The sequence below is a fragment of the Pleurodeles waltl genome, chromosome 5 (assembly GCF_031143425.1).
Source record: "Pleurodeles waltl isolate 20211129_DDA chromosome 5, aPleWal1.hap1.20221129, whole genome shotgun sequence".
Classification (NCBI taxonomy): domain Eukaryota; kingdom Metazoa; phylum Chordata; class Amphibia; order Caudata; family Salamandridae; genus Pleurodeles; species Pleurodeles waltl.
Window position 1 is genome coordinate 219,144,022 of NC_090444.1, and position 72,089 is coordinate 219,216,110.

The 72,089-nt window shown below is 46.3% G+C and overlaps 1 pseudogene; it reads left to right on the forward strand.

Moving 5' to 3' along the window:
* The first annotated feature begins 22,692 nt into the window (after positions 1-22,692).
* On the forward strand, positions 22,693-23,245 carry LOC138297016 (choline/ethanolaminephosphotransferase 1 pseudogene; annotated as a pseudogene).
* The last annotated feature ends 48,844 nt before the right edge of the window (positions 23,246-72,089 follow it).

Below are 72,089 nucleotides of genomic sequence, written 5' to 3' on the forward strand. Positions count from 1 at the left end.
AACCCAAACACAGACCTCACACTCCGTTGCATACAGATGTCACACCACCAAGTAGAAGAAAACCAGGACAAGCAACTCATCTTGCCAACCACAGCAATGTGGGCAGATGTAATCTGAACCATAAAAATTATAATAAATATATACAAAATCTGCCAAATGGCAAGTCCAATGTGCATTAATACAGAAACGCATAAAGTCCATAAATATCATAGCCCCAACTTGACTCTTCATAGCAAATAGGCCTCCATGTCATATGGGCATCAATAGGACAGGCAGGCACCTTCAGAGGTGTGAGGGTGGTGGTAGGGGCTTGGATGTAGAAGGGGCACATTTAGTTTCGGCTTGGGAGGGGTGACTTTGGCACTGGAAAGGGTGGATTTCTTGTTAGGTGGAGGAGCAGGGGAAACACCAGAGGAGACACCAAGGAATGGGAGATGGAGGAGCCTGAGATGGTCAGGGGGACACAGCATTTACGGGGAACACAGGGTGGGAGAGGAGTAGGGAAGAGGTTAACGGTGGCAAGGAAAAAGGTCTTAGGTACACAGGGACAGTCACATGATTGAGGGTTTGGGAGTGGAGGTAGAGGGAGTGCTCTTCTGATGTGTTTGTGTGCTGTACGTGGATGCTGGTGTGTGCAATGTGTGCATATGTGTGGTGCGTGAATGTTGGGTGGGTGAGCAGGTGCGTGTGCATTCATTGGGAGGAGAGGGGTAGAGATGCAGGGAGAGGGAATGGGAGATGTGTGAGTGAATGTTGTGGTGGTGTGTGCAAGTGAGGTGGATGTGCTGCAAGTGGCAGAGACGGTAGTCGTGGTGAGTGCGGATGTGGTGTGTGGGGCGTGTGTCTGTGAGTCTGCTGTTGTGGTGATTGAGGATATGACAGAAATGCTAGCAGGACCAGTGTGTGATGATGCAGTGCTGGCAGGAGTGAGTGGAGATGTGACCGTAGGGGAGGAGGTGGAGGGGGACATGTCTGTTGTGTTTGCAGATGTGTGTTGTGTGTGTCAATGCCTGTGTGAACGTTTGTGATGCCTATGACAGTCTATGCGCACCTTGTCGGTTGTAGTGGGTGTATGCTGGTCTATAGCTGTGCTTCGGATGGGTGTATGGAGAGGGGTCATGGATTGGGAACAGGTAGCGGAATGGATGACGGAAGATGAAGGGACACTGGCTGCCGTCAATGAGGAGGCCAGAGCCTGAAACGATCTCTGTAGGCCAGACAAGGCACTGTGATTGCCTTCCAGGAACGCATTGGACTGCTACATCTGGGATGCCAGTCCTTGGATGGTATTCACAATGGTTGTCTGCCCCACTGAGATGGACCTCAGGAGGTCAATAGCCTCCTCATTGAGGACAGCAGGACTGTCTGGGGCATGGGTGGAGATGCCTGTGGTGAGGGAGACGCCCACCCTCCTGGGTTGAGCAGGCATGGGCAACTGGGTGGGGTGCTACAGGGAGGGGGGTACTGGTGAGGGGGGTGGCAGACATGAATGATGCTGGGGTGGTCCCAGATGGGTCCGCCACCACCAGGGAGCCACCATTGGAGGAGGAATTGTATCAGATGTGTTGGTAGCTCCAGTCTCCTCTGTGGTGCTCTCCTCGCCCTCCGTCCCTCTGGTCCCCTTGGCTTCACTGGTGCCAGCCTCCTGGGCCCCTTGGGCTGCTGCATCCCCACTCGCTGGTGCCCTTACTCCTTCGCCAGATGATGCTAATGCACACATATACAGAGGTGGAGAGAGAGAAGGAGGGTGGAAGAGACAGAAAGGGAGGAAATTATGATAACCCACACATTCACTTCACATACAAACAATACAGACTATAGCCCCTGCCGGGCAAACAAGAGACTATTTAGCAATCATTTACAATTGAGTCATGCAAACGATACCCAAAATCATCAGAGATCACCTCAACCCTGCAGCCTAATCACCTGAATGAAGACCACTACATGCCTATCAACTGCCTAAATGACTTATCCAGCGATCCATCCCAGGAACATACCCAACCACATGTCATCCATTACGGGATGATACAAATCTGAGCACAGGGGGACTGAGAACATTAACTAAATGACAGGATTGTGTGGAGTAGATGTGGTACAGAGGTCCCTTAATGTAGCAAGTGAAGCAATTGAAATGTTCACATAACGTGCCTGTTATTACCCATATACCGTGCCCATATGACCACCTTGTACTAATACAGTACACGCAGAGATGGAGGATGCAGCCAGTGACATGATAGCATACTTGAGCACCCCATAACTACAGGTGACCATTTGTCACGGTACCACCACTTCTTTTCCTGCATGGCTCAACATAGCTAACGAGACACACTCCTACATGATTGGTGTGACAACCAAGACTGTACATTCCCTAAATCACATTTGACCATGTAAGTTCCAATTCCAGTGAGGGTCACAATACACAACCATGCAGAAGTCACCTGACAGTCAACACTTCCCCCCTTTTGGCTGCTGTGCTGCCTTCAAGCGCCCATCCAACTCTGGGTAGGCCACCTCCAGTATGCGGGCCGTTAGAGGGGTCAAGGTCCGACGAGCTCCCCTCCTACATTGGGAGGCTGTCCCCAGCTGGGACTCTGCGGTCTTCCGGGCCCAGCGTCTCAGGTTTGTCCACCTTTTCCTGCAGTGGGCGCTCTGCCGGCTTTGGATCCCCAGAGTCCGCACTTCCTTGGCGATGGCTCTCCATAGCCCTTTTTTCTGGTGGGTGCTGACCTGGATGGGAAACATTACGAAAATGGGGAACATGATGTAAATAATACTAATACACCAGTAACCTTTGACAACACACAACAAACACGGACCATGCACACTGCCAATATCCCACACATATCATGTGCATACTAAACACCTAATCAGTCATGACATGTCAATGTGCACACAGATACATCGTCAAACACCACCCGAAATGTGGGACAAAGGACATTGTACCAACCTATTGCCCTGGACCACTGTACAACCGCCCATACAGGGGAAGGACCCCATCCACCAGTTTCTCAAGTAGCTCGTACTGAAGGCTGGGGGACTGTCCCCTGCAGTACATGCCATTGTTGCTCCAAGATACAGGACACAGCAGCACAAGAAGTGGAGGTCTTTCTTGCCCGAATGCCAGGAGTCAAGTGAGCTGGCCCATACAAAATGGCGGTTATGACCGTAGCGATCATGACCATCACCACCGGCGGTAATCGTCAGTGGTCCAGGTCTCCCACAGATGTCAATGTTAGCCAGTGAGGAGTTGCACGGCATCTCAGACTGCCTTCTGCCATGACGACTTCCGCCGGCGGAACGAGGACACTTCCAGCTGTCCAATGCATGCCGGACAGGCAGATGCCATATTAGTCTGTAACGTGACTGTCCTGGGTTCACACTGCGTAATTACCTGCATGTTGTCACAAATAGACACATTAGGTCACAGATTGTGGATAATGGCACATCTAGTGAGTGTCTGGTGACATCACCACAATTGTCACTACAGTTGTCAGCATATATGATCCGCATAGTGGAACACATGGAAGGTGTACGTGTACATGTCCTGTATATGTTCATTGCCACAGGGATTATGAGTGTGGAGTAATATGTCTTCCCATAACATGACAGCCAAATTGCATGACTACAACTTTGTGACTGTCGTATGTCATACTTGGTGCCATACATTGTGAGAGGTTCCCAGATTGTTGATGGAGTGATGAGGAATGCACCAGTTTACCGGCCACTCGTAGATCTTGATCCTATGGAAGAGCGCCACATCATCCTGACCTATTGACTGAACCGGTTGGGCATCAGGGAACTGGTCGCCCAGTTGAAACCAGACCTCCTGCTGAGTTTGAGAAATTCCCATGCCATTCCTCCAACAGTCCAGGTGTTGTCAGTCTTGCATTTTCTGGCGAGTGGCTCTTTTCAGGTTTCAGTGGGACTAACTGAAGGGTTTTCACAGCCCCAGTTCAGTAAGGTGTTGCAGGATGTGCTAGGTGCCCTAAACAAGCATGTGCACAGGTACATTAGGTTCTCACAACGTCCTGAATTGCCCACTGTAAAAGCAGCCTTCTACAACATGTAATTGGGCCCATTGATGGGACTCACATCCCCTTGGTACCTCCGAGGTCCAATGAACAGGTCTACAGAAACTGGAAGAGTACATATTAGCTCAATGTACAGGTGGTGTGTCTTGCAGACAAATACATTACACATGTGAACGCTAAATTCCCAGGATCAGTACATGATTCCTACATCCTGAGGAACAGCATTTTCCCTGCAATGATGTCACAGCTACAGGGAGAAAGGGCCTGGCTCAGATGTATGTGTACTGCTCTCCATGTCTGACGTTTGTACTCCTCAGAACACAGTCAGCATTCTGCCTAACATTGTTACCTATAGTCATGTTCCCTTTTTCACACAGGTGACTCCAGATACCCTAAGTGCCCTGGCTCCTGACACCTGTGAGAAATCCAACTACAGGAGGGGAGAACAGGTACAAGGCACATGGCTGGACAAGGCGAGTGATTGAGCGGACTTTCGGTCTGTAGAAAGCTAGACTTTGTTGCCTTGATGTGGTGCCCTATAGTACCGACCAGGGAAAGTCTGCAAGATCATTGTTGCATGCTGCATGCTCTATAATCTGGCCCTCAGAAGGCACATCCCCCTGTTGGAGGAGGGGGACATTGATGCTGGAGCAGTGTTTGGGGCCGGTGACTCTGCTGCTGAGGGGAAGGAAGACGACGATGAGGAACATGACAACAGGACTGACATGAGTCATCACTTTCAATGATAGACAGGTATTGGTGAATTGTATGTCACCTGCACATGGAAGATGTATTGCTGAAGCCAGTCTGTAGGCAGTATTTGCATGCATCAAGGTGTGTGTCCATCTTGGTTTCCGACCTTGTAAGGTAGGTGACTTACCATGAGGGGTAGTGGAAATGTACTGCTGCAAATTACATGTCTGGAATGCTGGTGCCATTGCGGTACAACCTTATAGTTGTATCAAAGGTTTAGGGTCCTCAATCTGTCTGTTTGGGGAAATGTTAGGGGAACTTATCAGTCTTGTCTTGCTGCGTAGGCATGTCATGCTGCATTGTCAGCTGCTGTGTGGCAAGTACCTGTTCCTGACTACTCAGGGAGGTGAACATTAGAGGATGATACCTATGTTACATCTTTCCTGTCCCACACGTGTGTGAGTGCCAATGCAGGCCTTTACATATGTGGTATCATAACTTCTGGCCCTCCTGTGTATGTTTTCAAATGCTGTGGATGTATGACTTGGTTCACATGCCTAACAACATTGTGCCTGATTCCATTTTATTTTCCCTCTTCAGGTTACATCTCCGCCTACAAGCTGATTACTGTATTGTCTGTTGCCATCGTTGACACTGTATATCATTACAATTTGGATGTACATACCCACCTGCTGGGGTGTCCCACTACATCTGTCACTTCAACATTGTTGTGGTGCCGACATGTGCATATATTTGCTGCTTGGAAAAAGGATTGCCACTACATACAATAAAGAGACGTGCACCATGACTCGTGTGAATTTGTGTTTATTAAGTGTATGACATCACAGTCCAGAGGAGTGGGGTAATGGTCTAGGTGCTGATCAGAGTGGGTGGCACAGCTATTTGTCTCACAGGTCCTGTATCCATTTACCCTGTATGATGTGTATTTGGTTTTGGACAGCCAGCAGAATGTAGCAGTGGCACACAAGGGTGACAGTTCAGAAGAGGGATCACTTCCTGGTGGGGGGATTGGGCTTGGTCCCTGTCCTGCGGGATGTCTGGATGGGCGACCTCTTTTGCGGGGGGTCCCTCGGCTGCAAGGGTAGGGTACTGGTGGCCTGTGGGTCCTCCTGCTGGGCCTCCATTCCAGTAGTAGGTGCTGATGTTGTTGACAGTGGTGTTGCCTGACTACTGGATGGGGCCTGCTGTTGGGCTGAGGATATTGTTCAGTTCCTTGAACTCCCCTAATATGGAGACCATGGTGGCACTGAGTGCCTGCCACTGCTGCATAGCCTCCTAGTGGTTTTCCCCATGCAGCCTTTGGGTGTCCTTCAAGGTGTTGATTATCTGGCCCATCTTGACATGGGTTTGCTGGTAGGGTTCAAGGACTCTGGAGATGGCCTCCTGGCCAGTCGTTTCCTGTACCTGCCTCGTCCCTTGGCCCATGATTGCCCTTCTTACTGGCCCTTGCCCCCTGTGCCTGTGCCCCTGGTGCAGTGTGCCCTCTCCCGCTTACACCAGGATCGTCATTGTCTTCGGTTTGCACCGTTGACTCCTGCCCCTGTCCTGTGGGGCACACTGATGTTTGATGTCACCTGGGGACAAAGGTGTGGGAAGGTGGGCTCTGCTGTGCATTGGCTGCCACAGGGGAGGTGGTTTCAGTTGTGGGCAGGGTGAGGCTGGTGGTGGTGGACTGACCACTCATGCTTGATCGGCCAGGTTTGTCGTCCATATTCAGACTTCCAGGGGAATCCTCCCCTATTGGGCCTGCTTCCAGGCCTGGGCTTTCTGTCACTGGGCTACTCTGCTTTGTGGCAGTACTTGGGAGACCTGTGTAATGAGAGATATTGTGTCAGATGATGGTATTGTAGCAGTGACACACACGGTTGTATGCCATCATTGACTGGATTTGCAGGGCGGTAATGGCATTGACAGTTACTAGTCCACTGCTTGTGTTACCATCAGTGGAATGTTGCAATGGGCCTATTTTGGAGGATAGTTAATGTTTGTCTTGCTACTGTCCTTGCCATGTACTGATGTGCATTCCTTATACTTATTGGTGATGGCGAGTGACATGGTTTAGAGTGCAATTGCAGAGATGTGATATGGATGTAGTAGTCATGCAAGGGTAGGGAGTGTTGCATTGTGGTAGTTGTGGTACTTGCTGCAGTGTGCGGTATCCATGCACTAGGTCAGCCTGTGAGGGTGTGGTGTCAGTAGGGTGCTGTGACATGCAAGAGTGGATATTAGGTCCATGATGGGTTTGTGCACGTTAGGGTGGTATGAAGGGATGAGAAGGTGGTGGGGGTACATGCTGTGCACGGGGACATGTTAGCCGGGGAGTACAGTTGACTTGCCAGTGTCCAGTCCAGTAGGTATTCCTGTGAGCCCTTCTGGATGTAGAATGGCCAGGACCTTCTCCTCCCACAGTGACATTTCTGGGGGAGCCACTGGGGGCCCACCACCAGTCCTCATTACGGCGATTTGGTGCCTGGAAGCCATGTTCTGTACCTTCCCCCTAAGGTCGTTCCACCTCTTCCTAATGTCCTCCCTTGTGCGTGGATGGTTCCCCACTGCATTCACCCTGATGACTATCCTCTGCCATAAGCCATTCTTCTGGGCTATGGATGACTGCTGGACCTGCTCTCCAAACAGTCACAGCTCCACTCTGACGATTTCGTCAGCCATTACCCTCAGCTCCTCTTCTGTGGATTTTTTGGTGGTGCCATGGTGGTTGTGTTGTGGGTAGGGGTGTATGTTGTGCAGGGATTCTGGGTGTGCTGTTTGTTGACGTGAGTTTGGGTAGTGGTATGTGCGTGTGCTCTGTGGTGTTTGTGTGCAGTGGTATGTTGTGTGATGCGTGTTCAGTGTGATGGTGCCTGTGGTATCTACATGCAGTGCCTCCTTTCATAGTGCTCTTGCCTCACTCTGTTGAAGTTTCTGTTTGCAAAGGGTTCTGGGTATTTGTGAGGGTGTGTTTTGTAGTGCTGTGGACAGGTGTGTGTATGTGTCTCAGGTGTTGGGTATGGTGTGCAGTGTTTTGTTGGTGGTGCCTTTTTTTCCCGCTGCAGTTTAGACCGCCAATGGATTGCCACTGTGTTGGAACCACGGTGCTGATTTGTGAATCGTTATTTGGCGGGCAGGATGTTCTTGGCATGGCAGTGCTGGTGGTGCAGCCGCCTCCTTCACACCATCGTTTCAGTCGACAGTGTTGTTTTTTGGGTATATTTTGGGCGGTGTTGTGTGGGTGACTCGTAATGCGGCGGTCTTCACTACACCATCACTGGCGTACTTTTGGTGGCCGCTTGCACGGCGGTCTTCGGTAATGACCAGCTTACTGTTTCCTTTGCCTTGCAAACTGTTATAAAATGGTTCTCTTTACCACAGTCTTTGCATATATGTCCAATGGCAGGATATTTACCTTTATGTTAAATGGCAATCCATATCTTAAACAACTTTTTCTGTGGAGCCATCACCGTGTGTCCTTCAGCTTTGTTTCTGTTTATTTTTCATGTTCATGACTGATTCACTTTGGGCACCTCTGGTCTCCATGTCAGCAGCTTACCAATCAGCATGCCCTTCATCTCTGTCAGCCATGAGAACGCGCTCTAAACTAAGAGTTTTTCTCAGCATTTGTCATCTGAATGAACCTTACATGCATCCATCAATAACTCTGAGATGTGTTGCTTATTTATCATTATATTAATTGTATCTGCAGTATTTTATGAGTGTATCCAGTCTCTCGACAAATTCATGTATGGTTTCAACAACTCTGCCGTTCTTGACTAAAAAGGTATCTTTTGCAATCTACATTTGGCACTGGATTGAACTTGAAATTCAAGGCTTCTTTAATTTGAAAGTACGTAACTTCAGGTATAGGACAGCTCAGTAAGCTGATGTCATAGAGCTCTTCTTCTCGAGGTTCAGGTAAGTGTAACTACAGTATGCTTTGTTGTTGACTGTTCTGTCAGCTAGCGCTCTTTTCTGTGTCTGCTTGTAACTGTCTTTAGCGTTATCACTCTGTGCACTGTATAGCTTTATACTGCATAGTAGTGCTGTACCTTTCAGTATGGCCTCGCTTGTAGTTTCTAGGCCAAGGTTGCGCAGACTTCTCAGTGAAGCTTTCTTTATCTTCAAATGCTTCAAACCTCCTGGAGTTGCGCTTTGACTCCATATACTCCAACCGTCGCTTTGGCACTTCAAAGGCACACATGGCACGCACAAGCAGTTTGCTTGAACCATGGAACACTCTCTGAGAGAGCATTGTCAATCTTCAAGTTACTTATCCCCTAACTCGTCGCCAGTTGTACGTCCTCCCCAGCCTGGATACCTGCCAATGAATAAGCCACACATGGAGCTATGTATTACACGTCTTTATTCCTCTGAGTGTAACCGCAAACTCAACATTTTAATGTTGCATTCACCTCACTACATTCTAACACTTACATCATCGCTCTTCAGAGTCTTTCAGGAGCCAAGAGGCTTTCATCATAGACACTCTCAAGACACTACACTAATGTCACAAGAAAATGATGTTGTCCTTGTATGGGAAGCACAAGCAGGGAAACCGAATGCCAGACATCCTGTCCTCAACCCATCTGGCATCTCTGATCCTCCATACCATTGTATTTCTTCCTCCAAGGTCACAATCTGACATTCTGGACCATATGCAGAGCAGCCTACCGCCAGCAGAGATCCTTCAGGGCTAACACAGCCATAAGCATGGTCACTCTAGCACACGGTTCAGGGTGAAGCAGATGCCGAATCCTTCCTGCTCGCCAAGCATGCTGCCTCCTTTCCTGTTGATGGCTACACCATACCCTCCATGGAAACAGCACCAGTCTCCAGTGAGTTCTGTCTGCAGATGAAACAGTATCATATTGCCATCTAAAAAGAAGGGCTGTGTAGAGAGTCTTCAAGGAAGAACCTATCACGAAGGAGAAACGAATGGGTTTGCTTACAGAGAGGGGCTGCCTAGAAGAGATAAACACAGTCTAGTTATCTGAAGGAGAGGAGTAGTCTGTGTGAGAAGGGCAGAAGCTAGAACAGCAGGTCATTCAGTGAACTGTGGGTGAATGAGCTATATCGCCCAGAGCTGTGGTGAGATGAGTTGCTCCTCACCTCTTGCCAGAGTGCCACCAGACTGTCTCTAGATAGATCCTCATGCCTGCTGAAAAAAGTGAAAGGTGATATTGCTCATGGGAACTTGTGCTAAGACAAAGCTGTTGTTTAGAAACTCACCATTATTGTACCTGCTCATTGTCTCTAATGTACAGTCTCCAGACACCGTCAGCAGACCCAAATCGACTCCACTGAAACATATCATTTAGCATCCTGGCTTCCGACCTCCAGTGATGAGCTCAATGTTTTTTGTTTGTTTGCTGGGTTTTTCATTGGGCTTCTGCAATTTCCTCGATGGCTACCACCCATACTGCACCACTCAAAGGAATCTTCAAACTACAACCAGCATTTGCCTACTCAGCCATAGCAATGATTGTGTTGCTGTATGAGTGTGTGAAGATCTGCACAGGATAAAAGGATGAGGAAACAATTTGAAAGATTGTTAGCTCTCAGAACTCTGATGCTCAAGAAATAAAAGGGCAATGCAGTAGTTTAACCTTCAGGGTTGGGCTAAATTCATATGTATGTCCTGACAACCAGAGGGACAGCACTGGACTACAAGTCCCGAAGTGCACCAGGGTCAGGTCTGCATACAAGCATGATATAGGGGGTCATTACAACCCTGGCGGACAGTGTTAAAGTGACGGTAAGACCACCAACAGGCTGGCGGTCTTTTTTTGAGGATTATGACCATGGCGGTTACCGCCATGGTCATCCGCCGCTTCTCTGTTCCGCACGCTGGGCTGGAGACCTGGGTCTCCAGCCCGGCGGCCATGACAATACCGCCACCGGTATTTTGACCCGGCTTACCGCCGTGGATTTCCAGCGGTAGGAACCTCCATGAAATCCATGGCAGTAAGCACTATCAGTGCCAGGGAACTCCTTCCCTGGCACTGATAGGGGTCTCACCCACCCCCCAACCCCCACCCCCACCCCGACTCCCTCCCCTACACCCCCCACCACTCCTGCCACCCCCCAAAGGTGGCAGGACCCCCCTCCCCTTCCTGACCCCTGACATTACCTTACACATACACACCCGACACGCACGCAGGCACCACCAACACACATACACGCACACACCCCGACATACATGCCAACATCCACACACACAGTCAGACACGCACACCCACATTCAAACATACACGCACACATCCATACAGACATACCCCCAGACATACACGCACTCATTACCAATCACACAACACCCCTGCAAGCATACACGCACTCACACACCCCCTCCACATACACCCACGCACAACCCCATGCACCCACACAACACACAACACCCTCCCACCCCTTCCCCTAACGGACGATCGACTTACCTGTTCCGTCGATCCTCCGGGAGGGGACGGGAGCCATGGGGGCAGCTCCGCCGACACCACACCGCCAACAGAACACCGCCACGGCGAATCACAGGACGTGATTCACTGGGCGGTGTTCTGTTGGCGTGGCGGTGGAGGTGGAGCAACCTCCACTTCCCCGCCGCCCGTCACTATGGCTGTTGGCGGCTCTCCTTCGGAAAAACGATGTAGAGCTGCCAACAGTCATAATACGCCGAGCGGAAAACCGCCACCACTGGCGGTCTTCAGCACGGCGGTCCCTCGGGAGGTTGTAATGACCCACATAGTGTGTAAATGGAGCTGTGACACAGACACCCAAATCTTTGTCATTGAAGACAACACAAATGTGACAGATATCTTGTCCATCTTATTACATGTGCATTTTATCCTGTGGCACTTGTAACAAGGTAGACCAGACATCTGTCACATTTGAGATAGCGTAATCTGTCTGTCAATTTCTAAATCAGTCCCTTAGCGTTGTGTTGATAGGTAGAATAAAATACTAGCTGTAGCTAACAGTCAACAAGCAAATCTCCTCCCACCTAGAACAGCACCACCTCCTGAATGTCACACAGTCAGAATCCTGCAGCAACCACAGCACGAAAGCCGACCTCTTGGCATTAACAGATGACATCCAGACCATGATAAAAAAGGGAACAGCTACCCTCATCCTCCTCAACCCTTTCTGCAGTTATCGATGCTGTATCCCACAACACTCTCAACTCTAGACTTTATGACTCTTGACTTTAAGGACCTGTCCTGAGATGGATCGCCTTCTTCCTCTGGGACAGGACATAATAAGTCGCTCCCCCCCTTACACCTCCGAACCCTAGAAGCTTGTCTGTGGAGTCCCCCCAGGATTCCACCTCAGCCCAACATTTTCTAATATGTATGTGGCACCTCTCGTCCGCATCATAAGAGCCGACAACATCAAAATGTCTCCTACATAAACAACACACAGCTTATCCTCTCCATCACCAGTGAGAACAACACCACCAGGATTAACTTGGCCTCACCGAGGACCAACGTGGCCAACTGGATGAGGAAGAACTGAGTAAAACTCAAGATGGACAAAACGGAGATCCTGAACAGGAGCTTGCCATGAGACTACTACTTGTAGCCTGCAGAAATGGGGCCCAGGTACATCCCCACAGACCACACCAGAAACTTCAGTATCATCCTAGACAACAGACTCACAATGCTAAAATATATTAACACAGTGATCTGATCCTGCGTCATCCTTCTCAGAATGCTCTATATATCTGTTAAATGGCTTCCCACGCACAATAGACACACTGCCATCCAGACCGTCATAGCCAGCAGACTTGACTACGGAAACACGCTCTACATCGCCATTTCCAACCAGCTCACTCAAAGCCTCCAGACCATCCAAAACACCATTGCCAGACTCATCCTAGAAGTTCCCAGAAGTGCTCAAATCACTCCCTACCTTACCGAATTACACTGACTACCTATCCAGAAACAATGCCAATTCAAGCTGCTCACCCACTCCTACAAAGCTCTCCACAACACTGGACCTGTGTACCTCATCAACCGACTTCATCACTACCAGCCAACCAGATAGCTACTCTCAACCTCACTCGCCCTCCCATATGCCCCCTGCATCCGTAGAAGTCAGGAGGGCGCTCTTTCTCTTACATTGCCGCCAAGACCTGGAATGAACTCCCCCAACACATCAGGACCGCCCCTTCGTTACTCAACCTCTGCAAGAAACTGAAGACCTGGCTGTTCACCTAGGAGCTGTGCCTGACCTATGTTCCTGCATCAGTGCTTGGATACCCTCACTGGTGATGCCGCACCATACAAATCGACCTAACATAACATAACATAACATAATAAGGCAAAGCACTGGCTGGACATTACTTTATTGCACTGTACTAACAGTGCATTACGTGAAAAGTAGCGAGAAGGACAGCACCATATCTACTAAGAAACAGACCTAGTGGTGTCATCCCCTGCTCTGGAGCACTTTCTTCTTGCTTAGCGCTACGAACACACCTTTGCATCACAGTACAAAGGTGTCTGCATGGGTCTATAGGTTTTGTAGTGGAAGGTTATCCTTCCATCGCAAAATACTATGGGCCAGATTTACAAGGCCCTACTGCCACCAAAGCGTCACTTTTTGTGACGCTCTAGTGGCTCTATCCAGTGCGCCACATTTACAAGGTGGCGCTAAGCCACTTTTTGCAGCATAATGCCACCTTGTAAATATGGGCCCCTCTAACGCAGTTTTCTGCGTCAGATGGGCGTGCGATGGGTGTTGCTGTGGGCTTTCCAACGCAACACCCATTCCTTTTTGACATTCTGCAGCACACATAGAAAGAGCAAAAGGCCATAAATGAAAGTTTATGTGCAGGAAGGTATCCCTTCCTGCACATAAACAATCATTCACAAATGAGGATTTGTTACTTCTATGTGTGCTGCATTCTGCAGCACACATAGAAGTGCCAAATCGCCATTGTAGATTGTTTATGTGCTGGAAATGACACCTTCCTGCACATAAACAATCAATCCCCTCAATGCAGACACCCTTGGGTTATTGTGCAAGGGTGTCTGTGTTGGCGCTGGCAGCTAAATTCAGTGGTGGCAGAGAGGGAAACACAGGGGTGCGCCGTATTTTAGTAAATACGGCACATCCTTGCGTTTCGAAAGTGGCGCGAAATTGCACATTTTAAATCTGGCCTTATGTTCGGGCATAATTTAAATCTTTTTCCACTTTATATGTGTGCTGAACATTACAGCACACATGTAAAAGGAGTAAAATTTGGAGAAGAGAAATCTTTTCTCAAACTTTTTCCCTTCCTCAAGGAAGCGTAAATCTTTGGTGCAAAATCCTATCTACAAATGTTAGTAGATCAGGTGGGTGCATGAGAATACCCATATACCACCAATGGATTGCCCCCTTGATACAAAGTAGTACAAAGTATTGCAAAATTCTACTTTGCCTTACTTTAGAGTTACTTTGTTTTACGTTTTTAAAGTAAATCGCCAACCAACACTCTGCTCTGGTGTGAGTGCTACTTTTGGAATTGGAAGCTTAGAATTAGTGCAAAGTGCTGATAAATTTTGCCCCACAATTTGAGAAAACCAAAATATTTCCGAACAGGTAAAACGACATGGTGGCCCACTTGCCAATAAGCTTTGCATGCAGTGCTTCCTGATCACTAGCTGATAGCCTGTAAGGCAGAGACATCCCTGCCAGAAAGGCGGGAATCTCTAAATCCACTGGGTGGAGACACAGGCTACCACTGACCCAGCAGGCTGCTGCTCTCCTGTCAGGGCCTACATGATCCCCTAAGAATTTGATGGCTAATGGTTCAGTTTCTACAAAAACATGACTCGGGTCTGGTGGAAATTTATGATGGAATTTCTTAATGAGATAGGCAAGTACAATTGTACAAAATCTGCTAAATTTTGCTAATTGTATAATATTGCAATCTTACGGGATAGGGTGGAAAAGGGTACAGTTCATGATGAGAAACCACGCAGAAGAAGCAGAGTGCCCACAAAAGGTGTTTGCGTGTTGGTACTCACACATATGTAGATAGATTCCCTCTATGAAAATGCAGTCGAATGTACATTTGTGAAATACAAAATCCAGTGCTTTTCCAGGGGGAATAGAACGCTCAAATGAAAAATTGTTTCCCCAGGAAAAAAAAAATTGTGACAATGCCCAATTGCCCATGATCCCATATGATTTAATTGAAATTCTAAGTCTCTCATATATTTCAGGGAGTATTCCTGGAAATCCTTGTGAACCTCAAACAAACGGTGGTTTCTACTCCATACATAGGAGTGAATGTTTAGAAGCAGATTTCTGACCTTCACTTGCCGGAGTTTGAGACACGAGTTCAGTCACCTGTGTCTGCTCTGCAGAATGTGCAGATTGTTGAAAGCGGTGCATGAGGCCCTCGAGCTGGAGGAAACAAACTCGTGGTCGCCTTATGCTCCATGATGAGACCATGTGACAGCTTCAGGAGAGCATCATGTGAAACGAGTTCCTTAAAAGATCCATTGTGCTGTGTAAGAGGTTTCGTTTCCCTCTGGCACTTGTGTGTCAGAAGAAAGGTTCCTCCAGGTCTTGATGCGCATGCCGGCGAGGCAACCTCTGTAACAGCTGAGATGTCTTCCTGAATGTACGGAAAAGTTTGTGCATTGTCTTTGGGTTTCAGAATAAACTGCAAGAAAACATCCATGAACTTTGAAACCCTCTCTCCTACAGCTTCAGGACACATACATACTATGATGCAGTCCATTATAATTTGATTAATAAACTGCCTCTCTTTTAAGGTATGGCTATTCTAAATATGTTTAGTGTGGATAACAGTTCAAATGTATGGTGCAAGCCTAGCCAGAGAACAATGCAGCACTAAACAATGAGCCATCTCCCTTGTTGATACACGATTGTTTACAATAAGCAGGTAACAAGCAGGCCGCTGTCATATAGGGACCTTTAAAGTTACATGTTGCAGGACTATCCGGCAGTCTTGATATCAAACGGGAGTCATATTCGTCCAATATCACAGGCTCAATTTGTATTACTAACCTTCTCAGTGAGATCCTGGTAAAGGTACCACTCACAGATGTCTTTAACAGACCTTTACTCAGAGGCAGCACCAGCAGGCCTCAGTGACCTAAACACTTCTACCTAAAAAATGTCTTGAGCTGTAGTTCATGAGTTCAAATCCTAGTAAGGCCAAGGCAACCTTTTGCCGATCACTAGTTATTAAATTGAGTATTATTAAAATCGTAATTTGTAGCAATTTTACAGGATTTATGATCACTAAATACAACAAGGTTATTATTTGATGCATGGAGAAATAAAGTCTGACATATCAGAGGGATATAAGATTTGATGTCAGAAGTGTCTGAGGTCCACCCATATTGTCCGGTTCACGGCCTGTGGTTGAAACACGTATTCTACATGTAACAAATTGCAATGGTGCCAGTGTAATTTTGCGCCATAATTTCCAGATTAGATAGATTGCATTAGCAAAGTTGAGCAATTTCGTACTGATTGGCAATTGCAAAAACATATTTGCACCATTTTAGCAGTTGAAACCACATGGTGAACTGGGTGATTTGTCCAAATGCATGGACGAATGTTGATGGAGAATTCCACCAATGCAGTCTGAAAACATCAGTGAAAATTGCCCCAACACCGGTGCGAGCTATGCAGTATGGAAATGTCAGTGCAAAACTGCACAGGCTCCTGTGTAATCTATTTTCCGTTATGCAGTGATTCTTTACCTTTTGACTTCTGTGGACGCCCTCCTAATCATTACGAGAAACTGGGGATCCCCACTGAATCATTAATGGAATTTGGGAACCCCCCACGTCATTATTGGAATCCAGGGACCCTCCAGTGACCCATTACTGTAATCTGGGGACCCCGGTCTAAGCAATTTTGAAGAACTGAACCACAAAAAAAGAACAGAAATAAGCATTCATCAAACAAATACAAAAATGTTGAAATATTTTATTTAATTCACAACAAATATAAAATATAAATTTTTAATTTTAATAAGATGTTTTGAGCGTTTCTAAATTCAATTGAGGCTACCTATCGTCCATAGTACATCTGTTTTATGCATTTGCACTGCTCCCAAAAATAAGGCTGAGGATACCAACTTAATTTTTAGCCTCCATTTTCAAATTCCTACACTTTTACAAAACATTTTAAAAAAATTAATTTTACATTCTGCTTATATATATTTATATACACTTCACTAATATTTTAACATTATTTAATTTTCTAAGCCAGTGGTTCCCAACCTGTGGTCCAGGGACCCCTGGGGGTCCGCAAAGCCTTCTCAGGGGGTCTGCGACTGCTTAGAACATTAAGAAATATTAACAAATATTGACAAATTAGGTCCCCAGCTGCCAGTAATGACTCAGGCGGGGGGTTCCCGGATTCCAATGATGCTTCAGTGGGGGTCCCTGGGTTCCGTTATTGTTAAAGTGGGGGTACACAGAAATCAAAAGGTTGGAAACCATTGTTCTAAGCAGTCAAGGACCCCCTAGTTAGACGTCGAAGACCCCCATGTGTCCCTGGACCTCAGGTTAAAAACCACTGGTCTGGAGCTCGGCCTTGTTTTCTCATTAATATTAATAAAATGATACATTCTAGTTGAGTTTGCAGAAAAGCTATTTCATTAACTCACTATTCTTTCCGTGAAAACGTATAGTCAAGTATTATTCTTGAGCCTCTGTGCTCCAGTCTCAGATTATGACCTTCCATTCTGAAGTATCTGTTTGCTGGAAAACTCTTGCCTGTTACACTGTTTATTATCTTTAGGAATTTGATTGTCTTTACCTTCTGCCTGTTGTTAACCAATAATCCATTTTGCAAGCCCTCTCTGAACACTCTCTAACATGCCTCTGTTGTTATGGATGTGAAGCCTGCACACCTGGACCCAAAACTACAGCAACTATAAACTAAAGAACCAGGTTCGTACCGTATCCAGAGAAGGGAGTGTCCCAATACATTCACATTTCTTAACTGTTTTATGAGAATATCTATATTTTTAGTTCACAAAGAGCACGTGTTGATATAAAACAACTGTCCCACCAGACACGTATTACAATTACAATGTTTTTCCCTTTCTCATATATGACATATGGAAAACCCCAGTAAAATAATAACAGAAACCAAACCTGTGATAAAAGCCAACAAGATAGCAAAACGGGTGTTGGCTAGGATAATTGGCAAAGAAACGTCAATGTACTGAGACACTTCAAGCATCCGTATCTATGGTTTATAATTGTTGCCATTCAGCATTGCGGGGGTACCATACACAGAGTGGTTTATAGTGTGAATCTCCTGCATCCCAAAGTTGTTTCTACAACACTTCAGCAGTCTGATTTAGTCCTGACTTGTAAGGAAGGTCCATACCATCACTGCTTTGGCAGTAGCCAATGTCTTACAGCCCATAGGCCTCTTCCTGTTTTCCTGTACTGGCCTTTACAGTATAGCTTCATGTTTCTCCTGAAAGTTGAGCTTCCTGTTTCTGGTATTGCTGCACAATGATCATTTTCAGTAAAGGGGACCTAGGGGGTCATTCTGACCCCGGCGGTCTAAGACCGCCGGGGCCAGGGTCGGCGGGAGCACCGCCGACAGGCCGGCGGTGCCCTGCAGGGCATTCTGACCGCGGCGGTTCGGCCGCGGTCAGAAGAGGCAAACCGGCGGTCTCCCGCCGGTTTACCGCTTCCCTTAGAATCCCCCATGGCGGCGCAGCTTGCTGCGCCGCCATGGGGGATTCTGACACCCCCTACCGCCATCCTGTTCCTGGCGGTTCGCCCGCCAGGAACAGGATGGCGGTAGGGGGTGCCGCGGGGCCCCTGGGGGCCCCTGCCGTGCCCATGCCAATGGCATGGGCACGGCAGGGGCCCCCGTAAGAGGGCCCCGAAAAGTATTTCAGTGTCTGCTAAGCAGACACTGAAATACGCGACGGGTGCAACTGCACCCGTCGCACCCCTGCAATTACGCCGGCTCAATTCTGAGCCGGCGTCCTCGTTGCAGGGGCATTTCCTCTGGGCCGGCGGGCGCTCTTTTGGAGAGCGCCCGCCGGCCCAGAGGAAATGTCTGAATGGCCGCCGCGGTCTTTTGACCGCGGTGCAGTCATTCAGCGGCGGTACCCTGGTGGACGGCCTCCGCCGTCCGCCAGGGTCAGAATGAGGCCCCTAATCTTCTACCTTACCAACTGTGTATAAGTTCACCACAAAGGTTAGTTTCATCTCACAGAAAAAATAATGAGGATAACACCTGTAAGAAAATATCTTCTTTTGCATGATCACCCACATTTGTGGACTGACTTTGTTAGTTTTTAGACGCTACACTGGGGCTCTGCCAACCAGGCCCCAGTGCATGTGCTCTGGCCTCGAAAAACTTTTTTGCAGGGTCATCCCCAAACTTTTTGCCTTCCTCCTCCTATTATTTCTGACCTCTTTTTGTTGGTTCTAGGAATCTGAGCACTTTGGGCCAGATGTAGCAAAAAAACAAATTGCAACTTGCAATTTGCGAGTCCGTGCGTCTCGCAAATTGCAACTCGCAATTTGGTATGCAGAAAGGTGTCTCAGACACCTTCTGCAACTCGCAATGGGGTCGCAAAGACCCACCTCATTAATATTAATGAGGTGGGTCGCAGTTTGCGACCCCATTGCGAGTATGGGCACTCACGGGGATGGTGGCCTGCTGGAGACAGCAGACCACCATGTCCGAGACTGCTTTTTAATAAAGCAGTTTTTTTTTATCTAAGTGCAGCCCGTTTTCCTTAAAGGAAAACGAGCTGCACTTAGAAAAAAAAACGAAACCTTTTGTTTCGGTATTTTTCAGGGCAGGTAGTGGTTCATTGGACCACTGCCTGCTCTGAATTTTTTTTTTTTTTCCAGACACAAAGGGGAAGGGGTCCCATGGGGACCCCTTCCCGTTTGCGACTGGGTTACCATCCACTTCAAGTGGATGGTAACTGCGCTTTCATTTGCGACCGCTTTCGTGGTCGCAAATGAAAATGAATAGCATTGCGAGTCGCAAATAGGAAGGGAACACCCCTTCCTATTTGCGAGTCGGAAATGCATTTTGCGAGTCGGATCCGACTCGCAAAATGCATTTCTGCATACCGGAGAGGCTTTTGAGCCTCGCAAATGGCGTTATTCGCTGTTTGCGAGGCGCAAAACCCTTTCTACATCTGGCCCTTTATCACTTCAGATCAGTGCTAAAGTGCATGTGCTCTCCCTTGTAAATTTGGTATGATTGGCTTATACCTAAATGGCACATTTAATTTACCTGTAAGTCCCTTCTACAGTGGTTTCCCTATACCCAGGACCTCTAAATTAAATGCTACTAGTGGGCCTGCAGCGTAGCTTGTGCCACCCACAGAAGTAGCCTTTTAAACCTGCCTTAGGCCTGCTACCGCATAGCCTGTGCGCACAGTTTACTGCCATAGGGACCTGGCATCTAAATCTACTTGTGAAACCTCGAAATTCTCCCTTTACTACATATAAGTCTCCCCTAAGGTAGGCCCTATGTGGCTAAAAGGCAGGACATGTGCCTGGTTGTGTGTCCGGTCCTGGTAGTGACAAACAGCCTATCTAGTTTCTCAGTACTGTGAGTGCTGCCTCTCTCATAGGATTGCATTAGAAATACCCTAACATATGTCTAAGTGGTATTGTCTAATCTACGAGGGGTAGTGTAGACGTGTTCGGTATGGGTGTAATGGTGGTGAGAATTGCTGCTTGTTGGCGTAGGTGGATATTTAGGGCCAGATGTAGCAACAAACCAAATTGCGAGTTGCAATTTGCGAGTCCATCCGACTCGCAAATTGCAACTCACAATTTGGTATGCAGTACGGTGTCTCAGACACCGACTGCGACTCGCTATGGGGTCGCAATGACCCACCTCATGAATATTCATGAGGTGGGTCGCAAATTGCGGCCCCATAGCGAGTATAGGCACTCGCAAACATGGAGGCCTGCTGTCGTCAGCAGACCTCCATGTTCGTGACTGCTTTTAAATAAAGCAGTTTTTCTTTTTTTTAAGTGTAGCCCGTTTTCCTTACAGGAAAACGAGCTGCACTTAAAAAAAACCGAAACCTTTAGTTTCGGTATTTTTTCAGGGCAGGGAGTGGTCCCTTAGACCACTCCTTGCCCTGAAAAAATATTTTTGGGTCCAGTCACAAACTGGAAGGGGTTCCATGGGGACCCCTTCCAATTTGCTAGTGGGTTACCATCCACTTGAAGTGGATGGTAACTGCGATGCCATTTGCGACCGCGTACGCGGTCGCAAATGGTATTGCATCTCCACTGCGAGTCGCAAATAGGAAGGGAACACCCCTTCCTATTTGCGAGTCGGAAATGCATTTTGCGAGTCGGTTCCGACTCACAAAATGCATTTCTGCATAGGAAACTGCGTTTTGCGACTCGCAAACGGCAAATTTTGCCGTTTGCGAGTCGCAAACAGTTTCCTACATCTGGCCCCTAATCTTCTATATTACCATCATAAAAATGCCGCTTTAAGAAAGCGGGCTTTTCTCTGTGTTTCTGACTCTGGTGTTTTGCAGCTTGACTCCAATCCACATCTGGGGCAGCTAGGCTTTGTGCATACATTTAATACGGTCTGTAAACAGGGAGGGTGGAGGTGTCACTAGAATGCATCTGCATTTTGAATGGTCTTTCTGGGCTGGGAGAGGGAGAGGCGGGGCACACCTGCATTTGTAAAGGCTGTGCCCTGGCCTCACACAAAGGGCTTGTTTGCCCCAAATTGATGTCTGGAGCCAGTGCAGGAGGAGAGAGGGGACATTCCTGGAACAGATTAGTGCTGGTTGGAGCCCCTTCTCCCCCTTTTGTGGAGACTGGGCAAAATGAGTATAAGTACAGGTTTTTTTTTCCCCACAATGTTAGACACCAATCGACTAATGAATTGGACATTGAATGCTGCTGAAAGGACTTGCCAGGAACTGCCTTAGGACTCCTTCTGTGGTGCTGGCCTGTTACCTGCTAGGTCACTGAGAGGAACTGCCACTGCCTTATTAACCCTTATGCTAGCCTGTTGTTGGGATCCTGCAGACCTGTTCCTCTTGTTGTCTTCGTGGGCTGGGTGGCATTCCCCCTGTTTCCCTGCATTTCCCCTTCCTCGAAGCTCAGGAAAGGCACTTTGCCATTTGGTTTCCCAGCACGAGGGAAGCTCTGTAGGTGCTATTTTGGGAACGCTCCATTCTCTTACCTTAGCAAGTGAGGAGAGCTCCTCTCTGTTATCCTAGAGTGCATGAAGAGCGCTCCATTTGTGGAGTACGGCAGACACAGGAAGCGCCCTGTATCATTGTGGTTTTGCCTCACCTCCTCCCCAATGCCAGAAAGGTGGTGAGGAGCCCGCCTGCAGCCTCTCATCGAGGAGAATGTGCCTACCAACTGCATAAGGTTCAAAAGAGCATTTAATTTCACAGCCAGATGCAACTTACACCTAGGGCTGCTGTTTTCACTGTATTGGCAGCCAGGGTGGGACGAATCCCAGTGGTGGTGGGGGAAACCTGTTTCAGAACTGATTTGCAGGGTCAGTTCCTTGTTTCCATAGACAGACTTCTGGTGTGTGCACAGAACTCTGTCCAGGTGATGAAAGGTCCTGCCCTACTGAATTTTGTCAAAACAATGCACTGTGGGGCAAAGTAGATATCTGCATCTCCAACCAGTACTCTTTCCCTAGTTCCTGCAATCTCTGCCTTGGCCACGATGAAAGCAGTTGCCAAGGAAGTTTTGAACCATGCCACAGAGTAGCAAGGAATCAGAATTTCATCTAATGGTGGATCTGAATGAAGCCTTGTAAACCCTATCAGGGGCGTATTATCCATGTAAATTCAGGAATCGTAAAATCCATGACTGCCCATCGTAGGCAACATGCTGGGGATCCTCACGCCAAGTCCTCCAGTGGCTATGCTCGTGTCCTTGCAAAAGGCTATGTGTTGAGCAAGCTGGTGGGGCTGCCTACACCACTGATGTCACGGCACCAGTTAAAACAATTGGAAGAATACAGACATCAAAGTGCTGGAAGGTAGCTGCTGGAAAAACAGTTTCAAGTGTTTTAGGATTGGTTAGTAGGGAGAGTTCCAGGTGGGATTGCACCAAACCTCATTACAATCATTTGTATGTAATAAACATCTGTACCACTCTGAGTTTAGTTTACAACGGCTCCACAGCTATGGAGCAGGCACCTGTATGGACATATCTGTCTTGGGCGCTAGGCCTTTTTATTTACCAGTCACTTGATGCCTTACATGGGAGGCAAGCAAGGAGAACTGACAGTAGCTCTCCACAGAGGGAGCTGTTCGACCACGGCTGTGATTCATTGCCTACAGTCTTTTTGGTCTTAGAAACACTGCGGTGCAATTCGGGACAAATCCAGACTGGATATTCTTCTGTTCTTTTGCTGGAATGTTTATGTTTCACTGCTCGCACTGGCAAATTTACATCCCTGGAACCTTGTGTTTTGGACTAATTAATGTGACTGAAGTAAAAATCCTCATGATAATCAGGCCGGACTGGCCGTAGCGGCCATCGGGCATTTTCCCATGAGGTTGGAAGGGTGGAGGCCGGTTTTGCAGCAGTGCTGCAATATGGAAGAATGGGGCCCGGTTTTTCAGTGGTGGGGGCCGGTTTTGCAGCAGTGCTGCAATATCATCAGCCCCCAGTAGCAAAGGGACAGAAGCAGCAGTGCTTTGACCACCCCCTCCCATCCCCAACACTGGGGCTGGTCTGACAAAATTAGTGGGACTGCTTTGGGTTCCCAGTCCAGCCCTGATCATAATCACATATTTGCCTTCAGAGATCGGAGGACCAGCTTTTTGGCATTCCAAATACCAGGGGCAGCTCCTTCGCTCTGGCGAAGGAGCGTCACCCCACTGGCAGATCCAGAAGCAGAAAACTAAAATGATAGTATACTATTGTTTTATTTTTCTGCTTCTGGCAAAGGCAGCAGTGCAGGGAGGGGTGGGGCTGGGCCATGGGAGGTCAGAGTGGGAGGAGGGGAGAGTGCACCTAAGTGCGCATGTGTGTTTGGCCAGCCGTCTCAGGTTGTGTTGAACAGCTGGGCTTGAGAAACTGCACAGACCCCAGGGCTGTATCGGTCAATGCCACTCAGACCAATCCTGCCGCTGCCTTCACACTAGGTTTTGCATGAAAGCATCGCAAGGATTGCTGGACAGCCTGTGCTGATGTCCCAGCACTTAAGTTGGGACACCAGAAGAAGAGGAGCATGAGGCGGCAGGGACAGAGGCAAAGATTTATTTTTCTTTTTTAACTTCTTCTCCGTCAATCCCCACCCCTTGAGTTATGTGGTGGCCGCCGATGCATGATAACCGTTTTGAATATTCAAATAAAAATCCTTCCAGCTCTGTGCACTGTAGCATGAACTATATTTTCCTGCAATAATTATTTTCGAGTAATCTTCACAGATGGATCAATCATTGCATGAAGAAGCGTTTTCTCTCCCATGCGCCATATAGGCTTGGTCATCGTGTTATCTGTGATGATCTACAAGACATCGGCCTTTGTAAACTTGCGTTTGGATTTGTGTCTGCCAAAGTAACAAATAAGCTTGCGGATGCGCATATGACAAAAAGTTAAATGCATTTCCATGACACATCTTTCAGTGGTCCAGCACTCCTGTTCCTTGACCAATTTTTTAACAGCTTTGTAAATGAATATATTGTACTCTGGATCAATCTAGTTCTTTCACTGATTGAGCTCATACGTTACTGTGTCAGAGTATGTAATCAGGTTGCATCTCAGCTTCACATGGATGTGTTTAGGATTAAAACTACATCTACCCACTCTAATCACCACTGACCGCCATCATGAAGAAAAATAGGAAATCGCTTAAAAAATTAATGTAAACATCAAAACAACAAAGAAAATGCAGTGACTAAGAACAAACCTAATTTATAATCAATGCTGTGCAACTTTATTCTTCAATTTGATTCTTATTGTTAACCCTTCTTAATTTTATGGCAAGACTGGAGGCTCGTATTATGCATTTTCTTTTCTTGTTTATTAAATAGCAGCAGTCAAGAAAAAACAACAACTCCCAGAAGGCCAAGCGAAAAAAAGCCAATTGGAGACAAACAGTAGTTTGAAGAGTCCACCAATCACAGGGCATTAAACCCCTAAATACGTATCTTGACTGTGAGCAGCCCTCTTTTCTTGGTGCTCGCAAAGATAAGTATTTCACATTTCTGCTCGTTTTATCTTTATTCATATATTTCACTGATATTGTGTCTGTTTATCATATTGCATGTTTCCCGAGCACGCAACGTTACTCTTGCTGCCTGTTTATGCCTAGTCGGCTTGTAGCCGCATATTTCTATCCTAGCGCATCTCTTCTCACGCGCGCGGTATTGGCTCCTCACCGGCATTCTAAACGGCCGTTTCTCTCAGTGCGACTTCATTTTGTGTCGACGCTTGACAGAAACAGCGATTTGGTGAATATTCTCCATGTTTTTGGACATTTTCCTCATACCTGCTTGGCTCCTCGTCCCAATTTCGTCTCTCTTCACCAGGTACTGACTTTTTTCTCCACCCATAGGCAGAGCCAAGTTAGTTCTGTCTACAGTTAAAGGGACCTTAACTCTTTCTGGTATTTCCTCAACAATAATACCTGTTTAATTCATTTTTAATGGAAATGGAGGGCTCTTTGAGTAAGAATGGCTTGGAGGAGGATGAACAGATTAAATAACAACTAAGTGATTTCATTCAATGTTCTGTAGAGCAAGCTGTGTCAACCTCTACTAATAAATTATCAAACAATTTAGAAAATTCTATGTTAAGCTTGGTTTCCAAGACGATTTTGGCCCACTCTACAGGGGAAAGCAGAAAACGCCCTATCTTCAAAAATGTTTCTAAAAAGGCGTTGGTTAGTGAGGTTACCTCACAAAAGGCAGAGGATGCGGCTCCTCACAAGGCTCCTTCTAAGGAGGGTTCAACTATTATACATTCTAAATCGTCTCTCAAGTGCGCTAAAAAATCCAAGCATATTACTGCGCCTATTATGATTTCCAGTATTTTGGATACTGATGATGATGGTACAGATTCCATCTCTGATATAAACAATTCAGATGATGACGACTCTGTAATTCCTCCTCCTTCAAAGAAAGCAAAGATTACGGCGCAAGAGGCTAGTCAACCTCTAGTAATATCTGATGCGGAAGGGGTTCCTATGTTCAACCCAAATGATATTCGCCATCCTAACTCTACAGAATGGTTTCCTGCGGATCATGTGGGTGATTATGTGGCATCTAGGCTACGCACATCTTTGGACAAACAAACCAGAGCCAAACTCCGTTCTGAATGCCCTTGCCCTTCTTTATCATCTAATATTACATCCACCCCAGCTATTGACCCTTCCCTTATTACCTTTTTTACCAAGTTTAGTAAAGATCCACGTAAGGGCGTGGGCAAAGCCTGGTCCACATGTCAGGACAAGCTTTTGGATGTAGTGGGTCCTCTCACCCGCATATTTGATTTGGCTGAAGCTGCCTGTCTGGACAATTGTCCCATTGATCCAGTGGACTTCTCACTATGGGTTCAGAGTTCCTTTTGTCTACTAGGCAATGCTAATGCTGCAATTGCCCATTAATGAAGGAAAGGCCTCCATCTTAAATTGGATCCAAAGTTAGTCAATCTGGCTGTATTAGACCCAGGCATCAAGGCAGAAGGGCTCCTTTTTGGGGATTCCTTCATCAAGGAGTTGAGCAAATATGTTTCAACCTTTGCCTCATTGGACAAGGCCCAACAGTCCCTCAAAAAGATGTTTCACAGCCGGGTTTTTGCCAGGGCCGGCAGAGGTAGGAACCACTTTGCGGGCCGCTCATACAACAACCAGGGTTCCCGTGGTGCCTTCAATGCCTCCTACCAGGAGTACAGACCGCAATTTTATCCACAAAGAGGATGCTGTTTCCGCAACAAAGGCAGCTGAGCTTCCAGACTCGCAGCCCAAACCAGTAAGTCTTTCTTCTGGCCTTCCTATTATAGGGGGTCGTCTTTTGTTGTTCCTTCCAAAATGGCAGTTGATAACATCAGATCCATGGATTATAAACACTGTTCAAGGTTACAATATCGAGCTCTACTCTGAGCCTATTCATATTCGTTTTCCTCAGCCTTCCAAATTTTCCCAGGAGATGACTTCGGCAATATCAGCGGAAATGCAGACCTTACTTCAGAAACACACCATCGTCCCCTGTCAGCTAGACCCCTCAGGTTTCATCAGTTCTATATTTCTGGTCCAGAAAAAGAACAAAAAGATGCGCCCAGTCATCAACCTAAAACATTTCAACCAATTTGTGGTTTACCGTCACTTCAAAATGGAGACTATTCTACATCTCAGAGACTCTCTTGTTCAGGGCGATTGGATGGTTCATTTGGACCGCCAGGACGCCTACCTGTCAGTTCCTATGCATCCAGATTCCAGGAAATTCCTACAGTTCGAATGGACAAATCAATGTTATCATTTTTCTTCCCTACCTTTAGGTCTCTCTTCAGCTCCCTGGTGTTTCACAAAACTCATGAGGCCGGTCGCAGCTTTCTTCAGAGCACAGGGTATCAGACTGATCATTTAGCTAGACAATATCCTCATTATGAACCAGAAGTGTACTTTCCTTCAATCTCATCTTCTCTTGACCTCCACCCTTCTCACTGATCTAGGCTTCCTCATAAACAACGAAAAGTCATCTATAGTTCCAGTCCAACGCATAGAGTTTTTAGGGTTCCTCGTAGATTCGGTGTCAGCTACTCTTCATCTTCCTCCTGCAAAAGTAAAGTCTATAAAGTCTGAAATTATTCACACCCTACGCAAGTCGCTTATATCCCTCAGATCTTTGGCAAGGATTGTAGGCCTTCTTTTCTCTTCCATCCAGGCCATATTTCCGGGTCCTCTTCATTACAGAGCCCTTCAAAGACTCAAAATACGTCATCTTCAAAGGGCTCTCGCTTATACGGACAATGTGGTCTTAGATCACGATTCACGAGCAGAACTCCAATGGTGGATGGACCATTTAGACGCCTGTAACGGCAGGACTAAATTTGCGTAAGCCCCAGATCTAGAATCCGATGCAAGCCTCTCTGGTTGTAGAGCCTAGTGTGGTACAATCTCGAATGGGGGCACATGGTCTCTTCAGGAGTCACGGTTGCACATCAACTGTCTAGAGATGCTTGCCGGCTCCTTTGCGGACAAAAGCATGGCGAGAGATCGAGTTTGTTGTTCAGTTGTTCTCAGAATGGACAACATTTCAGCAGTCAGATATATCAACCATCTGGGAGGCACAAGATCCAAACCTTTAGCGGAATTAGTGAAAGGGTTTTGGGAGTTTTGCCTTCAAAGAAAAATTTCAGTCCAAGCGGAATACATCCCAGGCAATCTCAATACCGTAGCGGACTGGCATTCTTGTTTCCTCCAGGATTCCATCGACTGGAAACTCCATCCCAAAATTTTCCAGGCTATTTCTTGCAAATGGGGTCCATTCCAGATAGACCTTTTTGCGTCACGTCTCAATACTCAGAGACCCCAATTCTTCAGTTGGTGTCCAGATCCGTTAGCTCTAGCCTTCGATGCTTTCTCTCAGGATTGGTAAGCATCTCTGAACTACGCTTTTCCCCCTTTCATTACGATAAACAGGCTCCTGGCGCACATCAGACGTCAACAAGGAGTAGTAGTCCTCATAGCTCCTTTCTGGCAATCCCAAGTGTGGTTCCCTTCTCTTCTAGAGTTGGCAATAGATTCCCCTTTTCTCCTTCCCTCCTTTCCGGACCTTCTCACCAATCCCCTCAGTCTTTCTCACAATTTGATTCTAGACAACCTTCTCTCCCTTTCAGCATGGAACTTGTCGGAGATCCCCAACCAGCCCCTGCTATTTCGGCAGAAGCTTCAAACTACATTGAATATTCCTGGGCATCAGGCACAAAAAAGGCCTAGAGCTCAGCTTTATCCTTATGGCATAGCTGGTGCATAGGAAAAAGTATCAATTCCCTTTCAGCAGATGTAACTTTCATAGTTAATTTCCTTGCAGCTGAAGCTAGTAAAGGTAAGTCATACCGTACTATTAATCTGTACAGATCGGCAATCTCTACCTATCACCCTTACATCAACGGTAAGCCTGTTGGGGAACATCCTCTGGTTTGTCGCCTATTGAAGGGAGTAAAGTTTTCTAATCCTTATTTACCCAAATAAAGTTCATTATGGGATGTTAACGTTGTGTTTCATCTGTTTTTATTGTGGCCTGATAACTATATGCTTTCATTGAAAAAAGTGTCTGCGAAATTGGCTGTTACTATGCTTAGCTTCATTTAAGCGTCTTTCAGATGTTAGAGCTCTTGATATCACTGCTCGTCATTTGACCCCTTCTGGGGTTTTATTTAATATTCATAGACTCACAAAATCTAATTTGTCATCAGTATTTTATCTTTATTTTCCTGACCACCCTAAACTTTGTGTAGGTCAATGTTTAAAAATATATGAACAATAAACAGCAGCTTTGAGATCTTCCTCTGCTTCCCGACTCCTTATTTCCTTAAAAAAACCTTTCAAACCTGTTTCCTCTCCAACCCTAGCCCGTTGGTTTAAATGGATTATGTCCTTAGCTGGTATTAACACCTCCGCTTTTGGTGCCCATTCTGCTAGAGGTGCTATGGCCTCCAAAGCTTTATGGGCTGGTCCCCGTTTGGAGGATATTCTCAAATCGGCTGACTGGTCTAACGACAATGTGTTTAAAGTGTCTTATTGCAAACCTGTACATTATGCTGCTTTAGACGTTATTAATTTGCTTTAAACTAGCATAATATGAGCCTCCGGTCTTGCCATAAAATGTAGATTTCCCTAGTAATTTATGACGGAAAGTCTTAATTTTATTAAAGACACGGAGGCGAGTATTATACCACCTCAACAATTAATGCTATGATTGTTTTTTCCCTCCCTTCCAGCACCAACTACTCCTTCACAAGCTTCATCATAATCATCATCATTCAGCGGATCATCATTGCTCATCTTCATTGGTTTCACTTCTTCAGCTGTACCGTCTCCATTCGGATGTCATTCTCTCCTCTTCTGAGATCTGGTTATTGAACTTTTGTCAGGACTTACTGGCTTTTGTTATGGCTTTTTGCATCATTTGTTCTATCCTACCTTTGTTTCATACTGTTTGACCCTCGCACAAGAAAAGAGGTTCTGTTCACAGTCAAGATACGTATTTAGGGGTTTAATGCTCTGTGATTGGTGGACTCTTCAAACTACTGTTTGTCTCCCATTGGCCTGTTTTCCCTTGGCATTCTGGGAGGTGTTGTTTTTTCTTGACTGCTGCTATTTAATTAACAAGAAAAGAAAATGCATAATACTCGCCTCCGTGTCTGTAATAAAATTAAGACTTTCCGTCATAAATTTCTAGGAAAATTCTAGTTGCTTTATTGTTTTATTCCTTTTGCCCCCTTCAGTGAAATTCAAGTTATGTGTCTATTTTGAAGCCGCCTTGAACAGGAGATTGGATTGTGAAACAGAGATACCAGACTAACTGTTAAGACTCAGTTCAATTAAAATCCAATTTGTTATTTGCCCTTTGTTTTTGTTCACAAAATGTGACATCGTTGATGTAAATTACAGTGGAAACATCTATTATTGTGGCTTTTTTGATGGTGCTGTCAAGATTCAATGCATTGCGGTATCTGTGTCAATTATTTTTATTTTTTAAAAATAAATATATTATCTAACAAGCTCTGTGGAATTGTCTAGAGCCAACCCCCCAATAAATTATGTCAAATGGGTAGGTTTGCCTCTGGGAACTTTGTCTCTATTAGTCAGGGAATCTCCCCCATTCACAGGCTAGTGCCAGACGTAAATATGACACCACTAAATAACTTTTTCAGAACACATCTCGACCTGTGGAAGACAGAAGAAGGACTGCACCTGCTGTTAAACCTGTGGAGAGAGACGGCAAGGGCTGGACCTGCTCCCATGCGTACCCAGGGTAGAAAAGTGAACTCCGGAGGACAGTTGGCTGACCTCCTGTTAAAATACAGTGCTAGAAAAGCTGCAATAAGCCTACATATTCCAAGAGCTGACTAGTTCCAACTGGATGTGTCCTGTACCCTTCTAGAAGAGTGTGTCCTAAACCAAAAGTGGTGTCCACAAGGTCCTTGACTATTTACTGCTGTTAGCGTGTATTCCTATGATCTAAAAACGTGCAAATCTGAACACTTATTAATGTTTTCAGAACTTTTCCTTCAGAGAGCCGGCGAAGACTGTTATTGACCCTGGAGCTGTAGCAGCCAATGTCAAATTGCCAGTTGGATTCAATCCCCTGGTTTCCCCCGCTGGAAAGATTTTGATTCCCGAAACATGTTCAGCTCCGAACTTAGAGGGACTTCACAGAGGCCGATGTCAAACAGCATCTGACCACTGATGACACCTTCCTGTGTACAGATTCTGGACTTTGCCCACTTGGAGCATATCTACCATCGTGCCAAGTTGTGCCTGAGCCAAGGCTCCCACTGAGGACCCACGCTTTACTAGACTGGCTTCATCAAGCCCACCTTCAGATCCAGCCTATAGCCCAACCCGCTGACGACCCATTGACAAGGACTTTTCTCTAAAAAAACGTCTAAATCAGAAGGTAAACTTTCAACCAGGACACTCCTTGTCCCTATATCTGCCCTAACTTTTTACTTGGACCCAGTCTAGCATGACCAGATAAGCACAATTGGCGCTTTTCTCTTTTAGGGGCTGTTTTGACTTGAAACTTCTAAAATGTAAAACTTATAAAAAAATAATATCTTTGTTTCCAACAGCAACATCTTTTCCACCAGCAACATCACTGTCAACAAAACCTCCACGCCTCTCTGGACTGACCACCACTGCATTTATTTCACCATCACCACATTGACCATCCACCTCCGCACACTCTGAGCCCCAAGCTGAAGATGGAACCAGATCACCAAGGAACAGCTCACCAACACTCTCAGAAGGCTCCCCTGCTCCTCAGCACAGACCATAACATCTCAGCACGGAACTTCCACCAATGGATCTCCGAATGCAGCAACACCCTAGCACCTCTCCGAAAAACCTCAGCTAAACATCACCTCAAGAAGTCCAGCTGGTTCTCCCCCGCACTTCAGGACTCCAAGCGCACCTGCAGACACCTTAAGAAAAGATGGAGAAACAACAAGTCCCCAGAATGCTTCAAGGCTTTCAAAACTGCCATCAAATCCCACCACCACCTCATCAGAGCCACCAGGAAAGCTGCCCTGAAGGACCGTATCAGCACCACTGCACACAACACCAAAGAGCTCTTCGCCGTGGCCAAAGAGTTCACCAAACCCCAATCGGAAACAGCAAACATCACTCCATCTCAAGACCTCTGCGATAGACTAGCCAACTTCTTCCACCAAAGAATCAATGGCATACAGAACAGCTTCAGATCCCTAGGACCTTCTGAACCCTCCAACAACCCCCCAGCTCTGACCCTCTGACAGATCCTGGACCGCTGGACTACCATCACCACAGATGAGACCCGCTCCATCATGAGCAGCATCCACTCCGGAGCCCCTACGGACCCCACCCTGTCCTCACCACATTTTCAACAAAGCCAACACCTCCATTACACCTGAGCTCTGCCACACCCTCAACTGTTCCATAGATACAGCTGCCTTCCCCGAGGACTGGAAGGATGCCAAGATCCTCCTGCTCCTGAAGAAACCCACTGCCAACCTCAAGAACTACCGCCCCATCACTCTGCTGCCTTTTCCAGACAATGTCATAGAAAAGGTCATCAACACACAGCTCCATTGAGGACAACAACATCCTGGACATCTCTCAATCAGGTATCAGGAGCAACCACAGCATGGAGACCACCCTCCTCGCCACCACAGATGACATCCGTTCACTCCTTAACCGCGGCCATACAGCAGCCCTCATCCTACTGGAGCTATCAGGCGCCTTTAACACAGTTGTGCACCACACCCTCTGCTCCAGACTCCACGCAGATGGCCTCCGTGCAAAGGCCCTACAATTAATGCACTGTCTGGCAGAACACAGAGACTCAGATTCCTGCCTTACCTGTCAGATCCTACGGAGATCAGCTGCGGAGTTCCACAGGGCTCCTCCCTGACCCCACACTCTTTAACATCTACATGGCCTTGCTCTCATCCATCATCAGGAACCACGGGCTGAACATTGTCTCCTATGCCGACGACACCCACCTGATCATCTCACTGACCGAAAACCCCAAAGGTGCCAAGAAGAATTTCCACAATGGGATGGAAGCTGTTGCCGCCTGGGTGAAGGACAGCTGCCTCAAGCTTAACTCTGACAAGACTAAGATCCTCATCCTGGGACTCTCCATATCAGTCTGGGACGACTCCTGGGGGGCAGCCAAACTCAACACCCCTCACCCCAACAAACCACGCATGCAACCTCGGTTTGATCCTGGAGTCATTGCTCACCATGACCCGCCAAGTCAACTCAGTCGCATTCTCCTGTTTTCACACACTCTGACTTCTCCAGAAGATCTACAAATGGATCCCAAAGGACTGGCGCAGAACTGTAACCCATGCCGTGGTTACCAGCAGATTCGACTATGGCAAAGCCTTCTAAACTGGCACCATCCAGAAGAACCTGAAGAAACTACAGCACATCCAAAACGCCTCCGCCAGACTCATTCTGGACTTTCTCTGCTGCAAACACATCACCAATCACCTAAGAGACCTCCAATGGCTTCCTAGTGAGGAAAGGATCAATTTCAAACTCCTCGTCCACACATACAAGGCCCTCCATGACCTAGGACCCACCTACCTCAACCATCGCATCACCTTCTACTCCCCCACCAGACCTCTCCCTTCCACTCAACAGGCAATAGCCACCGTACCCTGCATACAGAAGACCTCAGCTGGAGGAAGATCCTCTACCTATCTTGCGCAAATAGCTGGAACACCTTGTCCCTGCAACTCAGGGAGTCACCATCATTACCGCAGTTCAGGAAGGACCTTAAAACCTGGCTCTTCAACTGAAACACAGAGGACAAACTGCCTCAGCGCCTTGAGACCCTTATGGGTGAGTAGTTGCTCTCTATAAATCCTGATTTGATTTTTCAAAACTGAAATAGAAAACGTCCAACAGTTGCAAAAATTAAAGGAATTATAAGTATGTTCAAAATAAAAAATACACAGATGCATACAACAGAGAATAGAGAATAAGTTAATAATTAAAGTTTACAACAGACTTTTTTCTCTTTTTAAAGCAACAGAAAAAAAGGAAATGGAGACTGATCATGAAGGAGGGCCAGCACCTACGGAAATAAATTAGGCCTGAGCAAACTTGTAATTATTCCGGAGTAATTTTGGTAATATCATGTTATTCTTTTGATGTGACATTACTGAAAAGTATGCAATTACACCTTTTTGTGTAATTAGGAGTAATTTGGCACAAACCCCTACCATAGGAGCCCTGGAAAAATGAACATAGGGACCGCAAGTGGCTGCTGGTTGCTGTTACTCATTTTCTATTGCATTTAGCCCTATTTCCTTAGCGCAATGCTGGGTGACACTTCTCGCATAATTCTGCATAATCTCATGTAATTTTGCCCTAATTTCACGTAGTTATGCTACAGCAAATTATGCAAGTTTCCCCCACTCCTAAAAAAATGTAAATAGGAAATTAGTAAGGATTGCAGGGTGGAGTGAAGTTAAAGAAGGATGGCGTGGGATTAAATGGTGCTAAAACGAATGAGGAGTGTATTGCAATGGTATTTGCATAGAACTTTCCTATCCCTTTGGAGGCCCAGAGCCTACATTTATTGTAATATTTATGCAGTGCTTCATACCCCCTGTGGGGGCATGAAACATTGGGGCATATTTATACTCCGTTTGCGCCGAATTTGCGTCGTTTTTTTCGACGCAAAACTAACTCCATATTTATACTTTGGCGTTAGACGCGTCTAGCGCCAAAGTTCATGGAGTTAGCGTCATTTTTTTGCGTGAACACCTTCCTTGCGTTAATGATATGCAAGGTAGGCGTTCCCGATGCATATGCGTCGTATTTATACTCCCGGGAGTGGGCGGGTCTAAAAAACCCGCATTAGCGCCGGATTTTAACGCCTGGGTCAGGGCAGGCGTTAAGGGACCTGTGGGCTCAGAATGAGCCCAGAGGTGCCCTCCCCTGCCCCCAGGGACACCCCCTGCCACCCTTGCCCACCCCAGGAGGACACCCAAGGATGGAGGGACCCACCCCAGGGACATTAAGGTAAGTTCAGGTAAGTATTTCTTTTAAAAAAAAATGGTGGCAAAGGGGGGCCTGATTTGTGCCCCCCTACATGCCACTATGCCCAATGACCATGCCCAGGGGACAGAAGTCCCCTGGGCATGGCCATTGGGCAAGGGGGCATGACTCCTGTCTTTGCTAAGACAGGAGTCATTTCAATGGGGGTTGGGCGTCGTAAAAAAATGGCGCAAATCGGGTTGAGGCGATTTTTTTGCCTCAGCCTGACTTGCACCATTTGTGGACGCCCATACTCCATTTTCCCCCTACGCCGGCGCTGCCTGGTGTACGTCGTTTTTTTTAACGCACACCAGACAGCGCCGGCGGCTAACGCCGGCTAACGTCATTGAATAAATACGGCGCCCGCATGGCGCTTCAGAATGGCGTTAGCCGGTGCTAATTTTTTTGGCGCAAAACTGTGTTAGCGCAGTTTTGCGTCAAAAAGTATAAATATGGCCCATTGTGTTTTGCATGTAGTTCCTGGGATCCTTAGGAATGTGTTCTTCAAATGGTGTTGTCTGTGGTTTTCTCCGTGGTTGAGGTGTGTGAGGAATCAATCATTCAATCAGTATTTATAAAGCGTGGCTACTCACCCTTGAGGGTCTCATGACGCTGGTCAAGGTAGTGGGAGCATGACTCATGGAATATCGCTGTGCATTAGCATGGGGTGTTGCTGTCACTGTGAACTTGGACACAGTCACACATACAGATAAATGCCATCTTTAGGGATTAATATTATTACAGTTAGCAACCTCCACTAATGAGCATCAGTGTAGCCTACTAAGGTATATTAAATCCGTCCAGTGTCTTCAAAACATTAACCTGTTGGAGATACTGTTAAAACCCCTATGGAAGTATTATACGTTGTCCATCCAGGAGGGAGGGACACAGGACCATCTGATTGGAGGCACCATTAAAGCACAAAGGGAGTATTAAACGGTGTGCCCAAGTAGAATCAAATACTTTAACCCATTGGAGGTACTGTAAACCACAAAGGGAGTATACTATCCCCAAGGAGCGACAGAGATCCATCCTGTTGTAGGCTCAAATAAAACCACAAAGGGAGTTCTAGGTGGGTTCCACCCAGAAGCATGAAAAGCCACGACCTGTAACAGCACAGTTAAATCACTAAGCGTTATGTGGTGTGCCCTCCTGAAGTGACAGAGGATCCACACTTTGGAGGCTCAGTTAAACTGTTGTGATATGGCTTAGTGTATCTGTTGCAGCTGCTGACATGTTCTTGCTCAGTGTAAAATCAGTGCTGCAAGCTATTTCTATCTCTGATGTGTAAAGCCTTGCATATATGTTTGGCATCGGAGGTGGGAATTCCCAAAAAGCTTGCTTAGCTTTGAAAGTTTCCATTTTTGTTTCAGTTCAAAGGTCGAACCTGTACTATTCCACATTGAGTTTCTGCACTTGCAAAACCTCTATCTGTTTCAGTTTATACACATGGTCTCCATTGGAGCTCAGAGTCTTTTCTCCCTGTCACTCACGGGGTGCTTGGGGAACCTCTTGTCACTCATTTCTGCGATTCAAAGACTGTTTTTCTTTTTGTTAATAAACATTATCGGACTTTGTGTGGGCATGAGAGGACACTTCTTCAACACTACCAGGGGAGTATTAAATGATGCCACGCAGGGGCAGAGACAATGGGGTAGAGAAAGACATCTAGGAAAAAGGATTAGGGTGACAGGTGGTAGCCCCATCCTTAAATGAAAAAATAGCCTGGACATCGTGAGAGGGCATGCAGAAAGGTAATAGGGAGAACTGAAAGCTTAAGGTGAAGGGTGGAAGGCAATAGAAAATAGGGTAATGACAGGGTGTTCAAAGGAATTTCCTTTAAGAAGTAGAACAGTAGCAAAAATTATTAACAACAGTAGGTTGTTGGTAGTGGGGATAAAGACAATCCCACAAAGATGGTACCCAAAGAGTGGAACCCCATATAGAACCCCATCCTCTGGTCACCGAGCCCCACACCTTAATATGTTCGTGCATTTAGGTTCACCCCTTTAAAAGCTAGCTGTTTGCAGGGAGATGGGTCTTCAAGCTCAACCCAGACTGCACAGAGGTGATGATAGATGCGGTGCCCTGTCAAAAAATGGTGCAGAAATATTGTGTGCTTTTATTAATTAAAGGTTCTCCCCTTCTCGCTGTTACCAGGTCTGCACCCTCCCTGGCCTCTTCAACAACAGCCTAAGAAGCGCAGATGCTCCCACAGTGATCCTGGACCTAAGAACTCTTCCCTCCCATCTTGCAAAATGGTTTCATTGATACATGCCTTTTTGTCAACAAGCCTTGGTTTGTCTATGCTAGGTGCTTCACCCACATATTTTCCTTGATTTTATTTAGAATAGTGTTTTTTTTCGCTGGTCTGGTCTTAGTTTAAGCAATATTTACTGTTTTATTGCGCAGTTCACATTTACCTCTTTAAATGTGGGTTCTACTACACTTAAACTTATTGCAAATTAAATAAAAAACTAAAGCGGCAAACAGAGGAACCTTATTAGGAACAGCTCCATTTCAATTAAACTATTTTCTATTCATTTAATCAAGATTTTTCAATCTAAATCTTTAATCAGCCACTTACTGTTAGACCTGACAGCCTTAGGGTGGTCATATTTTTGCCTGCCTCCCTCCACTTTTCTGACACTGTTTTTGCTGGTTTTAGGACTCTTATAGTAACATTGGTTCATCCCCAATTGGCATATACGTCCCTAGTAAAGTGCACTACATGTGCCCAGGGCCTGTAAATTAAATGCTACTAGTGGGCCTGCAGCATTGCTTGTGCCACCCACATAAGTAGCCCCTTAACCAAGTCTCAGGCATGCCATTGCAAGGCCTATGTGTGCAGTTTCACTGCCACTTCGACTTGGCATCTACAAGTACTTGCCAAGCCTTAAACTCCCCTTTTTCTACATTTAGGTCACCCCTAAGGTAGGCCCTAGGTAATCCACAGGGCAGGGTGCTATGTAGGTAAAAGGCAGGACATGTACATATGTGTTTTATATGTTGTGCTAGTGGAAAACTTCTAAATTAGTTTTCCACTAACGTGAGACCTGCTCCTTTCATGGACTAGCATTGGTCTGCCCTCATATACTTTTTGAGTGGTAGATTCTGATCTGAAAGGGGTAACCAGGTCATATTAAAAATGACCCAAATGGTAATAGGAAATCCTGCTTATTGGTGAGGTTGGATGTAATATTCCTATTTTAGAAATACCACTTTCAGAAAGTGAGCATTTCTCTGCACTTAAAACCATCTGTGCCTTACAGCCTGTCTCCAATCAACATCTTGTCTGTGCTGTTTGACAGCTCCCTTGTGCATTTCACCCAGACAATCAAAAACGCAGGACACTCAGGTGGTCATTCCGACCTCGGCGGTCTTTTTTCCAGACCGCTGAGGCCGGGGGAGACAGAATACCGCCATTGGCGGCGGTATTCATGCCTCCCTATTCTGACATTTCCGCTGGGCCAGCGGGCGGTAACAGCATTACCGTCCGCTCGACCAGCGGAACTGGCACATCAACATTGCCGCCGGCTCGTAATAGAGCCGGTGGCAATGTTGATGTGCAGCGGGTGCAGTAGCACCCGTCGCACATTTCACTGCCCAAAATTCGGGCAGTGAAATGCGCGACGGGGCTACACCTGGGGGCCCCTGCACTGCCCATGCCAAGTGCATGGGCAGTGCAGGGGCCCCCAGGGGCCCCGTGTATCCCCTAACCGCCAGCCTTTCCATGTCGGTGTCTACTGCCACGGACAGGCTGGCGGTCGGGGACTCATAATCCCCAGGGCAGCGGTGCTTGCACCGCTGCCCTGGGGATTATGACCGCCAGGCGGAAACCTGGGGTGAAAATGGAGGGGCCGGTGGTATGGCCGTGGCTTTTGCGCCACGGTCATATTTTCTGGCGGGACACCGCCAGCCTATTGGCGGTGTTCCCGCCAGCAAACCGCCGGCCGCCAGGGTCGGAATTACCCCCTCAGTCACCTCTGCATTAATCTGCATACTGAATGGGTCTTCCTCGGCTGGAAGGGTGGAGGGCCTGATACTCACATTTCAAAGGCCACTGGCCTGCCCTCACACAATGGGCTGATAACCCCTCATTGGGACCCTGGCAGACAAGACTGGTCTGAAAGGGAAACTTGTGCACTTCAAAACTACTCTTTGAAGTCTCCCCAACTTCAAAGGCTTTTTTGGGTACATAAACTGGGTCTCTGACCCCACCAACTCGAACACTTCTGGACCTGCACCTGAACTCTGTCAGAAGACCTGCTTGGCTCCTCAAAGGACTCTCTGGACTGTTTTGCTGCAAAGGACTGCTTCCCTGCTGGCGTCTGACTGTTCTGGAAGAACTCTGTCTTCCCCCAAAGTGCTCTCCAAGGACTTGGATTGAGCTTGCCTCCTGTTCTGACATCTCAGGGACAGCAAAGACTTCAACTACTAGCTTTTTGCTACCCGACTCCAGCAACTCTGGAACGACTTCAGCAACGGCAGCGATGCCGCAGCCTGCTCCTGCTCTATGGACCTCACTGCACGAAACAACTGCAGCCTGCAACGGAAGTCCGACATTGCTGTGACTCTGCTGACGTCACCCAGGTTCATTGTGACACTGCAAAGTGTACACATCACGTCCTGACTGACAGGAACCAGCGACTCTGCCGGGTCACAAGGAATCGAAGCATCGTGGAGGACGACGCATCATCTCCCCCTACATCCGGTTGGAACCGATGCCTCGCCTCCAGCTGCTTTGCAGCGCCGAACCAACGTTTTTTTCCTTGCAAGCCGCAAGGGAATGACACCGCACTGAATCCATTGATGCCTCTTTCCGATTCCGTGCAACGTCCTTGTTCTTTGTTTTCAAAAGGTACTGTATCTGGGGGTTCGTGTGACTCCGTGACTGGCATCAGTGGTGTTGGATTGTTGGTAATGACTCCGTCAATGACGTCATGATAGCCCCAGTTGGAGCAATTGCATTTTCTAGGCACTTTAGCTGGAATTAAACTTTAAAAATTCATAATATTTTTCTAAAACTGTCTGATGTCTTTTTGTGGTATTTTCACCGTGTTATTATATGAAGTTCTGCACAAATATTTTACACATTGCCTTCTAAGTTAAGCCTGACTGCTCAACGCTAAGCTACCAGAGGGTGGGCACAGGATAATTTGGATTGTTGTGACTTACCCAGACTAGGATTGTGGTCCCTATTTGGACAAGGGTGTATACCTCTGCCAACTAGAGATCCTGTTTCTAACACTTACTCTCTGAATGTGGTGGATATGTTGCATCAATGAAATAGCAGCTATGTTTCTTGTTACTAAGGTAACCCAGAGTGTATCCACATATTCCATGTGCTTCATTAAGTTTGTCTTTATTTTCACTCAGAGATCTACTCCTAATGCTTTAGCCAAATAACACGTTGCTGGTTATGGCTCATCCTATTTAGGGATCTCGCAGTAAAAGCATTGATATGATGTTGTGTCATTTGTGGCATAAAGACAGTGGATCTGGGATTATGTTATAAATATTATGTAGTATGTTTTTGAAGTGGGCTTCCTTAATCCTGTTCAGCTTTTTTCCCTTCTCCGACCAGGTGATTTACATTCTGTGCCTAGACTGTGATCCTTGCTAGTGTTCACATCTTCTTGATTTACTTGTTTGGAGGATTTGCATTCCTTCTCACTATTCACTTCCTTTCCAGTTTTCAAATCCTAGATGTACTATCTGTAAATCAAGAGTGAGTTCTTCGTGTCCTACTTTGCCAGTGAATTTGTGTTGATCGTGGCCATATTACACTGTCACCAATTCTGTTCAATGTACATAACCTGCAAGGAAACAAGATCAACAGTAGGAACTTTACCTGAGTGCCATAGCAGTAAAAGAGCATGCTGAATTTCCACTACGTGGCTGTTTCTGCCCAATGATATATAAGGGAAGAAGTGGATTAGCACTTGTAACTTTTATTTTATGTCTTACAGTGAGAAATAGTTTTAGGAGAAACCATTTAGATGCACCAATGTTAAACTAAGAGTGTTTCCTCCTGTTTTCCATCTAGCAAATACACCTATTTCTGTCCTCAAGAGGGTTACGTTTACAAATCTTTCCCTGGTGGTAAACTACCTACAAATTGTTGTTGAATACCGACAAATCTACAAGTTGGTGGATGTTCAGTGACCTTCAGAAATTCCACCATTCTCGTGGAATGACCAAATTTGCAGATTCCTTCAATCTTGTTTCTGTGAATCACAATTTGAAATTTCCATTCACAAAGTGAATATTTTGCGCAACTAAGTTCAGCCAAGTTGGTAAATCAGGTTCTTTGTGAATACATTATTCTCAATTGCAGGATATTATCAACACCCGTGCTTTGTTTGTAAAACATTACATACCAAGGCCCTTCACATACGGATACTATAGCTTGCACTTACTATTTCCCCTGCAAACTCTGCCAACATGACAATACCAACACAACTACTAACCATCATACTCCAACAAGTGTGACAATTTAGACTAATGCAGGCCACCCACAGCTATAAGACTGGCCTATGTTGAATGTATTATTCATTTTTAATGTATATAGAACTATTAAACATTTCTGTTGTGCTCATATCAACATTAAACAGACATCACCATTATGTGGTGGACTGTCATTAGTGCTCGTGTTGGGAATTAAAAGCCTGTTCTGAGCACCAGAAACCACCGCTCAAATTAAGCACTGATCATTACAACACAGAATGAGTGATGAAATGCTTTAGGATTGAAACATTTGTATCCAATTAATTTAAAAACAGAAACTTTTACTTGTGTGTTGAACATTTGGGGGGTCATTACAACATTGGCGGTAAAAGCCGCTTACCGCCATGCAGAAGACCGCCAACACACCGCCGCGGCTGTGGAATTCCGTCACAGCTATTATGACCCACATCTCGTAACCCGCCAAAATTCAGACACCCACACAAGTCCGCCACACCAAAGGTCAGTGATAAACTGGCGAAAACAAAACCTCCACCGTCACACCAACAGAAATACGCCCACACTATCACGACATACGAATCCACGCGGCGGTCTTTCAACCGCGGTATTCCATTGGCGGTACACACCGCCTCGCTCAAAATACACACACATTTACAAAACACAACCACATTGGACAATTCGAAATACACACACCTGAGACACATACACACACCACTCCCACACACCCAATACAATATAAAACACACACCCACATCACCCACAAACCCCTACGACAAAAATTGAGAATGAAGCACAGAAAGAGACACCACCAGCAAGTACAACAGCATCCACAGGCACATAACACCATCACCCACACAACTTCCACGCACCTCACACAACACACCACTACATATCACCACACTTATCACCACACACACCACCCCACACATCACCTACACCACCCCATGGCACGGCAAAGACACCCCAAGTTCTCGGAGGAGGAGCTCAGGGTCATGGTGGAGGAAATCGTCCGGGTAGAGCCACAGCTATTTGGATCACAGGTGCAGCACACCTCAATTGCAAGGAAGATGGAGCTATGGCAAAGAATAGTGGACAGGGTCAACGCAGTGGGACAGCACCCAAGAAATCGGGAGGACATCAGGAAAAGGTGGAACGACCTACGGGGGAGGTGTCTTGAGCCAGTTCCGTGGTCTCAAGACACCACCTGGCGGTTCAGCGGACTGGCGGCAGACCCCCATCTCCTCACCCACAACTAACAACATGGGAGGAGCAGGTCTTGGTGATTCTGCATCCTGAGGGCCTCGCAGGAGTAGGTGGAGGAATGGACTCTGGTAAGTCAAATCTTAACTATTACATCCCCCACCCTACCTGCATGCTATCACATACCCCCACCCTCGCCCTCACCCCTATCACTCCAACTCCTCACACATGTCCCAATATCACAAACCAGCCATCCCAACACCAAGCCCTGCATGCAACAACAAAGCATGGACACCCATCACCAAAGCATGCACACTGCACATAGCCATACACCCCCCTAAACCATCATCACACAAGGTCCCATACAGGAATGCCAGCACTGGGGTACACGGTCACCCACCCATTGCACACCATGCCACACACAGATGCAATAATCATGCCTTTCCACCCCTGCAGGACCCCTACCCAACGTCACCAGACAGGAGGGTCCAGACATGTCCACTCCACCCACAGAAGAGGCCCACGGTGATGACAGCAGCTCTGTCCAACTGGATCTAGATGACCATCCCGGCCCATCGGGGGCCTCGGGACAGTCGGTTCCCCTCATACAGGCACAGGCCACCACAGACCTTCCCCCTCTGGAAACACCAGCACATAACCCACCCAGCGGGCCCATACCTTCGTCCCCAGGACACGTCAATCAGCTGTGTGTCCACGGCTACAGGGAACCCAGGATAACCAACCACCCCAACAACAACAGGGACCTGGGGGCAGTGGCAGTGGGCACACGGTCCAGGGGACGGAGGCCCAGGAACACAGGGGAACTGGGAGGGCTGCCGTGCAACAGGGGGCGGACAGGCCAAGGGAACCCACTCTCCACGAGGCCCTCTCCTCCATCATGGGAGCATACCACCACTCCCAGGAGACGATGGCAACGGTACTGGCCAAGTTTCAGGAAACTCAACGCATGCAGGAGGAACAGTATATGGGCTTAAGGGAGGAACTCAGAACCATCAGCTCCACCCTGGGCACCATCGTAGGGGTGCTGTAGGAAGTACTCAACACCAGGAGGGACACTGTGGCACTCCAAGGGGCCCCTGACACTAGCATGGACGATGAACTGCCCACCACCTCCGCCGGCGCTAGTGGACAGGACGCCCCGCCACAGGACCACCACACCAGCACCCCACCCCCTGCAGAGGGAGAACCACCCCGCAAACGGTCCCTGAGATCCAGGAACAAGACAGAGCACGATGCCAAGACCCCCGCCAAGAAATGAGACCACCCTGATTGTCATCCCACTGTCCCACTTTGTCACCCTGTCCATAATTAAACTGCCCCAGCTCCATTTCCTATGCCCATATGGGCAATGCACCTGTGAGACTAATAGACTGGACTCTGCCATGGACACTCCTCCGCCATCACCCCTCACCATTTAACTTCCCCCTCCAATAATTTGCATTTAAATAAACACACCTAAAGCACAAAATTATCTGGAGTCTGTGATTTTGAAATAGTGTATTTGCAATTACAGTGACAAAATGTTCTTGAAATAGTAATGTCAACATACCTATGTCACACAGCTCTAGTCCATGAGGAATGTAAGCAGATGACACACGTTGGGACCCACATCTGAGAAACCGTAAGGGAAAGTGACAACTCAGTGACCATACACTGGGTTAAAACGACAGACAGGATAGAGGTAGTAGTGTAAAATTACATGTAGTCGGCAGGAATGTATTCTCACCTGTGTTTCACTGGAAATATTGCTGGATCACTGAGTCCCTGTTCTGCATGTCTTCTTCCTCTGCTTCATCCTCATCACTGTCCACAGGTTCCACAGCTGCCACAAAATCGCCATCTGGACCATCCTCCTGCAGAAAAGGCACCTGTCGTCGCAAAGCCAAGTTGTGAATCATACAACAGGCCACGATGATCTGGCACACCTTCTTTGGTGAGTATAATAGGGATCCACCTGTCATATGCAGGCACCTGAACCTGGCCTTCAGGAGGCCGAAGGTCCCCTCGATCACCCTCCTAGTTCGCCCATGGGCCTCATTGTAGAGTTCCTCTGCCCTGGTCCTGGGATTCCTCACTGGGGTCAGTAGCCATGACAGGTTGGGGTACCCAGAGTCACCTGCAAATGGCGAGGGACGACTGTTAGACATGCACTAACCTGTAGGGATAACCCCAGACAACCATTCCCACTGTCTTGCTTCCAGGGGCACACCTATTAGCCACACACAGTGCCTCTGGAGTTGACCCATCACATAAGGGATGCTGCTATTCTGCAGGATGTAGGCATCATGCACTGAGCCAGGGAACATGACATTCACATGGTAGATGTACTGGTCTGCCAAACATACCTCCTGTATATTCATCGAATGATAACTCTTCCGGTTTCTGTACACCTGTTCATTCCTGTGGGGGGGGTGACCAAAGCCACATGGGTCCCATCAATGGCACCTATGATGTTGGGGATATGTCCCAGGGCATAGAAATCACCTTTCACTGTAGGCAAATCCTCCACCTGAGGGAAAACGTTGTAGCTCCGCATTTATTTCAGAAGGGCAGACAACACTCTGGACAATACGTTGGAAAACATAGGCTGGGACATCCCTGATGCCATGGCCACAGTTGTTTGAAAAGACCCACTTGCAAGGAAATGGAGCACTGACAGCACCTGCACTTGAGGGGGGATTCCTGTGGGATGGCGGATTGCTGACATCAGGTCTGGCTCCAACTGGGTACACAGTTCCTGGATTGTGGCACGGTCAAACCTGTAGGTGATTATCAAATGTCGTTCCTCCATTGTCGACAGGTCCACCAACGGTCGGTACACCGGAGGATGCCACCATCTCCTCACATGTCCCAGCGGATGGTGCCTATGAAGGACGACAGCGAACACAGAGTCAAACAACTCAGAGGTACGTACCCACAGTTTACACAGAACACCAATCATACACAAAAGGTGGCCTGTATGTGTGTTGAGACTAGGCCTAGGTATGTGTGACGCAGTATAAAATGAGGCCATGTGGGCCACTGAAAGGGCGGCTACCTGACCTCTAAAGTGGGACAATGGGATGTGAGGTAACTGCGCTGGCGTTGTACACCGTCGCGGTAGGCGTTCGGAGACCGCGGCGCAATGCTGCATTGGTTAACATTGGACCCTATGGGTCCCAGGAGCCAATGACGATGTACGCCGGCGGTGAATGTATGCACCGCTGCGGACATGACCGCCATTTTCTATCTGTTTAATCACTCGATACCTGATCTTCGACAGGAGAGGACCTACACTGCAAGTGCTGCTGTGACCTCAGTCTGGAAGAGAAAATGGCTCGTGAATCTGGGGAAATGGCCCCTGCCTTCACATCGGAGGAGTTGGAGAAGCTCATTGATGGGGTCCTCCCCCAGTACACGCTACTCCTCCAGACAAACAGGTAAGTACACAGGGAACATGTTGTATGGGCTATGCATGTGTGGAGAGGGCTGGATGTAAGAAGGAAGGGGGCAGAGTGCTGCGTGCATGAAAGACGGTGGGTGCATGTGCCACATGGCAAGGGTAGGGATGGGGGCCACTTACATTGACGGTGCAGTTGGTAATGACTTCTCTTCTTCCCCTGTACATTTCATGTAGGTCAGCGCCCACCAGAAGAAAGATATTTGGCGTGCCATCGCCAAAGACGTCCGGACCCTGGGGGTCTACCACAGACGGAGCACCCACTGCCGGAAAAGATGGGAGGACATTCGCCGCTGGAGCAAGAAGACGGCGGAGGCTCAGCTGGGGATGGCCTGCCAACGTGGGAGGGGTGCCCGTCGAACCATGACCACCCTGATGTTCAAGATCCTGGCGGTGGCCTACCCGGAGTTGGATGGGCACTTGAGGGCATCACAGCAGACACAAGGGGGTGAGTACACTCTCATTCAGCTGACTTTGCGCGCAGTGGAGTTGTCTGGGTGGGGGAGGAGGGCTGTGGGTTTCCCTAGGCCAGGGCGAGTTCCGTAGGCTAGGCCCCTCCATAAGGCATGGGCATGTGGCCCCCCCACTTCACCTCTGTAGAGTTCCAAGTACAGCTATTCATGCCCCTGTGTCATCTATGTGTGCAGATGTCATCCATAGCCTTGTAGGCCATTTCCCAGGAATTGCACTGTAGAGCCCAAGAGCGCGGCGTAGTGCAGGGGGCTTCTGTGTCTGTCTTGTCCGCCAACGGTAGCGGTAATCCATGCACTCAACATGTCTTTATTCTGTCTCCCCACCCCCTTTTTGTGGTCTACCTGTTCTTGTGTGCATTAGCATCATCAGGCGGAGGAGCAGTGGCACCGGAGCACGAGGGAGCAGCATTCCACATGGCCATGGAGGGCCACACTACTGACTCTGAATTCACCAGTGGGACAGAGGGCGAGGGGAGCTCCACGGCAGGGACAGGAGCTGAGACCACCCTCTGATGGAAGCTCCCTTGTGGTGGCGGCAACATCAGTGCCCCCCGCATCTACAGGTACAGCCGCCACCCCCCCTACCAGCACCGCCCTCCCAGCAGCCCCTCAGCCTTCGCCCCGTGCCCGCTCACCCAGGAGGGTGGGCATCACCTTCGCCCCAGGCACCTCAGGCCCTGCCCCAGTCACCCCTGCTGCCCTCAGTGAGAAGGCCATTGACCTCCTCAGGTCACTCACTGTTGGGCAGTCTACCATTTTGAATGCCATCCAGGGTGTAGAAAGGCAGTTGCAACAAACTAATGCATTCCTGGAGGGCATTCATTCTGGTCAAGCGGCCCTTCACCGAGCTTTTCAAACTCTGGCCTCAGCACTGATGGCAGCCATTGTCCCTGTGTCTGGCCTCCCCCCTCCAACTTCCTCCACCCCGACCCAATCCCCTGTACCTCTGCCTATCCCAAGCACACCATCAGACCAGCCTGCACACACCTCACCACACAAGGGAAGCTCAGGCAAACATAAGCACCACACATCCCACAGGCACTCACGCAAGCATCACACACATGCAGACACACCAACATCCACTGCCTCCACTGTGTCCCCCTCCTCGTCGTCTCCCTCATCCCTCCCAGTCTCGTCTACACACACACCTGCATGCACTACCTCTACAGCCACTACGTCCCTCACCAGCACACCCACCAGCACACCCCGCTCACGTGCAGTGCCCAACCCCACTACCATTCACACGTCCCCTGTGTCCTCTCCCAGTGTGTCTGTGATGCCCCCTCTGAAGATACACAAACGCAGGCACACACCCACCCAACAGCCAATCACCTCACGACAGCCTCCAGCGCATGCACCAGCACCCAAAGTCACCAAACGTACACCTCCTACTACCACCACCTCTTCCTCCACTCCCAAACCCCCTCCAGCTACCCGTCCTAGTGTGTCCAAAAGAATTTTCCTGTCCAGCCTTGACCTTTTTCCCACACCTCCCCCACCCCGTCCATCTCATAGGTCCCGAAGTAGCACCTCAGCCACAACATCTCCGGGACCAGTGGTGCCTGTAGTCACAGGTATGTGCAGTGCACCGGCCACCAGGACAGCCAGTGTGGCACGGAGCCACAGCACAGCCAGTCCCACCCCTGTGAAGCATCAGAAGTTGGCCAATGCCCGGCGGGAGAGGGGGAAGACTCCAGCCACCAAAGCCGCTCCCAGGGGTCCCGTTGGGAGTGTGGAGTCAGCTGTTACACCTCCCAAGGAGGGGAAGGGCCACAAGAAACCCGGCAAGTCTGGGAAGAGCAGCACGGCGGAGAAGACCGCCATCATCCCTGTTGCCCAGGAGGACACCGCCAGCCCCATCCCAGCTGCCCAGGAGGCCACCGCCAGCCCCATCCCAGCTGCCCAGAAGGCCACCGCCAGCCCCATCCCAGCTGCCCAGGAGGGCCCCGCCAGCCCCATCCCAGCTGCCAGGAGGGCCCCGCCAGCCCCAGCCCAGCTGTCCAGGAGGGCCCCACCAGCCCCAGCCCAGCTGCCCAGGAGGCCAGCACAAGCACCGCTGGGCCATGAAGGACCGCCAGCACAAGCCCCGCTGGGCCATGAAGGACCGCCAGCACAAGCACCGCTGGGCCATGAAGGACCGCCAGCACAAGCACCGCTGGGCCATGAAGGACCGCCTGCACAAGCACCGCTGGGCCATGAAGGACCGCCAGCACAAGCCCCGCTGGGCCATGAAGGACCGCCAGCACAAGCACCGCTGGGCCATGAAGGACCGCCAGCACAAGCACCGCTGGGCCATGACGGACCGCCAGCACAAGCCCCGCTGGGCCATGACGGACCGCCAGCACAAGCCCCGCCATCACAGGATGAAGCACTCTGGGTACCAGTCCCCCTCCAGAACCAGTGGAGACATCCATCCACTACCTCTGTCCTTCACAGGATGAAGCACCCTGGGCACCAGTCCCCCTCCAGAACCAGTGGAGACATCCATCTACTACCTCTGTCCTTCACAGGATGAAGCACTCTGGGCACCAGTCCCCCTCCAGAACCAGTGGAGACTGTTATCCAATTGAGAGACTGTGGCTTTGCACTCCCCAGGATTGAACAGTGGGCAACCCACCCACTGTAGAGACTTGAGAGACTGTGGCTTTGCACTGCCCAGGATTGAACAGTGGGCAACCCACCCACTGTAGAGACTTGAGAGACTGTGGCTTTGCACTCCCCAGGATTGAACAGTGGGCAAACCACCAACTGTAGAGACTTGAGAGACTGTGGCTTTGCACTCCCCAGGATTGAACAGTGGGCAACCCACCCACTGTAGAGACTTGAGAGACTGTGGCTTTGCACTCCCCAGGATTGAACAGTGGGCATTGAGCCCCCTTGTGGATCTGGCGTTGTGCACTCATCTGGCTGAGGTGCCCCCCTTCCCTTTCCCTTGAGATGCCTGTTGTATTTCTATCTGATGCCCCTGCAGTGTTCTCTCTGTTTTGATTTGTTATCGAGTGTGGGCCTCGCCCATGCATTTTGGGCCCAGTGGTCCACGGACTTTAAATGGTGCAATACATGGACTTGTATTATTGGTGTATATATTTGTTTATAGTGTATATATATTTTTGAGTACTGGATTTTAATAGATTACAATTGTTACAATCATTTCCTTTTGTCTTTGCATTCTTCCGGGGGGAATAGGGGGTGTAATTGTTATGTATCAACATGTATTAGTGTGTGTGTTGTAGTGGGTGAGGGTGGGGGTGGGGGTGTTGCGTGTGTGTGTCCCTGTTTTTTCCCTCCCCCCTCCCCTGTGTCGTAGGTGCAGTACTCACCGTGGTCTTCGCTGCCGGCGTTCGTGCTCCTGGTGCAGGAGCAGGAAGACTATTGCAGGTAGAATTTAGAGTTCCGGGTCCATGGTGTCCTCGTTCCTCGTGGAGTGTGATGAGGTGAGTGTTTTCCCTTCAAAATTCCTGTTTCCGCCGTGTTTTTATCTGCGGTGAATCCGCCCCGTAAAAGGTGGCGGATTGGCCTGTCATAATAGTGTGGGCGGTACATTATCTCCCGCCTGTCTGTTGGCGGTGACCGCCGCGCTGTTTGTTTGTACCGCCGTGGCGGTGTGAGTGTTAAAGTGGCTGTCTTTGTTGGCGGTTTCCGCCACGGTCGTAATTGCTAATTTTTTACTGTGGGCCTGTTGGTGGTCTTACCGCCGCTTTAACACCGTCCGCCAGGGTTGTTATGAGGGCCTTGATGTCCTCTATATAACTGGACATAATATACTAACTTTAGAAATTGTATTTTATTCTAAATTAAACAGTGCTTGCAAGCTTATATTATAATTGTGATGCACATGTTGTCAAAGTTGCCGACAAACTAATACACTATTACTGCGTCATTAATTTTTCTCTAAATTCCTATACAATATAGTGTAGTCCAATTATTAAAGATTTAAAAACTCAGGCTTTACAAAACCTATGAATTCATGAGCGCCTCATGTGCTGTTGCAGAATGCATCAGAAGCACAAGATATTGCTTCAGGGCATATCATTTTAACTACTTAAGTATGTGAACACCAAGTTAACAAGTTTTATGGCATGGTGTGATACTGAATTATCCTTAGGCCCATTGGGCATACTTAATATTTGAGGGAATTTATACACTGTATTTGGACATTAAAAGAGCTAAACGCATCTATGTGCACACTTTAGTCTCTCACAACCTTAGGCTGAGCTATTTACACCTGTTTACACCTAAAGCCGGGGCCATTGTTTCCTATTACTGCTTCAAATATATGTAAATTCTAAATGTAAATATCCATTTTGGAATAGGGCTTTAACATTTACAAATGCAAGCACTGATGTTATTTACATTTAAACAGTTTTAGTTTTAAAATAAAAACAGTATTGCATGTAGGTGTTTATCATAAACTACAGGACACCTTAAATGCAAGCATGCAATCAAGCTGATACAAATCCTTAACAAGTGTGCCCCAAGACTGTCAGGAAAACAAGTACACATGTTCTATAATCGTAGGTATTTTGTGCACTGAAATGAGACATTCAACAGCACGTATTGCACCCACATGAACAATGCCAGTGATAAATTCACATAGTAGAGACTTGTTGATAAATCACGGAATGTATTACCATTGGACTGATCTTGGACACACTCAGAACATTTATCAGTAAGAATGGTGTTGTAATCTTGCCATCTTATTATAATTATTACAATCATTTTTGAACTTCTGTTGATAAGTACAACCTCAGGGGCACCCTAATCCATGAAAGTGTCTTTCAAGAATTGTTTACAAAACTTTGGCATGGATCTGAAATACAATACTAGCCACCATTCACTTAGAGTGGTAGTCCACCAAAACAAGGATATATATCCCCAACAGGCTAAAACCCTCAATGGGCCACTCAATGTCCAGAGCCAGTTTGTGACAAGGGATACTTAGGACATTTACAAGACTGAGTAGAGGCTTGCGAGGAACCTACACTTTTCACTGTATTACTGTAGCCGCAACTGATGCAATTCTTAACTTTTTTAACCGGTGAATCTAATTCAGGCTACCAGTATGTAGCACAAAGTGTATTCTTTGTTGGTTTCTACCTAGGTGTACTTCATGGCCTAGATTCACATATTGGTCCCACAGGATGCAATGGGGTGCCATCTTAACCAATATCAGTGTATTTATGCCCCTCTCTGAACCAATTTGTTTGGACAAGTCCATCAAAGTAAAATCCCTAACTTTGGGTTGAGTCATTTTGTCAAGTCATTTGGCTCTCCTTCAACTGACTGTCTGTCATCCATGCTACAATTGGACATATTTAGGTCGGTGTAACTTAGGATATTGGGGCAATCTTGAAAGTCAGCCTGCACAAGAGTAAACGGGCCAACTTGTAACCTTCTAAACCTAACCACCACCTAAATGTGCATGATGAGGAAAGCTCAACACCCTTGATGAGAAAGATGGATACTAAGAGCTTGTAGTCAGTTTGCACTACGAAAGGTGTATCACATAGAAAGAAACTAAAGTGTCTAATGCTATAGAAACAGGTCAAAGTCTCTCTCTAGAAATTACAAGTTCTTCACCTCCCATACAATGAGACAGTGTGGCTCTAAGACCTTTTAAACCAGCGTAGGTAGTGAGAAAGGTCTTCCTGCCTACTACAAAACACCCCAAAGTAGGAGCTGTGCTAATGCTGTTTTTGGTTTCATTGAAGACACTCTGGCTCTCATCAGACCAAAAGAACCCAACATTTTCTCAGACATCAATTGCTATTAGCAACAGAAGGTCAAAGATTTTTATGGCCAGATGGAGTGATAAGATATGAGTGGACGTAGTGCACATCAGGGGATCAGCTATCCAAAGAGACACAGGGCCTGTTTTCACCCATCCCTTAAAGATAAAAAAATACCTTTAGAAATGTTACTGAACTTGAAAATAGTCATAGGTGGGACACAGACGCTGTTTGCAAGGCCACTATTCTATCCTCTCATGATGGGAGTCCTACAAAGAGTACTTTGGAACCCAGTCAGCCAGACATCAGAGAATCATAATTGTGTAACATTGGCACAAGGAATGTCTCAAATAATAAGAGCCTTAGAGCCCGCTGTAGCGAGCTCTAGCGGCCATTAAAGGCCTGTCCAGCGTTAAAGGCCCAAACCAAAGGTGAGGGCCTTTAACAAGGGAGTCGGCTTTTAATGGCTGGTATAGCCCACCTATGGCAGGCTATAATGCTAATGGAATATTTCACCCCAAGAGGGCAGAATGTTCTAATTAATTAAACAAATGCCTCTTGGAGCCCAAGAGGATTGAATTCCCCTTGGGTTACGCAAGGCCTTTGTTCACAGCAACAGCCGTGATTGACAAATATTGGAATGTTTGAGCTCTGGGCTTCTACCAGCCATTAGAAGCCCAGAGTACTCCATTGTCTTCAATGTAGCTCCCAACACTCCAACATTCTAATAGAAGATTAGATAAAATCAGTTATTTGTTTTTAGGAGAAGGACATTTATTTCAAAGAATCCGATAGTGCTCAAATTTTTCAACTTAAAAGATACTGATAATATTTTGTTTCTTTCATTTGGTTCCAAGTATTCTCGCACTTCGCATCAGCATTTGACTTGTGAGAATCATATTGACATGGGCTTCTGTTTGTTCAGAATATTGTTTACTGCAGCTTTTCCTTAGTTGGGTCATTAGGTTGTGCTTTTCTTTTCCTTAATCATGTAGTTAGGGGGAAGTACTCAAAGCTCTCACTTATGAGTTGAGGATTGCTTCAAAGTGGTCTGAATTGTGCTTGTAGTTGATTGTATGTATTCAGTAGTGGGCACCAGATGTTTGTCAGCTCATGCAGTTTTTCTTCCCTAAGCTTTTTTATGTCCTTTATTTGCCCCTCACTACCACCTCCGGTTCCTCATAGGATATTTAAGTTCAGATAATTGTGTCATGGCTAATATTTTTCCTGGTGGAATAGCTAACATTGAGTGTGTATAGTGTAGGGTGTGGTTTGTAAGGTAGAGTATTTTCACTTCTACTTCTTTCACCTCACTGGCCATTGGTGGGATGACTCCCTCCTGCTTCTTTTCATCCCTTTTTGTTTGAATTTGGGATGTATGTTTGTGGTGTTTCTGTAGCTGAAACATAACCAAAAGGCAGTGGGGCACTGTTTGAGGTGAAAGACAAACAAAGAGCCAGCAGGTGATAGGAGAGTCAGATGGGTTAGGGATGGTTACTGCATTCTGATGTGGTCTTTAATATGGTGAGTCCTCAACACCTTCCTAAATTGGAGCAGCTTTGGTGGGTCCTGATAGATACAGTGTTGCAGTTCCCGATATTAGGTGCATAGACAAAAAATCCCTGTTGCCTTTGTTTTTCTTTTTTTTATACTACTTTTTATCTCTTCTTGCAAGGTAAAATGTTTGAGTAGCAGAAGTTGACATTTCAGGAAGGCACACGAGAATTTTTCTTCTGCCTAGGTTTCCTATGGCTCCCCTATATGGTCTTAAAGGTAATTTCACATTGGTGGGTGTGCTACCGTCTCTATGGCTACCTTACACCTAATAGTTAGTTTTGCTCAAAGATCATAACATTTTCATTGTTAAATGATTTCAAATTAAGGACAATACACCTATGTACATCAATTCAGAAGTGTCTCAAAAAGTGTGTTCCTTAGAGGAGCAAGTCCAGAAAAGTACATTGGGGCAGATCTGCAAAGATGTCATGCATTGCAGCACAGCAAGCAAATTCGGAAAGCTCGGGGGGGGGGGGGGGGGGAGGGGGGTAGAGAGAGAGAGAGAGAGAAAAACAAACAAAAAAAAAAAAACATGGAAGATCTATATCTACTCAGATATAGCACTACCCTGCTCTCTACTTGGCACTGGCGCACAATCACATCGCCTAGAATCACACACTCACCCTTGTTACCATTGTGCAAGGGTGTATGTGTGATGTCTGGCATAGGTTTCGAACCGGAAGGGTAAGCTTCAAGTACAATATACTATGTCTAGTCAAACTTTCAAACTTTTCCCGCTTTAGATTTGTGCTGTTTAGTGCAGCACACATGCAAAGTTGGAAGGGTTTGAAGAAATAAAAGCGTTTCTCCAAGTTAGCATCACTTTCAAAAAGGCATTATCTTTTGGTGCAAAACCCTGTCTACTATTATAATTAGTAAATAGGTCTTTGCATGAAAACCCATTTAAGATTGCATGGGAACGCTCATCACCCATGGAATGCTACCTAGTGCAAAGTAATGCAAAGCAGCGTAAAGTGCTGGTTTGTGTTATTTTCAGACAACTTTCAAACACAAACCAAGTTTTGCGCTGGAAAGTAAATTTAAAATAATCATTTTGTGCAGGTCTGCTTCACTTTTAAGTTATAAACACAGCACAAAATCTGGTAAATCTGTCCTATTGTCCTTTACTTTCCATACCATCCCATTTGTATATAAAACGCTAAACTAACCGACTGAATCTGCGCTCTGTAAGTGTCTATTGCACTTATCTAAGCAAAAACAATAACCATGGGTCTAGCTAGGTTACTGCTGTGCCTCACCCAACATCCTCTGCCTTCCGGCTATGAACTGCAATGGGTCTGGTTTGGATGGAAGCCACAAGGACAGAATGAATGCTTACAATTCAAGCTGAATCAATGGCGAAGACTAATACATTTGCCTTTCTCTTTTATCACACAAAATAAAACATTTATTCTTACTTTCTGAGAATTACTTGTTAGTGCAAGCTCAGATGTACCTCACTTGAACTTTCTTTTCTAGAACTGCCTGTATTGTGCCTTTCTTTGAATTCCCTGTAAGAGCATGGGGGCATGGACAGGACAACAACCTTAGGACCTTTCTCCTCCATTAAAAATGTGTAAAACTTTGAACCTTAGAACTCAGCAGAGTTTAGCACTGTGTTGATAGACGGTATGTTTTGTCATATTTGAAGTTGGTGTGGGAGGAGTGCTAATTCTGAGGATCACATGTGATCGCACAAAGAGAAAAATAATTAACTTTTAGGCAGGGTGTATCAACGGTTATAATTGTGGCCCACTGCAAAGAAAAATTCTGCACTATGCATATCCAATCATTCTTGCAATTAATGTATCCCTTAAGAAATGAGCAAATGTGGATCACTGTGGCTCAGAATCATGTCCAAAATGTCCAGACATTAATGTTCATAAGAGATTGGTACCATTGCAGTGCACAAGGTGATGAGTAGTGGCCTTATCTGGAGTTAGGGGCAGCAGTTTTCTCTATATTCCTGGTGTAGAACAAGATTGTGAATTCTGCTACTAAAATGTGTTGCTCAGGGCTGCATCCTCAATTGGGTCTCAAAGATGATGGTCCTTTAAGTGGTCAAATAGGGGAACCACTTGCCTTGTGTCTATGCATTGGATGGATAAAATATGACCCGGGGTCATACCCACTCTGCAAACCTAGTTGTCCCCAGAATCAAGTGCAAGAGCAGGGAAGAAAGATTCTTGTCTGACCTGCACTAGCCCATTGAAATGCCTCTTCCTGGATATTCACATTGCTCCAATGTTTTGCTCTTCAGAGAAAAACTGAAAATCTATATTTGGTGACTTCTTGCAAAGCTTTAACCCAATATGCCACATCACATCACAGCCTATGAAATGTTAAAGTGTATCTCACAGTAAATGTGATTACTGTAGCTCATTTAGGGCCAGATGTACAACCCTTTGGTGTTGTGTCTTGCAATTTGCCAATCTTTGTGATTCACGAATTGTGAGTCACAATAACAAATGCACAACAGTGTAATATTCAAGAGATAGGTTGCAATTTGCGACCCCATTGGAAATAGCCTCACTCACAGGGATGGTGGCCTCCTGGGGACAGCAGCCCACCATGTCTGTGACTGCTTTTAAATAAAGCAAGTTCTATTTTTTTTAAATGCAGACCGTTTTCCTTATAGATAAACGGGATGCATTTCAAAAACAAAAATGAAAAGTTTTCTTTCATTTTTTCAGAGCTGGCAGTGGTCCGTGGGACCACTGCTTCCTCTGAAAATGCTTTTTCACATCCAAACACAAAGGGGAAGGGGTCCTGTTTGTGAATGGGTTAGCACCACTTTTAAATTGGTGCTAACTGCGATTCTTTTGTGACTGCATTCACAGTAACAAAACAATCATACATCCCCTGGCGACTCGCTATTTGGAAGGGAACGCCCCTTCCTAATTGCGACTTGCAAACCCTTTTTGAAATTCGGTAAAGAGATTTCCGAATCCCAAAATTGGATTTGTGATTCGCAAAATGCTTTTTTCTTGTCGCGAACAGCCCGATTCTAGGAATCGGGTCATTTGTGACGAGAAAAAAGCTTTGTACATGTGGCTCTAAGTCACTCAGCAAGAATACACACGATCAATGCAACCAGACAAATTCTAACAGCAAAGCGATGGTGGTATACCCACCACACTCCCTAACCTTTATCCTAGTTTTAGACTAGTTTATAGACATTATTTTAGTTCAGTGGGCGCTAAAACCACCAACTTCCCTGTCGCAGAGGATGCAGCTTGTTTTCTAATTGTGAGGAGCTGTTAGGATATGTAAACAAAATGTGTTATGATTCATATACTAGAACATGAAATAGATTCTAAAGCTTTACGTTTTCCTTTGCTCTTGCTTAAGTGTTGTACTTAAATTAATTTATCTCTAGCAGTGCTACCACATATTTGACAATGTAACAAGACCACATGTCATTGGAACATGAAATTCTAACAGAAATACAGGGAGTGCAGAATTATTAGGCAAGTTGTATTTTTGAGGATTAATTTTATTATTGAACAACAACCATGTTCTCAATGAACCCAAAAAACTCATTAATATCAAAGCTGAATATTTTTGGAAGTAGTTTTTAGTTTGTTTTTAGTTTTAGCTATGTTAGGGGGATATCTGTGTGTGCAGGTGACTATTACTGTGCATAATTATTAGGCAACTTAACAAAAAAAAAATATATACCCATTTCAATTATTTATTATTACCAGTGAAACCAATATAACATCTCAACATTCACAAATATACATTTCTGACATTCAAAAACAAAACAAAAACAAATCAGTGACCAATATAGCCACCTTTCTTTGCAAGGACACTCAAAAGCCTGCCATCCATGGATTCTGTCAGTGTTTTGATCTGTTCACCATCAACAATGCGTGCAGCAGCAACCACAGCCTCCCAGACACTGTTCAGAGAGGTGTACTGTTTTCCCTCCTTGTAAATCTCACATTTGATGATGGACCACAGGTTCTCAATGGGGTTCAGATCAGGTGAACAAGGAGGCCATGTCATTAGATTTCCTTCTTTTATACCCTTTCTTGCCAGCCACGCTGTGGAGTACTTGGACGCGTGTGATGGAGCATTGCCCTGCATGAAAATCATGTTTTTCTTGAAGGATGCAGACTTCTTCCTGTACCACTGCTTGAAGAAGGTGTCTTCCAGGAACTGGCAGTAGGACTGGGAGTTGAGCTTGACTCCATCCTCAACCCGAAAAGGCCCCATAAGCTCATCTTTGATGATACCAGCCCAAACCAGTACTCCACCTCCACCTTGCTGGCGTCTGAGTCGGACTGGAGCTCTCTGCCCTTTACCAATCCAGCCACGGGCCCATCCATCTGGCCCATCAAGACTCACTCTCATTTCATCAGTCCATAAAACCTTAGAAAAATCAGTCTTGAGATATTTCTTGACCCAGTCTTGACGTTTCAGCTTGTGTGTCTTGTTCAGTGGTGGTCGTCTTTCAGCCTTTCTTACCTTGGCCATGTCTCTGAGTATTGCACACCTTGTGCTTTTGGGCACTCCAGTGATGTTGCAGCTCTGAAATATGGCCAAACTGGTGGCAAGTGGCATTGTGGCAGCTGCACGCTTGACTTCTCTCAGTTCATGGGCAGTTATTTTGCGCCTTGGTTTTTTCACACGCTTCTTGCGACCCTGTTGACTATTTTGAATGAAACGCTTGATTGTTCGATGATCACGCTTCAGAAGCTTTGCAATTTTAAGAGTGCTGCATCCCTCTGCAAGATATCTCACTATTTTTGACTTTTCTGAGCCTGTCAAGTCCTTCTTTTGACCCATTTTGCCAAAGGAAAGGAAGTTGCCTAATAATTATGCACACCTGATATAGGGTGTTGATGTCATTAGACCACACCCCTTCTCATTACAGAGATGCACATCACCTAATATGCTTAATTGGTAGTAGGCTTTCGAGCCTATACAGCTTGAAGTAAGACAACATGCATAAAGAGGATGATGTGGTCAAAATACTCATTTGCCTAATAATTCTGCACTCCCTGTACATATACAATTTTGACCCTCTCTACTCTAGCATGGAACATCACAGCCTATCCCAAGATTGCCTAGAATTAATAAAGTGATGCAGTGTGCACTATGCAAGGCAAATAATCATAACGAGTTTGGCATCAAGCTGCACACCAGGCGGCATACGAATGCAAATGGATGAAAACCAGTGTTACTGTCTTGCTCTGAGGTCAGTACTGCTGGAATTACATGAATGTGAGAATTCTGTCCTCACTCCCCACCTCAACCCCCCCTTGCTTTTAAAAGTCATATGTCTCTTATGGGAGCTTCTGCTACAGGCCTGTACTTGTACTTATAGACTTCTCTGATCAATAAGATTATCTTTCTGAGTCTTAGCAAACCAATAAAAAGAAATAATTTAGGGCCAGATGTACGACCTTTTGGTATTGCTACTCGCAATTTACGAATCTTTGCAATTCGCAAATTGTGAATCGTAATACCATATGCACAACAGTGAAACTCACACTGTTGCGATTCCCAGTGGGGTTGCAAATGACCCATCTCATTAATATTCATGAGGTAGGTCGCAGTTTGCGACCCCATTGGGAATGGCCGCACTCATGGGGATCGTGGCCTGCTGGGGACAGCAGACCACCATGTCTGTGACTGCTTTTAAACAAAGCAGTGTTTTTTTTATATGCAGCCCGTTTTCCTTAAAGGTAAACGGGCTGCATTTGAACGAAAAATGTTAAGTTTTCTTTTCATTTTTTCATAGCAGGCAGTGGTCCGTGGGAAAAAATATTTCCGAATGGAATCACAAAGGGGAAGGGGTGCGAATGAGTCATCACCAGTTTCAAATTGGTGCTAACAGCGATTGCTTTGTGGCCGTATTCACGGTCCCAAAACAATCCTACATCGCACTGTGACTCGCAATTAGGAAGGGAACTTCCCTTCCTAATTGTGACTCGCAAACCCTTTTACCGAATCGCAAAATTGTGATGAGAAAAAAGCTTTGTACATGTGGCCCTTAATTATGTGATTTAAAAAAGAGCGGGATTGTGCCATTTGTTGTAGCTTGGCAATTTTAAATGCAATAATGATTCTCTTACATTGATCTTTCACAGGTTCCCAGACCCCATCAGCACGCTTGCAAACCTAAGTAGTCAGTGTTTAAACTGCAATTACTATGTATACTCATTTAACATTGCTTCAGCCAAACAATATGAACAGGCTCTTCACCTAATTATGCTTCCCAAACTCTGGCGATGAGGTGATTAGACATTGCACTTAGGTTGCATTAATGAGATGTTCTACCGATTGCCAAGTTTAAGGAGGGAATGCTAAGACTTCTGCAATATCATCAGATTTCTTCAGAGTTCCTACAGGGTTCCACTTCTGACCCCTATCAACAATAAGTAAGATTTTTCGCATGGTTGGTCTTGGGTCTCTGAGTGATGGATTTGTTTTTAAGGCTGACACATCTTCAGGGCCTCTTCAGTGCCTAGGAATCTTGGCTGAAAGTATTTAGAGTGCCCTTGGCTCTAACGTAGAGTAAAGGAATATGTACTTAGCTCCCAGGATCGTGTCAGAGCCGCTTCTTTGGAGACTCCCTCAACCTCCACCTTGATCGCTTCTGCTTCTACCAAGAAGGGACAGACATCTGAAACAAACAGGAAGCTAGCAGACAAACTGAAAAACCATAAGGCTGTTGACTCCTATTTGATGGTGCTGCCAATGGAGAAGAGATCTCCATCGCGTTCTAAAACTTTATCAACTAAAACTGGGAGGCTACTGGCAATTGCAGCTTCATGCACCATTTCATCCATGACCACTTCATTGTTGAGCAATTATTCAAAGGTCAAGAAAGCCCTGTTCATAGTCACTCCATCATAGAGGACTTTATCATTGAAGACTGCTCCATCATCATTAGCCTCCACTTCAATAGGGCTCTATCACAAATAACATCCTCTTCGAATGCACTACTATAAATGCTCTTGTCAGTGCTCCACCTGTCACTGACAGCCCTGTCGATGACACAGCCATCAACAGCTGCATTCTCAATGCTTCCATCGCAGCTGACAGTAACTTTACCAATACCGCAGGTCTTCATCCATACCACCATTCCCCTGCAACCCATCAAGATTAGACTTGCCCCTCTAGAGCATATTTTGGAGGAACCCTCCTTCAGCTAGGAATATGAGGTGGACAGAAAGAAGAATGAGGAGGGTGAAGGGGAAGAAGAAGGCTCTTGGGCTATCCACTGTGACCAGGATGATGACCAGTGTTACCCCAGAGGCACACACCCCAAGACATTCACTTCTTCCTAGGTGACAGGGAAGAGGAAGAAGAGTTCTTTCTGTAAGTGTCTGAACTATGATGGTGACCACTCACACCAGTCTAATGATGAACAAACACTGTATGCACCACCTCAGTGGTACAAGTCCTAGCAGACCTTCTAATCTCTCTTGAACACATGATGCAAAACTTCTATGAAATGTTCTTATCACTAAATCCCATACTCTTGCTCCATAGTATAGGCTCTCATGTACTACTAGCTCTGCAACTCATGTCAGGTGTCTCTGTGCTTTCTACTTTCCCAACCACTTGCTCCTCCTCCTCAACCATAGCCTCCACCTTCTGCAGTACTGCCACAGTCTGTATGTGCACCTGTAAATATAATGATGATGCAGTCCCATTGTCAGGGGTGCTACCCCCTTCAGATGACATCTCAAAGTTTCACAGCCTCATAGACTGAGCATCCCAGAGAAGTGATCTTTCTGTGGCTACCACTGAAATAACCAGCATCTTATTTGACTTCAAAGGCAAATCATTCAAGTCCATTAGGCCTGTACCCATGCTGGACCACCTCTGAAAATTAGATATAGGGTGAATGATGAATTCTGCAATGGCTCAAATCGCATCATTTGAATCTACTCCACATTTTCTCATCTGATTAAGGGAGCAACAGATTCAGCCATTTCTGCTAAAGCACAGAGAAGGTTCCAGAATATTTTTTTTTGCATGGTATCTCATGATATTGAAAGCAAAACAATTGACACCGTAGGCAAATGAGTCAACCCCTTTGCTGCTATCTCTCTTAAGGTGCATAATTTCACCACTATTTTGCTCAGATATGAATGAGAACTATGGCATGACATAGTGTCCTTCCTGGAGAAATTGCCCTAAACTGTTAGAGCAGTACTCAAGGTGGGCAAATTGGCCAATTCTGCTCTCGTCAATGTGTCTATGGGTGCCTCTATCACCAGCTTACATTAGACTGGCAACAGCACACTTATGGTTTCTGCACAAAACATCTTTTTGTCAAGCAGTACAATTGAGGATCACGGACATGTCATTTGATTGCCAGAGCATCTTTGGTATACGTGTTAATGATGCCCTGCAGACCATAAAAACAATGCTTTACTCATGAGAACTTTGAGCAGAGGAGCATTCACCAATCTAGTTCACGCGCTGTCTAAGTATGTGAGTTCGGAATATCTCGGAAGGAATATCACGTGGTCACAATATCATGAGCAGAATATCGAGGACCAAAATGTCAACAGGTAAGTATGTATACAGTTTCTATACCTAACTCCACTTAAGTTCAGAATAGCAACTCCATATATCCCTCTGTTCACTTCCTTGCTTGATAGTTTACTTTTCAATATTGTTCTCACAATATTACAACCACATTACATTCCTTCCATGCTAGTCCAGACTCCAGTCCTTTCAGAGCCTTTCTGAGCCTGCAAACAACATGGCTACTGTACAACGCCTAGTCAAACAACATGATAATATTGGCATGATGCGCAAACCAAGCCCAGTGTGTGTGGCCTAATTAAATTCAACTAGGCCACACACACTGGGAAAATAAATGTTTTTTTCAGATCAGAATTGGGCAGCTTCACTCCGATCTTGGCATCTTCTGGCACGTCACCAATCATAACAAATGTAATATTAATAATAATACACAGAACAGAAAAGAACACAGTGGTCTTAAATTAAAGCATTTCGAACCTAACAAGGCCTTTGCAAGGTTCAGGGGAAGCATGGTTAACATTAATGAGGAGATAGGTTAATTGTTGCACTGTACCGATCACCGTTGAGGTGAAAATCACAAATTGATACATAGGAAGAGATGGGTTCAAGATAGGCCTAAAAAATGAACTCAAGTGGATGTGGAAGATGGGTAAAAGTGTAGGTGAAGTGAACAGGCAGACTGGTATGGAAAGGCTGGATGAAGAACAGAAGCAGAGTCACTGTGTTTACTGCCAGTTGCGTCTCTTGTTAAACTGTTGTTGTTGGCATGTGTGTGACAGAGCTCATTCCAGGCTCAGGTGTCTTGTAGAAGCTTAATATGTCATCAGCCTTTGTCAGTTGCTCCTGGGTAGGCATGGACGGCTTCATGGCTCTCTTTCATCAATTGTGTGTACGGAGAACTTCACTTAATTTTGGAGACAAGGTTAAGAGTGGTTTATCCAAATTATCCACAGCCATGTGTCACTATACAATAACTTTCCAAGGAGAGGAAGCAAGGTAAGAGTGAACTGTTTCTCTACTAGGAAGATGCTGGCCAGAAGGAGTGAAGAGGCATTAGTTCTATGTACAGCCTCAAAAAAATAATCACTGATCGATTTGTGGCAAGATCAAGAGAAGAAGCAATAAAATATGACTTTGGTAATATCACTGACCAAATGTTGTGGGATCAGCGTATTATACATGGAAGAAAGGCAGCAAGGAATCCAAATTTGAATAAGCCATAGGAATACAAAAATAGTGGAGACAGGATCTATGCATTATAGAAATGGACAGATGGATTTGAAACATCTTAGTCATATGTACATAATTGGAAAAAGGAAAGTAACAGCAAAGATGTGAAAGGGGGAGAAGGGAAACCTGTGGTTGACAAGGTCCCAGTCCAAGGTGCCAGTCAAAACCTGTATTTAAGGACAGCTACACAATGGATAGCACAATGCAGTGGCAGATTACAAAGGATGTTCTGCATGGTGCAAGGATAGTCACAAATGTTGGAAGAGGGATTATTTAGCCAGAAGATGCAGAGATATGAGCAATCCACATATTGCTAATGTAGAAGAAGTGGCAGAAATTGGTAATCATGTACTATGGATAGAAAACACTTGTGACTAAAAGGGAGCAAATCTAAAACAAACATTGTGATAGACAATGAAGCAGAATTGACGATAGACCTGGGGTCTATGTAAAGTCACAATAGGGTCTATATGTACAATTATACCTAAGGTACTGTTGAGCATTTGAGGTTGGGTAATGTTCTATACCCTAATAATACACACCCCTTAGGTTATGGTGTACAGAAAATATGCATGATAGCCTTTACAATGGTCAAAATTTAGGTTCAAAGGGGAGAATCAGAAGGAAAGATGTATATAGTCCAAAATGGTCTAGTAATTTTGGGTTGGGTGCAGCAATATGACCTTCATGTTGTTCTGGACGCTGGGTCAGAGGAACTGGTGTTTGTAGTACTAGGGAATAAATTGTTGGATGTTGTCTTGAGTCACTGCGGTGATGTGTTTTAATAAAGGATTGGAACATTGAAAGGCTATGTACACAAGATAAAGTTTAAAGAAGGCACTCTGCTGGTGAGACATAGTGTAAGGAGAGTTCAGTTGTAGTAAAGGAAAAAGTAAGTTAAAAACATGTTATTAGAAATAGAAAAGAAAGGGATAATTGAGGCAATAGGGGCCTCTAAATGGCGTTCCCCAGTAGTCATCACCAAAAAGGCATAGGGACATCTGGGGTTCTGTGTTGACTTGACTAGTATATTATAATTGCCAGCTTCCCTCTCCCAAACATTATGGAAATTATTTTGTTGTTAAATAATGTAATGCTCTTTTCTAGGTTGGACTTAAAGTCAGACTTCTATCAGAGTAAGTTGCACCTTACATTCAAATTTCTTACAGCTTTAAAATGATGAAAGGAGCCTATCAGTTTACCAGTCTTTTGTTGGGGTTAGCATCAGCAGCCAGCATCTTTCAATGAAAGATGAATCATTTGTAGGCTCTTTTTCTTCTTTTTTGTGTGAATTCTAGTAGATATTTTTGAGTGTTGTCCCAACTTCCCCAAATCACTGGTTATCAGGGTTTCTTTATATTTCAGCACCAGAATGATATCCCAATATTATGTTTTGCAGTATTTACAAAATACATTCACACTTTAAGGTTTTTTTGTAGCAGGACCATATAAGACATACTTGCCTCACAAATATTATTGGCTATATGCCTCTGTTATCTGTCTTCCACCACAGAAAATCACATACCATACATGTGCATGAGTGATAAAGCAAGGTGGAACCCTCTAGCTAAATGCACATGTATGCTAATGTGAATGATGGGCATACATGTCCCAGTATGCAAAAGACTAATTGAAGGTGTAATATACCAATGGATCTGCTGGCCTCTTTTAAGGATGGGGTTTAGGTTAAAACAGAAAATATTGTAAGTTCATAGAAATACCATCCAGACCATTGATTTAGAAATAACTTATCAACTTTTACAAGCAAAGCACTAGGTGATAAACGTGAGCTGACAGATATTGCTGACTTCTTTCAGCACATAAGAATCTGTGGATAAGTGCTGTAAGTGTCCCTTGAAACAAATGCTTCCCTAACACTGATAGAGAAAGCTTAACAGCTCCTATGGCAGTTAAGGCCCAGGAACTCAAATACTGTGTGTGTGCGGTATGCGTAGTATTAATTTATTGTGTTAAGCTTGTTTGTACAGAACACCGTCACAACCTATGTATGCTCTTTAATTATCAGTTGCAATATCTTGCGTTGAATTTAATAATGACAGCTAGCACTTCTTTGTAAAAGTCAAAGTTCACAGGCGTATTGCATACACTTGGGTTTTCTGAAAATTTTTCCCTTTTCAGGATAAATCCCAACACAAAGTGTTTTCCAGTATGTCACACAGACTCAATCTGCTTTGCCCTGTTGCCACACACAGACTTCAGGCCTGTATTGTAGCTATTAGTGATAGCTGTTGTCTGATGCTTTTGTTGCTTGAGACCTCCTGTAACTCTGCTGTGACACATAATTATGGAGACAAGTGATGAGGATGATTTGGTCTCTTACTTAACATATTACAACTTTTTGCATGTTAATTGCCTGTACTGTGCTTTCTTGGAAGGATGGGAGAATTCACTGGTCATCCTTTACTCTTACTGATGAAAGAAAACAGTAGAGTCCCACAAGTCCAGACTGTCCATTCTGACATTTCTCTGGTAGGCAGCAACTTGGAGGGGCAGCTTTTAGAGCAGGATGGGCACGTTTAACAAGGTCCTAGATAATTAGAGGTAATTAAAGTCTACTGAAAGACAAAATAAGGTTTAATGTCAAACATCTGTAAATTGTGCTTTATGTTGGAGCGTAGTGGGTTACTATAAACATCATGCTCATTGTTTGGAGATTTGAGCAAAAACGTTGGTAATAAGTAGATACCCATGTCTGAAAGTATATCTCTGCCTGATGTTTGCTTCATCAAGTGATCTCTTTATTTTGGGCGGTAAGGAGATGTAAGTCTCATGAAGTCCTGTGATTTGTGGTTGAGGTATGAGACATTCGAAGGCCATTTAGTGGCAAAATTGCAGTACTTTTCAGTTTGCTCTCGAAAGGCAGCTTTTAGTCCAGGTTTTTTCTGGTTTGTTGGGACAGAAATGTCCTCTGCATGGTGAGAGGCATGTATCCCTGCCTTGAGTGCACAAATTTATTGTTGTCTAGATCCCTAATTCTGCTTTTTTGTCATAAGCAAACACGGATCATGCATGTGTGCCATGACATAGGCCTGTCTCATGGATTGTGGTCTTTTTGGACCAGGAGGGGAGCCCAAAGCACTACCATCATGGTGGTGGAAGGCTACTGCTTTCACCAGGAGTTGAAGAGCTCAAGTACAGTGGTGGCAGCATACTGTGTAGGAAGCATTAGCAGTAATCAGTGTCACTGGAGTGAGGCCTACAGTCTCACTCACCTTTTTAAAAGTTCTGCTGCTTTATGTGTAACTCACCACTGGCCTACATCAGGTTGATGTGGAAGTGCATGTGTGATGAAAATATGTGCTGAGTGCATGTGGGCTTGCAAGGAATACCCTATCTCTAGGGTGAAGTGTGGTACAGTGCACACATGGTAAATGTATCTGTGCTGGCAGAGTGTGCTCTTAAATAATACACTCTAGAGCAGTACAGAGAGATTGCAGTGTTGAACAGTGTGCACAGACCCAGTATGTGTGCTGCATATAGAAATGCTGGTGGTAGCATAATATATGAGGACAACAGTACTAATCAGTGGAGTGTGATGTGGATGTACACTGAGTGCTGAAGGGCCTGCACTGGTACATAACATGGAGATCCTTGGGTTCCATTTTGGAAAGCCCAGGCCTGCCTGGTGAAATCATGGGGAGTAGAGGCATCCCACCCCACAGACAGAACTGTATATTTCTGCATTCCTTTAGGCTTGGTGAGACAAGCACTGGATGAGGGGGAGCCAGGCTTTCCCTAGGCATTTCAAAGGGCTCTTTGATTCAGTGACAGATCACAAGGAAGAGGTCTGAACACATTTCAGGAAGAGGGAGATAGGGCTCATAAGGGAATCATAAAGGGTTGGGCTGAGGGCCCAGGATTGACTTTTGATGCACATGTCACAGTGGCTGACATCCCGGTGTGAACTCAAGTCACTCCCATGAATCCTGTTGCGGGTTAATCAGCTTCAGAGTCCTCCTGCTGTGACAGACAACCTTCAGGAGAAAGAAGAAAGGGAAGAGATTTTCATTTCAAAGAAGCAGAACTCCAACATAAAACTTCAAAGGTCCAGACCCTAAATCATATTTGGTGTCTGGAAAATAACTATAAGTAGGGGAGTTTGAGACTTCCAACTTGGTCATCTGCCAAGCAGCCAGCAGGGTTGTGTTAGGAGGGGAAGCTCTGCAAGGCTTCTGCTTGTCACCAGGAGTAGGGGTCCAGCCTCCTAATCTCCCAGCTGGGTAAGGGGACATTACCCAGGAAGCCAAGATCACCTGCCTGGAACTTGGATCACCAACATCTGCCTGCTTGCCAAGACCAGTGTGCCTTGAAGAAGAGTAGAGTGTTGGAGGGAGTGAGGCCCAGAAGGGACTCCCTGTGCGAGGTGTGAGGAATCCAGCCTGCACCAGTCGGGCTGTAGCCTATGTGCTGAACTGCATTGGCAACTCTGTATGCCAGGAAGGGCCGCTGTGTACTGATTTTTAGGAGGGTGGTGGGAGAAGCCCACTCCCTGCACTGATCGGCCCGTTGCCCATGTGCCTACTGAACTGGGCAACCCTGTATGCCAGGATGGGTCGCCACTAAGTGCTGAACGTCTATGGTAGGAGAAACCTCTCTCCACACTGATTGGGTCGATACCTGTGTGCCTACTTTGACTTGGTGACCCCTTATGCCAGGAGGGGTTGCTGATGCATGGATTCAAAGCCTGTGATAGGAGAACCCCGTCTCTGTATCAATCGGGCCGCTGTCCATGTGCTGAAGTTGCTTGGCGACCATGTACACCAACAGGGGTCACCATGACCATCTGCGTAAGGCTAGCATGACTGGAGTGTGAAACTGGAGTGGCGACCCCGCATGCAATAGGGGTCACTGGAGACTCTGAAGCTGAGAGGTCCGGGTCATCAGCTGGGACAGGGTAACCATTGCGACCAATGTCGACTCAAGCTCAACATGTGGATTACCCCTATCAAAGCCATTAGAGCAAAGAAACTACCCCCCACCTTCCACTGAGGGAAGGAAAGACTTACTGTGAGACCACTGGAGCACCTCGCCCATTTGGATTCTGCATATAGCACAGCTCAGGAGAGAGAGCAGGCATCTGACAAGTGCTGCTACCTGTGACAGCAAGTTGCCCAACTCAGCCTATCCAGAACAGGACTGTGCTGCAACACTGCAAGGTACTTGGGCCCAGAGCAGGTATGCTGAGATTTGTGCCTTTGGGGCCCCAGGGGACATGCCACCATTGGTGCAGCTAATTCTTAAACTCTAAAAACTGAACTTACTTGCAGAGTCCTAGAGTGGAACTCTTGAGTACAGCCATTTAGTTTACATTCCCAGATACAGCCATGAGTCAATGGGGAATAACAGTGAACCCGTTGCACTAGAGGTGGGAGGACAGGGACTGCGTTGACAACTACTAGAGCCCCGACCGCAAGGGAATTATGTTATTGCTTTATGAATGTAGTTTACCTTTGTATGTGTAGAGCTAGAATTAAAATACTTCTTTTTAAACAAAAACAAGTATTCAACTGGTTATTGATTTATTGTTGTACTGCCCGCACGTTTAGTAATGAGTCGTGATCACTGATCTGTTTCTGAGCTTCCCCTGAAAGAGCCTTGAATGCTATAGCTATACTACCCAACTGAGAGTCAGATGCAAAAGGGGGTGCTTGACCCAGTTGTGCAGGGCCCATAGTAGTGTGGGTCCCGGGACATCTGGGATGAAAGGCCTCAAACACAGGGAGGAGGCTGCAGCTGACCATGTCAGGAACCCAGGAAGGGAGCTATGGATTCAGGCTCTAGGATCTCCGTAGCGCATATATACCCCAGAAACATACCAAGTGTGTTGGGGTAGCGCTTTGGAGACCAGGAGGAGGGGCCAGCCGCCACACGTCAGGGCAAGGAGCCCTTTAAAACATTCGTTGCGCTCCCGCCACCGCGGGTAGCGCTTTGGAGACCAGGAGGAGGGGCCAGCCGCCACACGTCAGGGCAAGGAGCCCTTTAAAACATTCGTTGCGCTCCCGCCGCGTGGGACGCGCGCGGGTGACGCCCGGGTGAAGCCCGGGCCAAGGGCGGGCCCGTCCTTGCCCGTCATCGCCCGGAGGAGACTGGGCTGGGCCACCCCCTGAAGTTCTGTTCTTTTGAAATTTGGTGTGGTATAGAGGCCTTAGGAATATCCTTTGCATAGTTTGTCTGGTATTACTTGACCTCGAGCTCCACTTAGCACCAAAGGGGCCAGTGGAGCAAGCTACTACTTCCTCTCGCTTCTAGGGGCTTCTTTTCTTCCTGTTACCACTTGTACTTGATACTAGGAACCAGGGCTGGGCCATCTTTTTCTTTCAGACGTGTTTGAAATTTTCTCAGCTGGGCCATTGGATAGACGATATGGGGAAGAGGAAGGCCGATGATGCATCAGTACCCCAGTCTCGGGTTAAAAAACCCAAGAAATGTTCTGTTGGGAAAGTGGAGGGATGTCCTACTACAAATCTACAGCAATTTAAAACAATCGACTCATTGTTTGAAGAGGTTGAGGCTATACTGAGGAGTCCTTCTGTTGCGGGTCTTTCCATACCGGATACCATTCCTCCCAAAAAGATTCCTGGCCTCTTTAAGAAAAAAACTCAGATGCATAGAATAGAGGTTAAGGCTGATTTACATCCCCCTCCCCACTCCCAGGGTGTAATTCCTTCACTCTTGGAGATTTCACCATCCTTGGTGGAAACTAATGGATGTTTATCTGTAGAAGGTGCACCTTATTTGAGGTGCACGTCCCCACCTCCTATTGTCATTCCTTGCTCAAATAGGTTTTCGGTTTTGTCCTCTGATTCTGTAAGTCCTGGACATTCACAAACCTTACTTGTAGAGGGAACTGACAAAGACTCTCTGGATGGAAAGATGGGCAACAACGAAGCTTCTCAATTGACTATCATTTCTCAGAAAATAGATGACGTTAAGTGTTTGTTGGTATCTTTGATGAACAAAATTGCTGGACTCTATGACCAAAAGTCTTGTTGTAATTGCATTGTGCCACATGAGTCTGCCCCTTCCTCTGATTTATTGATGGAAACTAATAAACCTAGTCCTCCTACCGTAGGTGATAAATTGACATCCTCTTCTTCACATAACATCTCTAGGGGAAGAAATGGTAGCTCCCCAACGCACGGTAGGTCTGCTTCTCAGACCATGTCTTCCACCCATGAGCGAGTTCCAAAACTAGGTGTAAACAAGTGTGGATCCATCTCTGGTCGGGGGGACAAAGGTACTCCTTGCCCAATAACCTCTCAGTTAAATCTAGGAGGATTGCCCTCTGCAGCAAGTTGTTGTGTTAGTTCCCGTTCTGCCACTCACCCTGATCATTTGTCACTCTTGCAGACCTGTGACATCAAGGGAAGGTTAAGAAGGAGGAGGGAAGATGCCACCATATATTTGACTAGGGTGCCAAAGCTACCTCAGGGCAATAGAGAGTCGAGTGACTCTCTAACTAACAAAGTCATTCATTGGATACGCTCCCAGAGGAACTGTCTCTCTGTTATCCGGTCTGATATAAGTGAGGCACACAGATATAATCAGTTAGGGTCGGATTTTGATTATATTTCGATTCTTTTTAATGATAGTAGTCTAGTTAATGATCTCCTGGTCTTCGATATACGGACAGGTACACTATGTATAGATAGGGAATCGAAACTTAGACTTAGTAGTCAGCCGCCTGGGGCCCCGCTATGTAGAGGATGTTGTACATCTGGAACTATTGTAGCCGGGGTTATTCCCTCTTCAGATAATTCTGCAACATCTAAATCTGAGAACCCTTATCCCTTACTTTCTGAATCAGATTGACTGATTACCCCCTGTATAGTACTTCCTAAAATAGTAAACGACGAGTGTCACCTTATAGGGACTCCATTTCCCGCCTCTTTAATGAGATCCAAATTAACAACTACGCCTCCTAAAATCAATATTATATCTTGGAATGTAGCAGGAATCAAGTCAAAGTTGGATGACACGGAATGGGTAAGCCTTGTTAATAAACAAGATATCTGTCTTTTTCAAGAAACCTGGACTGCAGAACAGTTATCCATACAAGGCTTTACAACCTATTTTTCTGCTGCCCAACCTGCCTCTGGTGGTTTTGGAAGACAGATAGGAGGGTTAATGATTTTATTGAACAACAAGCTAGAATGTGACCACTCTATGATAAAGTTTAATTCCTATGATCTGCTGGGTGTGCAACTCACTTTCCTACCCGGATTCAGGCTGATAGTTCTGAATACCTATGCAAGATCTGTTCCCCGTGGGTCAGAATCAAAGGTTCTCACCCAGTTGACGGACTACATAGAGCTTTTGGACCCTTCAGATCTCCTGATCATAGCAGGCGATTTTAATTGTTCCTTTGCATTGGACAACACCATCAGTAATCTGACTACTGAAGAGGACGAACATTGGGGTATTCCCCAATCTAAGGAAATGGCGTTTTCTC